Source organism: Gopherus flavomarginatus, chromosome 11 (assembly GCF_025201925.1).
Source record: "Gopherus flavomarginatus isolate rGopFla2 chromosome 11, rGopFla2.mat.asm, whole genome shotgun sequence".
NCBI lineage: Eukaryota > Metazoa > Chordata > Testudines > Testudinidae > Gopherus > Gopherus flavomarginatus.
In genome coordinates this window covers 50446116-50514978 of record NC_066627.1, presented here as the reverse complement: position 1 = coordinate 50514978, position 68863 = coordinate 50446116, and the positions used below count along the sequence as shown (strand labels likewise).

The 68863-nt window shown below is 55.3% G+C and overlaps 3 protein-coding genes across 5 annotated transcripts; 1 reads left to right on the top strand and 2 right to left on the bottom strand.

Annotated features, from left to right (window-relative positions):
- Positions 1 to 10075: 10075 nt before the first annotated feature.
- Positions 10076 to 21389, bottom strand: REM1 (RRAD and GEM like GTPase 1). 2 transcript variants are annotated; one of them, XM_050918384.1, is made up of 5 exons: positions 21320 to 21389; positions 19752 to 20094; positions 18773 to 18855; positions 11041 to 11251; positions 10076 to 10561 (listed from the first exon to the last, which is right to left on the bottom strand). In XM_050918384.1, the coding sequence occupies exons 2-5, from the start codon at positions 20089 to 20091 to the stop codon at positions 10284 to 10286; spliced, it is 912 nt and encodes a 303-aa protein (XP_050774341.1). In that variant the 5' UTR covers positions 20092 to 20094; positions 21320 to 21389; the 3' UTR covers positions 10076 to 10283. The 2 variants fall into 2 exon arrangements, with proteins under 2 accessions (XP_050774341.1, XP_050774342.1); XM_050918385.1 differs by lacking the exon at positions 21320 to 21389 and adding an exon at positions 20714 to 20743.
- Positions 21390 to 24104: 2715 nt separating this feature from the next.
- On the bottom strand, positions 24105 to 35842 carry C11H20orf96 (chromosome 11 C20orf96 homolog). Of its 2 annotated transcripts, none has more exons than XM_050918355.1 (11): positions 35438 to 35842; positions 34990 to 35063; positions 34464 to 34590; positions 33338 to 33468; positions 32707 to 32865; positions 31963 to 32062; positions 30537 to 30694; positions 30308 to 30409; positions 29068 to 29154; positions 28621 to 28739; positions 24105 to 25120 (listed from the first exon to the last, which is right to left on the bottom strand). In XM_050918355.1, the coding sequence occupies exons 2-11, from the start codon at positions 35047 to 35049 to the stop codon at positions 25060 to 25062; spliced, it is 1104 nt and encodes a 367-aa protein (XP_050774312.1). In that variant the 5' UTR covers positions 35050 to 35063; positions 35438 to 35842; the 3' UTR covers positions 24105 to 25059. The 2 variants fall into 2 exon arrangements, with proteins under 2 accessions (XP_050774312.1, XP_050774311.1); XM_050918354.1 differs by having other exon boundaries at positions 35760 to 35842.
- A 28688-nt stretch (positions 35843 to 64530) lies between these two features.
- On the top strand, positions 64531 to 66172 carry SOX12 (SRY-box transcription factor 12). Its single transcript, XM_050918378.1, has one exon. The coding sequence runs from the start codon at positions 64629 to 64631 to the stop codon at positions 65625 to 65627; it is 999 nt and encodes a 332-aa protein (XP_050774335.1). The 5' UTR covers positions 64531 to 64628; the 3' UTR covers positions 65628 to 66172.
- The last annotated feature ends 2691 nt before the right edge of the window (positions 66173 to 68863 follow it).

The window sequence follows — 68863 nt, the reverse complement described above, 5'->3', positions numbered from 1 at the left end:
AGCAGTCAAAAGGCATTTGTCTGCTCTGGGCCCCTTGTGTCAGTCAGGAGCAGGGATGGCTCAGGTGAAGATCCTTAGCTCCTACACTTGCTGCCCTCAAAGCATAAAAAAATATATGGAGCTATACCTATCTCATAGAACTGGAAGGGACCCCAAAAGATCCTTGAGTCCAGCCCCCTGCCTTCACTAGCAGGGCTAAGTACTGATTTTGCCCCAGATCCCTAAGTGGCCTCCTCAAAGATTGAGCTCACAACCCTGAGTTTAGCAAGCCAATTCTCAAACCACTGAGCTATCCCTCCCCCCCAATCTCAGTTATTTTGGTTGGCCTGTTTTAGGCTGGGGATGGGCCCCTTCCTTTGCGGGCGTATTTGCTACCCTTCCTCGTTACTCTTGTTATATGGGAATTGATCCTGGCACAAGCAGAGTGGTTTGCCTGATGGCTATTAGGCTTGTCTCAGTGTCAGATGTTTTTTTACACTGTCTGGCTGCATATTGTATTTGGCTGGTTGATTCTTTGGCATTTGGTTTTTACTGCACGTTTCTTAGATGCCTCAAAAAAGCTGCTTTATAAAAGGACTAAACAAATAAAGTAAAAATAGTTCTGTCCCCATGGCCCATTCAAACACTGGCCTCTCTACCAACCCCTGGGTCAATCAGTGCCAACTGAGGGAGTGTTTTGAGATGTGGACACTTGTCTGTTGGAAGCTGGATGAAAACCCAACAAACTTGTTCACTGAGGCCATCGAATGGCAACAACTTTTGGTCCCCATTGACCAAGTCCGGATACCAGTGAGTGACTTGGAAGTGAAAAGACTCAAGATCCTACTAGCAACTGTCTGAGTAAAGTTTAGGCCCACATCCTCATCTGGAATAAACAGGCCTAGATCCGCCGACTTCAAGGGAGCTGCACAAGTTTACAACAGTGGGGGCTCTGTCCCCTTCTTTTCAGTTAGAACATTGCTGGCTGTTCCTGGCCACTTTAAACGCTAGTTGCATTTTCTTTCCCATCCTCTAGATTTTCTCAGCCCTCCGTTTCCTGCGGTGCCTCCCAGGCAGCAGATGCTACTTCCCGAAAGTTGCACCATTGATTGTCTCAAACATTTTGAGCTCACTCCTGCTCTCATTTACAGCTGGGACACCTAGAACAGTTCACGGGATGCCCAGGTGTAACTGAGAGCAGAATTGGCCCCGCGTGGGATGCTTTTCTCTGAGAACCTGCTTCTGCTGAAACATTGGCAAAAACCCCAATGGCTTCCTTGGGAGCAGGATCAGCACCTGAAAGCTTCAGTGCATGTCACACTGAGTCAGCCAATGGCTGGAGACAAATACAGGGCAGCAGCCCTAGAGAGAGAATTCTAGCTGAAAGCTGGCAACTGGCTCCTACTGGTCCTAGTTCTAGCTAGTGGGTTTGGGGACAGAGCAATGGGTCAGTTGGGCCGCTGGATAGTGGAGGTGCTGGTTCTCGTGGAGGGACCAGAGACCACTAGCAATCCGTGGGCACCAAGTGAAGCAGGGTGCACTGTGTCAACACTTACACCTGGGCCAAAGATGTGCAATTCAGAACGGCAGCGTTTTGCACCCGCTTGGTGTGGTGTGTGTGGCCGCGTAGGGTGCTGGAGCCTGCGTGCACAGAAACAGGCAGGGGCTGCTGGGAGGAGCAAGCCCAGAAGTAGCAGGTACTACTAGTTCCTCAAAACAGGTGCATGGCATGCTCCCCACAGGTCCAGCCTCCAGCCACTCCTAGCCTCACCCGTGACCGGTTCAAGGCCATCTCCAAGGCACATGGTTGTGCTCCCTTTGCACTCAGGGCCCCTGTGTACAGTGCCGTGGCAGCACTAGAGGAACACTAGCTCCGGCAGTGCACTGGGGGCAGATTCAGAGATTTCTGGGCCAGAAGGTACCATTGTGATCTTCTAGCTGAGCTCCTGTGTAACAGGCCCGCGAATGTCCCCCAAGGAACACCTACAGCAGAGCTATTAACCCCCTTTCCCTCCTTGCTTTAAGAGCTGTCAGTGATGGGGGAGCCACCACATTCAGCCAAAGGGCTCCCCATTCCCCTCTCCCTGCCTGCCCTGCACTGCAGTGGCCCATGCTGTGACGGACAGGCGGTGCCACTCAGGAGGGGTGGGAAGCAAGCAGGCAGCTGAGGCCTGGCTTTCCGTACCTGCGTCAGGTGCCGCAGCCCAGCCGCTGCTGTGTGCAGAACCCCTGGCCAAAAGCCCCCCTCCCTTCCTTTCCCAGCATGTCAGTGTCTCGCCCCCTTGGCCTCTCCTCCCGGGCCCTCCAGCAGGGCTGCATTTTTCTAGGTTTGATCTCATTCTTTCCACTCTCCTCCCGGCCTGCAGCCTCTTGCCAACTTTCCATACTGACAGCCCGGCCCCCGCCTTTCTGCTGGATGTAAACCCGGAGCGACTGCAACCGTCTCTCAGCTGTTTGCACACAGGAGACATCTGGATGTTCCCCGGCCGGGGCCAGGGTGGGCGAAGGAGGGGAGGGCAGCAGGGCTAGAGTTGATCTTCAACAACAACAAAGAGCTTTACAGATCAAAGCTGACACTTCGCAGAGAACTGTTTCCACTGCACTTTGGAGTGGTGCCGCCCGGCCAGGCAGCCCCAGCTAACTCCAGGCCAGGGCAGCACAGCGAATGCTGGGCTTAAAGAACCCAGGGTGGAGATCAAAGGGCATTTCCTGGGTCCAGCTGCAGCTAGGCTTCAAGTGAGCTTCCTCCCAGCAGTGCGCTGCCAGTGGCCAACGGGACTCCAGTGCTGCGAGCTTCCTCCCAGCAGTGCGCTGCCAGCGGCCAATGGGACTCCAGTGCTGCGAGCTTCCTCCCAGCAGTGCGCTGCCAGAGGCCAATGAGACTCCAGTGCTGAGAGCTTCCTCCCAGCAGTGCGCTGCCAGCGGCCAACTGGACTCCAATGCTGCGAGCTTCCTCCCAGCAGTGCGCTGCCAGCGGCCAATGGGACTCCAGTGCTGCGAGCTTCCTCCCAGCAGTGCGCTGCCAGCAGCCAATGGGACTCCAGTGCTGCGAGCTTCCTCCCAGCAGTGTGCTGCCAGCGGCCAATGGGACTCCAGTGCTGCGAGCTTCCTCCCAGCAGTGCGCTGCCAGAGGCCAATGAGACTCCAGTGCTGCGAGCTTCCTCCCAGCAGTGTGCTGCCAGCGGCCAATGGGACTCCAGTGCTGCGAGCTTCCTCCCAGCAGTGCACTGCCAGTGGCCAATGGGACTCCAGTGCTGCGAGCTTCCTCCCAGCAGCCAACGGGACTCCAATGCTGCAAGCTTCCTCCCCGCAGTGCGCTGTCAGCGGCCAATGGGACTCCAGTGCTGTGAGCTTCCTCCCAGCAGCCAACGGGACTCCAGTGCTGTAAGCTTCCTTCCAGCAGCGCACTGCCAGCAGCCAATGGGACTCCAGTGCTGCGAGTTTCCTCCCAGCAGTGCGCTGCCAGCGGCCCATGGGACTCCAGTGCTGTAAGCTTCATCCCAGCAGCGCACTGCCAGCAGCCAATGGGACTCCAGTGCTGTAAGCTTCCTCCCAGCAGCGCACTGCCAGCAGCCAATGGGACTCCAGTGCTGTGAGTTTCCTCCCAGCAGTGCGCTGCCAGCGGCCCATGGGACTCCAGTGCTGTAAGCTTCCTCCCAGCAGCGCACTGCCAGCAGCCAATGGGACTCCAGTGCTGTGAGTTTCCTCCCAGCAGCGCACTGCCAGCAGCCCATGGGACTCCAGTGCTGTAAGCTTCCTCCCAGCAGCGCACTGCCAGCAGCTAATGGGATTCCTCCAGCGTGAGCTGCCCTGTAGTGGTGCCTTGAGGAAGCCGCTAGATCCCAGGCAGGAACAAGCATTTTGCTGAAGGGGCAGCTGGCTGGGTGGCGTATAAAGGAGCAGCCCAAGAGCGGCCGCTGTTTAGTAGAAGTTTTCTCAGCTCGGAAACAGAGTTTGCTGGTTAGCGAGAACCTTTAAGCAACACTCAGGGGGCTGCAGAGCAGGTTTCTCTGGGGTTCCTCTGGATAACGACTAGTGCAGCAGCCCCGGGCCAGATTCTGAGCTCACTGGCAGCTGGGTAAATCTGGAGTAAGCAGCTGTCAGTGGAATCACTCTGGATTTGCCCTGGTGTAAAGAGCAGCAGAATTCAGTCTCTGGATTCCTAGGGAGCAGGAAAGACGTTTTTACCCCCCCCCACACACACATTGCTTCCCTCCCCCCCTCCTTTCAGCCGCCTAAATTGATGACTGCAATTCACCAGAGCTTTGCATCTCCCCCGCTCTCCCCTTAAACAATTCTTCCCGCGCCTGATGCTAAAGATGCACGGGGAGTGGAAACTCCTGACCTGACCTAGGGTGGGGGCGGCTAGCAAAGTCAGCTCTGGCCTGGGGCCCAAAGCCTCAGCGCAAGCTACCACCACAAACCACTTGAAGGCTCTTCCAGCAGCCGCGGCTCGAGAGGGGGTTTTGCTCCTTATCCGAGTAGTGGATTCCTCGAGTCAGGTTCTGAGGGGGCTGGTGGGGGCTGCGCTCCCAGTGGAGAATCACTCACTGTTGTCCCTGGCATACCGGTCGCATCACACCTGGCTGTGCCAGCCTGGGGATCTTGGCAGTCCAGCTGGGGAAGTGTGCTGCTCCCAGCTGACTCGCGAGGACAGGGGAACGCTAGCCATTCAAAGGGCGGATTTCTGTGCTCCAAGCTACTTCAGCCCCACCCCATCAGTTCTAGCCTCTCTCACCCAGCTGGACCCATGCAGCCCAGCCCCGTTCTCCTGCGGCTCCCATCCAAGGCTCTTGCTGACGGGGGAATTCAGCCTCCCAGCAGCTCTGCAAGGTGGACACGTTAGAGGGCTAAGTCCCCTGTAGCACAGACGGGCCCTTAATGGATTCCCCAGGACCAGAAGCAAGTCAGGACTGGAAGCTGCAGGTGACAGCCCCGGGCTTTAACTGTCTCCTCCTCACTGGGCTCCTGCCAGGGGATACGAGGTCCCAGTCTGGTGAAGTCGGGGCCAGGCTGGCAGCAGCGTGGCCTGGGAGGGGAGATGCAGCAGGCACCTGATGCCAAGGGGGAGCCTCGGGAAGGCCGTAGACCAGTGTGGGCCTTTGACCAAGCTGCGCTGCGAGCCAGAGGCTGGTGCTGTGACGCAGCCAGGGGCAAGTGAGCTCAGGTGCTGGACAGACTTGGAGAAATCCCTTCCCCTTCCTCTCTGTGAAAAGGGCCCCGGTTAGCTGTCCTGCGGGGCTGCCAGGCCGAGGCAGACGCCTGGGAGGAGTTCGGAGGGCGTACAGAGCAGCCCAGCCAGGCGCGTTCCGGGACTGGCACAGATAGAAGTAGCTTGGAGCACAAGCCTCCTCTCTGGGCTGGGCCCTCCTGGCCGTGCAAGCCAGACACGGCAGGTCAAAGGCCCTGGGACTCACCTGTTAACCCACCTCCATTCGCTGGCCAGGACGGCCGCAAACAGGCCCTCCTCTCCATGGCAGCTGACCAGGGCAGTCTGTGGCCCAGCAAGGCCAGGCACCCTGGCCCTCTGGTGACAGTGGCCAGCTTGGAATTTCACACCCTGGGGAGCCGGGCAGGAAGCCCCCATTCGGTTTCTCACGCTGGGAATCACTTGCAGGCACAAGCCGCTCTTGTTCCCCGATCACAGGGCCAGCTCGGCTCCCGGCCAAGTGCTCCAGACCTAGCAGGGCCCCCCCACTCCGGGCAGGGCTCACCTTTCAAAGTGGGGTCAAGCGAGTCTGTACAAGATCAGATGGATTGTCACCCACAGGCTGGCCTCATTAGCCCAGCCGCAGGGCTGGGTCCCAGCCTCCCACAACTCACCGCCCTGCCTGGGCACCCCAGAAACCCCTCCTGTTCCCGCTCTTCTCCCCGCCCAAGCCACCAGCCGTGCTGTGTAGTCAGCAAAGTGCACTGAGCTGCCCCAAGCCCACCATCAGCCCCTCTCACGGGACCCCCGACAGTCAGACACCTTCCCCCCATACCGTTCTTACCCCCTCACCCAGCAGCTCACTTCTTCTTATGGGACCCCCCCGACAGTGAGACACATTCCCCCCATACACCATTCTTACCACTTTCTTGAACCTCACCTCTTCTCATGGGACCCCCCTGCAACAATGAGACACCTTCCCCCCCCCCCCGTTCTTACCCACTCCCTGAACCTCACCTCTCCTCACAGGACCCTCCGACAGACAGACACCTTCCCCCGCATACCGTTCTTACCCCCTCACCCTGCAGCTCACCTCTTCTTATGGGACCCCCCCGACAGTGAGACACCTTCCCCCCATACACCATTCTTACCACTTTCTTGAACCTCACCTCTTCTCATGGGACCCCCCTGCAACAATGAGACACCTTCCCCCCCCCCCCCCGTTCTTACCCACTCCCTGAACCTCACCTCTCCTCACAGGACCCTCCGACAGACAGACACCTTCCCCCGCATACCGTTCTTACCTCCTCACCCTGCAGCTCACCTCTTCTTATGGGACCCCCCCGACAGTGAGACACCTTCCCCCCCACACTGTTCTTACCCACTCCCCGAACCTCACCTCTTCTCATGGGACCCCCCGTCAGCTACCTTCCCCCCCCACCATTCTTACCCCCTCACCCTGCAGCTCACCTCTTCTTATGGGACCCCCCCAACAGTGAGACACATTCCCCCCATACACCATTCTTACCACTTTCTTGAACCTCACCTCTTCTCACGGGACCCCCCCGACAGTGAGACACCTTCCCCCCCCACACTGTTCTTACCCACTCCCCGAACCTCACCTCTTCTCATGGGACCCCCCGTCAGCTACCTTCCCCCCCCATTCTTACCCCCTCACCCTGCAGCTCACCTCTTCTCATGGGACCCGTCAGACATCTTCCCCCACACACCATTCTTACCCCCTCCCTGAACCTCACCTCTTCTCATTGGACCCCCTGACAATCATACACCTTCCCCCCAACACCATTCTTACCCCCTCACCCTGCAGTTCACCTCTTCTCAGAGGACCCCCGACAGTGAGACACCTTCCCCCCATACACTGTCCTTACCCCCCTGCTTTGCATCTCACCTCCTCTCACGAGTCTACTCCCCCTCCAGTTCTCGCTGTCTCCCATGCTGCCCCATAGACCAGGGACCTCCCCCAGACCCTGCTGGCCAAGCATCCTTCCCTCTCTCTCTCCAATCTCTCCTAGGAGCTAGAGCTGGGAGTGGGCTCCATCGTGGCTCCCTGAACCACCCCGGGAGGTCCATAGCTCAAAGCTTCATTGCTGATGTCCAGCGGTCTCGCCATGGCACTAAAATTCCCCAGGTCCCTCCCAGCATGCACGGCGCTCACCGTAACCTGGGATGGATCCTGATGCTGAGCTGGTCTCTTTGTTGGTTGTTCCAGAATCCTGCTTGAGGGGGTCACTGCTGACCTCCACTCAGGCCTGGCTTCTGATCACATGTCCACTTGGAGGCCGGATCCAACCCCCAGCACACCCTGTCTGTGTTGCAGACTCCATCTCCACCCCTTTCGCCTTGGACATCCAACTGATGTCAAAGGCTGACCCCATCTCCACTGGAAACCACGTTGTAAGGGCAGTAGGGCCGGCCTGGTTTCTGCCCGGCTTCCTGCCCCAGGTGAGCTTACACCCACTTGGCACAGTGCTGAGTGCACATGGCATGGGGTACAGAATCAACAGCTAGGGCGATTAACAGTCACTGAGCAATGAAATCACCCCCTCTATGCATAGGAGACAAGGGCCCTGCTCCTCCCACTATGGCCACGCTGCGCTCGGTGGCAGCTGCAGGGAGCGGACTGCGGCTTGCCGATTCCTGACCGCTTGGCTCCAGCCCCAGAAGACAGTCGGCTCCATGCTGCTGGTGAGAGCTGTGTAACTTAGGGGAGCTCTGCTCTCGCCCTCGACACCCCTCGCTTCCCACTCAGATCCTGGAAGAAGGGCAGCTATGTTGTTCACTGCCCAGATTCCTACTACTCCCAGGGGAATCTCCAGCCAGTTTCAGTTCACTCTGCACCTCGGAAGTAGCACAAATCGAAGTTGGCAGACTGGAGAATCCGGCCTAAATTCCTCAAAGATATTCCATGGGATTTCCTAGCCACCTGGAAACCTTGTGTGTGAACCAAGTCCCTCCTAGGGTGACCAGATGTCCCTATTTTATAGGGAAAGTCCTGATTTTTGAGTCTTTTTCTTATATAGGCTCCTATTACCTCCCACCCCATCCTAATTTTTCACACTTGCTGTCTAGTCACCCTAGCAGCTGCCCCATGTGCTTCTGTGCTGCCATTTCAGGGTATCTACAGAAATCAAAACATCCCAGGTTCTTGGGGAATCACAGGACGTTCCCACGGCAGCCCAATGGATCCAGTCCGTTTGCCCCCATTAAAGGTGCATTTCTGAAGCCCAGCTCCCCCAGGGTTCAGACTCAGGGGTCTGGGTTGGGCTTTGCCCATCTGTGACAAACTGGGAATGTTCTTAATGTTTTCTCTGAATACTGTGTTGGTGCCTCAGTGTCCCCATGGCAGTTCTTAAGTATCTGGCAGAGCAAAGGGCCAGTGCACCTAAATGCCTGACCCTCTGTCTCCTAGCAACTGATGGCCTGGGCCCCTCCTCTGCAAAGGTGCCAGCTGAAGGTGTTGGAGACAAAGAGATCAGGCGACCTCCTGGCCCGGGAAAGGGGCTGAGCAGAGAGGAGGGACTGGGGGGGGGGGGTTGTTAGTCTGGAGCTGGCTGGGGTCGAGGAGTGAAGTGCAGACGTGGGGGTCTGGCTCACTGACCCCCAGAATGGACCCGGCCGAGGGGTCCAGTTCTCTGTACCTACAAGCTCTGTTTTAGACCCTGTTCCTGTCATCGAATAAACCTCTGTGTTACTGGCTGGCTAAGAGTCATGTCTGACTGCAAAGTGGGGGTGCAGGACCTGGTGGCTTCCCCAGGACCCCACTGAGGCGGGCTCACTGTGGGAAGCGCCCGGAGGGGCAGAGGATGCTGAATGCTCCAAGGAGAGACCCAGGAGGTGAGGACGTGTGAGCTTCTTGCCCTGAACAAGTCTGCTCCAAGGGAGAGGAGGCTCCCCAAAGTCCTGCCTGGCTTGGTGGGGAGCAGTTCCAGAGCATCGCCCGGTGACTCCGTGACACCATCTCTGACTTGGAAGCTGGTACAACGAGCAGTGGGCCCAGCTCCCTTCCTCTCTAGGGGACCCAGGGAAATCCAAGAGAGGAGCACCTTGCAGGAGGAGTTAAAGGGCAAGAGGCACTGCGCAGACACTGGTGACAGGCACCTTTCCAGATTTGGTTTATTCTGCAAGTCTAGACGGGTCATCACCGCGGTCATACAGAGACAACAGAAAAACCTCGATCCTAAAAACACTGTACAAGAGAGAGATGTGGTACAAAACCCCGCCACGCCTGGCCCCTGGCACTAAGGAACCCTATCCGGTACAGTCCCCAACCCGAGCCAGGAGACAGGTGGAGTCTGGCCTCCCCAAACTCCTACCCAAGGAAGTTTTGTTTTGCTTCTCCATTGCCCTCTTCGCCCCTGCCCCACTGACGTTAATATGCCCAGACGTGGCAGCGAAACGCCGCCAGCCCCCACCCCAACATACCATTGCACCTCAGCTCAGGGCCTTCCTGTCTAAGGGATTTCTAGAGTGCCTGTCCGCACGGTATCATGGGCCAGCTGCACTTCTGGCTCCCAGCAGTGTTCAGAGGCAGCTTCTGACCTTGGTGATGGCTTTGTGGACTCCAGCAGAGCCGGTGGCAGTACTGTCCCTGCTGCATGATCCGAGTGTCCTGCTCAAACCCATCCCTGGCAAAGTCAGACTTGCATTATCTCTAGGCACCAGGGAACACCCCACCTTCTCTCCCAGAGTCCCCATCCCTCCCTCTGGGGGTGGGCAGCTTCCTCCCCCTCTCCCTTCCATGGGCAAACACTAGAACATTTCCTGGCACCTGCTAGCACCCTGGAGACCTGCCCTAGCTTCTCCCTGCCCACCTCCCTTCCTCTTGCAGGGCTCCAGGCAAGTGGCAGGCTGGCAGGAGGCACTATCGGGGATTAGGACATTCAGTCAATGCAAGGAGTCCTTCCCCATGGTGTTTTCTGGTTGCTGGTGTCACTTTGGTTCTGAGGGTCTGGTTAGGAAGTCGGCACCGTCTCCTTGGTTATTGCTCCAGATGAGTCTCGTCTCTGCCCTGAAAGGTCCTGTCCACATACCAAGAACAGAGAAGAAAGTTCACACACCCCTAGGTACATGGCAGAAAGCCGCTTGGGAGGTCCCTTTAGGCATGAGAAAGAAGTGTCCTGTTCTGTGACACGTCTCAGAGCACGGACAGGTCATGGCAAGACTTGGAGCGAACTTTCAGAGCCACCTTCTTGTTGTTCCTGGCGACCAGCCTGTCCAGGAAACGCCGGGCCTGCTTGGTGAGGCTCTCTTTGCGCTTGTAGATGGACTTGCGCCTCTCGTTGGCCTCCTTGCTGTCCTGGCGTAAGCGGATCTGGCGCACCACCCCCTCAAAGAGCTCCGCCACGTTGTGCTGGAGAGTGGCAGACGTCTCGATGAACTTGCAATCGAAGACCACGGCGCAGGCCCGGCCCTCTGGGAAGAGAATGGGGTCCAGCCCCACCTGAGCTGGCCGCCAGGACAAAGAGCTCTCTCCAGGCAGAGCCAGGCAGCACTTTCCGCACAGGGCATGGGACAGGGGAAGCGGCGAACAGTGGGTTATGCCAGAGGAGGTACATGCTCAGGGCAGTAGCTCATGGCTGCAGCGAGAGACGCTGGCGGAAAGGCTGGATTGATGGCAGACTACAGGGGAGGGCAGAGATGGAGGTGACAGGATGGGCTGCTAAAAGATAGCAGGATGGGTGGTTTGATGGCTGGAGAGATGACTGGCAGATGGACAGAGAGTGGCACTCCTGGATGGACACTCAGCAGAGGAGTGGGTCCCATAGCAATCTCTCGCTGGCCATCTCAGCTAGGTCTGAGGAGCAGCAGCAGGAGACACTAGGCAAGAAGCCTCCCCGTCCCCCACCCCTCAGGTCCCAGCAGGGTGGGGACAACAGGCCCTGCTCGCTCACCTTCCACCGAGACCTCTCGGCACCGCACCAGGTCCGTCTTGTTCCCCACCAGGATAATGGGGATGTTCTCTGCTTGCCGGGTCCGGCGCAGCTGGATTCTCAGCTCAGAGGCGCTCTCGAAACTCACCCTGTCGGTGACGGAGTAGACAATGACATAGGCATTCCCCACCTGCATACAGTAATTGTGGAACCGGTTCTCCTCATCCTGGGGCTGCACAGGGAAAGACGGTGTTACTGAGGCACACAGCCATCGTCCACACACACACTCTCCGACGGCGGCCAGACTCAGCGGTGCTGCGGCCAGCTCCCCACGTGCTTCCCAGCGCCACGGTAACCTACACGCTGAGGAACTGGGAGGAGCGTCAAGTGAAGTCGAGGACTTTAACTTACGCCTTCTGCCTGGCTGGCAGCCTTCCTTACTAAACCCTGCTCTTCCAGCCCTGGGCTGGGAATTACGCAGGTCAGTTTAGGGTACATTTAAACTGCACCAAGCTGGGTTCGCAGCCCGCGTGGCCAGATCTGTGCTGAAAAGAGCCATGTAGACACAGTGGCCCATACACGTGCATCGGGGATCCAAGCTCTGACCTCTTGAGATCCCTTCCCGTCCTACCCTTCTAGGATTGCTAGTCAGCATTTAAGCCTGTGCTGTTATTTTTAGTCACGCTAGCACAGGTGATGCTAGTGCAGGCACGTCTAGCTGAGCCGCAGTCACACTACGGATTGTGGTGTGGACACCCCCCCAGACTCCAGGAGCCAAATTCAGAGGCAGTAAGTAGAGTCTGGGTGTGAGGGCGCAAGCCTGTGTGCCTGACCGAGCCCAAGCTGGTGGGACATGTTGAGGGGGGAAGGGGTGGTATGTCCCGCAAGCTGCGACTCAGCTATAGGCCCAGGGAGTGGGGAATGAGAGTGCTGCTTGTGGAACGGAGCACCTGGCCTCCCAGCCACAGGCTCTTCCAGACACCCAGCGTGGCGGGGGCTCTGAGAGCGATTCTTCCCAAACGCCTGAGCCCGAGGCTTTCCCACCTGGCGCTGGGCATAGGCGGCTCCCCCAGTGCATGGGAAACGCTGCCGCTCACGTTTGCTAGCATTTTACACAGGTGTAGTGACTAGGGGCCTGCAGCCCGGGAGCAATGCGGGATGCACCCCTTTCACTTGCCCACAATGCACTGCTGACAAACGTTTACTCTGCCGCGCCCAGCGGTTTTACCAGCTGCTTCCTTCCTCGCTGTACTTGGAATCACTCCACTCGGATTCAGCCGTGACTGGGATGCCTGAGACACAACACCCCTTGCTCTTGTCACTCTAGGCCTGCGTGTCAGCCCAGGCTGTATTCTGTGGGACCATTCCCTTCCCCCCAGGCCTCTTGAAGTCTTTGGTTTTGTTTCCTCAAACCACAGCCCATTGGTTTTAGAGCTCCGCCCGTCCACAGCCTGCCAGCCCATTGCCTCCCGCATCTCTGGCAGGATGGCATCAGGGCTGGTTCTTCATTCACACTCTCATGCCCCTGGCACAGGAGACCAGCAAGGCTCTCCTGCTGTTCCCATGGGCCCGACACACCATCCTGCACGCTCCTGTTCACCTTGGTAAGCCCTCCACACCTGTGCCTGGGTAGCAGGCCGCCTGCTTCGCCGTCACTGCATCTTACCTCACTGACCCCCAAGCTCCCCTCCTGCTGGGGACCATGAGCTGTAAATCTATAACCTGCCCTTACGTTCAGGGGTTTTCTCAGCCTGTGAAAACCTTCCCGCCTTCATTGATTTGGGCACATATGGAAGGATGTCATGGGACCTCAGGGGCACTGGGGTGATTTACACTAGCTGAGGATCTGGCCCTAGAAAAACACACATCCCCATGTTACCCAGGGGGATCGTTACAGGGATTCGATCATTACCCTTTTCTGCAGGTGTCTGACATTCAGGCGGAGGCCAAGGCTGGTGCTCACTTCCATGATTCCTCTACAAGCGTTAATTCAGGTGGTGAGAGTAAGTTAGTACCAGCCAGCACCGCTGGACCCCAGTCCCTCCCCATCTCAGCCTGACAGCGATTCCAGCCTCCCCCCAGCCAGGATTTCTGCTCACCGCTCACTATGGGCAAATCTCGCTGGCGGAAGCGCAGGACCCTGCTTTCTGTGATGGTTCCTTAGCCTCACTGAGATCCACCCTCTCCCCTCAGCCTTCACGTGACCCACACCTGTGCATTTCCCCATCCACCCCGCAGCTGCTCCCAGCTCCCATGCGCTGGGCCAGCTAGCGCTTAGGGGCTCCTGGCAAAGCCATGAGGAAGGGGACTCCATGGAGTCAGTGGGCTAGTGACTTGGCATGGGAAGAGCCATATCTTTGCTGCAGTTGGCAGCACTGGGTGCAAACAAGCATTTCCCTTTTGCCCTTAATGGGAAAGGAGGCGGGAATGTGTACAATAAGTGCCCTCCCCAGCTTCCAGGTGGCCTGGATGGCTACCAAGGATGCCAGCCACCGGGGTCGTTGAGTACAAGACAAGGCACCCCCGTATCTGCATCATAACAGTCTGTACTCAGCAGCAATGCTGTCTACCAGGACGAACAGAAGAGTCTTCTCTGCTCCCTGGGGCTGAGCCTGTGGGCTGGGGCCAAGGGTGGAGGAGAGAAGACAAACCAGCAGGCAGGGTAACGGCTCAGCTGAACAGCCCCATCAATCAGTGGGGAACAGGGAGCGAGCTCGAGGTTTACTGAAGGATGAGGCCTGCCCTAAGGCTGTTCCCTGCCAGCTGGGGCTAGTCTGAGCACATGGAAGGAACGAGTCCCCATAGATGGTGCAAGTCTCCAGACTGTGGCCAAGGCAGGGAGGAGGAAGCAATTCAGCATCCCAGCCCCAGTGCAGGTGGGGCGCAGCCCCCGCTGCCGTCAGCCTGTCCCCATCAGACAGCAGCCCAGGCTCCCGCAGCCTCTGGCCACCCAGCAGACATGTGGCTCAGTCAATAACGTGCAGATTAAAAGCCTCTGGTTTTGGGAGGCATTTGACACAGTCTCCTCCTCAGTCTGTGTCAGCTGCAAATTACAGCCCCAGGGCTCCGCTCCCAAACACGCAGGCTGCCCAGCCATGCATCTGTGGCAGCCCGGGGCCTGCAAACACCAACGGGCTCTTGGGGCTCAGGGGGACTCGCCCTCCCACGCCGGAGAAGGAAGAGGGCTTTGAAGGGTTCACAACTGAACCACGGGCTGCAGCACCCTCTGGGGAACACAGCCAGCCAGTGACACCCTTGTAAGCCAATAACTCATCAGCAGGGTATTTGTACAGCCCCAGATGCCGGACAGAGCGCTCAGGGATCTGGGCTCAGGCTGGAATACGAGCCCCTTTCCAATTGTGAACAGCCAGCAAGAGCAGGGGAGCCCATTTACAAGGGAATGGAGGCCTGGAAGGGAAGGGGCTGAAGGATGGTCCAGTGGTTAGGCCTGGCTAATTCCCTGCTATGCCACAGACTTCCTGTGTGACCATGGGCAAGTCACTTACCACCTCTGTATCCATCTGTACACTGGGGTAAAGAGTGCCTCATCGGGGGCGGAGAGGGGAAGATAAATACGTTAACAAGCGTGATGTGGTTTGAGATCTACTGATGAAAAACACCACATAAGAGCGAGATAATATCATCAGGCCAGAGCCCCTGGAAGGAAACACCAGCTTTTAATGCGGGTTTTTTAAATGGGAAGGATAGAGGATGGGGGGATTTAAGGGGCATTGGGTTCCAGATTGTTCACTGTGTTCCTAAACAAATTAATTTGACACTCGGTATCGTCTCACGCGGGGAAATAGCCCTCGGTAGGAAAATGCCTTCAGGGATAGTGGAAAGAAATTCAAGTCTTTAAAGCTTTAGGACCAGATTTTCAGACTGTTTAGATGTACAACTGCGTGTGCAAAGGGTGCATCTAATTTGCACGCTGTTACCGTGATTAGATGCACACATTGGGCGTGCTAATCCACCCCCACTCTGCAGGCAGTTGTGGTCCTACATTCTGTGACAAACCAGCCTGCTGTTCTAGTGCTGGGAAGAGAAGCCAGCTCCACCCACAAGGGAGCAAACCTCAAGCTGCAGAGATACTGGTCAGCAAAGGTTTCCAGGACTTGGGGCCTTAGAACCAGTAATGCCAATTTACAGTCAATATGCTGCTTTAGAGGCAGTGCAGAAGACACAGGTGTTTCTGACAGGACACTATGGCTTTTCCAGCGAGTGGTCATGCCATTGCTTCTGGACAAGCTGCACGTGCCAGAGCCCTGCCAAGACAGATCCCCAAAGCAACCCCCCAAATTGGGCAACTCTTCTCGGGGTTGCTTGCAAAGCAGGACCCATGAGCCTGCAGCAAAATCTCAGCTCCAACCAGCGCAGAGTTCTGGCGACAGCCAGATCCTGACCCAAGCCTGCCAGGATGGAGCTCATCTCTACAAACCAGAGACCCCAGCCAAAGCGAGGCAGCTGTAGGGGTTTGGTGGGAGCCCTGGAAAGCTTTGGCAAGGTTTGGACCCAAAGACTTAGTACCTTGGGGAGAGTTTGCCTTTGGGTTTAGGAAGCTTCATGCAGCAGGAGGCCAAGCCCATATGAAGCAGAAGCAAAAAGGGCTGGCCCAACCCTCCCGCGACTCACCGCCCATGCCTGGCACAGCTCTGATGCAGAGAGAGCTAATGGAGGCGGCAGCTGGCCAGAGGTGCAAAGCAGGCTTCACAGGAATGACATGGAATTAACCCTTTGTTTGTCCACTCAAAACAAAGTGATAAAGAATTGCATTTCTTATTGTACTCCAAGTAACATACTGACCCACTAGGAAAAGCCTGGCCATAATCACAGCAAGCAGGCCCTGGGTCAGGCTCTCTCATCCTCCCTCTCCCTACGGATCATTCGAGGCTCGGTGGGTACCACTGACTCACACTCCATGCCAATGCTCTCATCCCCACTCAGTTACGTGCTTTGTTTCCTGTAGGAGCCATTCCCTGAGCCCCCTCCTGGATTTTGAGGGCAGGACGCTAAGGGGTATCTGCGCCCAGTGCTCCGGACAGAGTGGACAGGAAAAGAGAAGCAGCGTTCCCTGCTCATACCACGTCAGGTGGGGAGCGTGGCCATTAGCCCAGTGAGTCCATCCCTTCCCAGATCCCATCAGAGTCCTTGGCCAGAGGGAGCAGGGGCTCCAAGAGATGCTGTGGACTGGATGACCCACACTGACTTTCCTGAAGATGCAACTGGTGAAGGGGAAGAGTGCAGGTGGGTCCCAGACCAGCAACAGAGAGGCCATTTCAGTGATGCTCAGGACCCTCTTGCTGTTACCAGCGAGCATCGCCCCCAGTTGTGCATTGAAAGCAAAGGCCCGTGTGGGGCTGGAAGAGGGGGAATCTTGCTCCTGTCAATCTCCAGTCCCCCACAAGCAGGGGCGGAGGGGCAGAGATGCTGCTGGGCACCACGACTGCTGCCTACTAACGCATTCCCTTTAAAGGCTGCACTTCCTCACCCGTCGTTCGCCCAGTCAGCTCCTGCACAGCTAGGAGACAGCACCACCAGCACCTCCCAGCACACTCAGCACTGGGGATCTGGCACGTTTCCCTCCTTCTCTCCACCTTCCTCGGTGACATCTCGGGCCCAGCTCCCGCTGCCTGGCACCTCGTGTCTGTGCTGACGCCAGCACAGCCGTTCTGACCTGGCAGCAGCCTGCACCCCCTCCGCAGGTGCATCAGGAGCTATGACGGAGGGAAGGTGGGAGAATCAGCCCCAAGTGCCTAGCTTGGAGCATCCGCTCTGTGGAGGAGCTGTGGGGACAGGGAGGTGGGTCTGTCCGGAGTCACCCCCACAGAGTTTAAAATTGTCCTTGCTTCTTCCCACAGCAATTAACTCCCAGCCTAGGTGGGGGCGATTCCTTCCAGCTCCCGGGGGTGTTAGCTCCTCCCTTGGACATCCGATGAGCCAGTCAGCTATTCACTGGGGAAGTCACCCTCCTCCCCTTACTAGCGGCTGACCCTGACCCAGCTGCAGCCTCCCATCTCCAGCTGCAGACCATGGGAGCAGCAAGCACAGTCTGCTGTGGATGTCACACAACGGCAAGAGAAGCTCTTCAGAAAGCTAAAGTGGGGCCTGGTGGACGTAGGGTCCAGCAGGAAGGTCTGTCCCTGCAGCCTTGTGTCATGAGCAGGTGGGCATGGAAACACAGCCGGCCGCAGATAACAGGACAGAAAATATCACGTTGCCTCTATACAAATCCATGGTACAATCACATCTTGAATACTGTGTGCAGATGTGGTTGCCCCATCTCGAAAAAGACATATTGGAATGGGAAAAGTTTCAGAAAAGGGCAACAAAAATGATTAGAGGCATAGAACGGCTGCTGTACGAGGAGAGATTAATAAGCCTGGGACTTTTCAGCTTGAAAAAGAGACGATTAAGGGGCAACAGGGCCACCCGGCGGGGGGGGGGGTAAGAGGGGCAATTTGCCCCAGGCCCTGGGCTCCGCAGGGGCCCCCACGAGAGTTTTTCGGGGGCCCTGGAGCAGGGTCCTTCCCTTGGTCCATGGGGCCCGGAAAACTCTTGCGGGGCCAGGCCCCAGAGGTTCTTCCGCTCCCGGTCTTTGCCGGCGGGGGGGTCCTTCAGCTCCAGGGGGAAGGACCCCCCGCCAGCGAATTACCGCCAAAGCGGGATCTGCCGCCAAAGTGCAACCCGGTCTTCGGCGGTAGTTCAGCGGTGGGGGGCCCTTCCGTTCCAGGACCCGCCACCGAAGTGCCCCAAAGACCCGCGGCAGGGGTCCCCCGCCACCGAATTACCGCCGAAGAGTGGGCTGCACTTCGGCGGCGGGTCCCGCTTCGGCGGTAATTCACCGGCGGAAGGTCCCCACCACGGGTCTTCGAGGCACTTCGGCGGTGGGTCCTGGAATGGAAGGGCCCCCCGCCACCGAACAGGGCCGGCTCTAGAAATTTCACCGCATGAGGGGCGCCCTGCTGCTTGCTGGTCCTGCGTCTCCGGTGGACTTCCCGCAGGCATGCCTGCGGATGCTCCACCGGAGCCGCAGGACCAGCGGACCCTCCGCAGGCACGCCTGCGGGAGGTCCACCGGAGCCACCTGCCGCCGATGGCCCCAGGCCCCCGGAATCCTCTGGGCGGCCCTGAGGGGTGATATGATAGAGGTCTATAAAATCATGACTGGAGTGGAGAAAGTAAATAAGGAAGTGTTATTTACTCCTTCTCATAACACATGAACTAGGGGTCACCAAATGAAATTAATAGGCACTAGGTTTAAAACAAATAAAAGGAAGTATTTCTTCACACAACACGCAGTCAACCTGTGGAACTCCTTGCCAGAGGATGTTGTGAAGGCCAAGACCATAACAGGGTTCAAAAAAGAACTAGAATAATTCATGGAGCATAGGTCCATCAATGGGTATTAGCCAGGCTTGGCAGGATGGTGTCCATAGCCTCTGGCAAACAGAGGCTAGGAATGGGCAACAGGGAATGGGTCACTCGATGATTCCCTGTTCTGTTCATTTCCTCTGGGGCACCTGGCATTGGCCACTGTTGGCGGACAGGACACTGGGCTAGATGGACCTTTGGTCTGACCCAGTCTGGCCGCTCTTATGTTCATACAAGTTCACTGTGGCATTTTTAATAGCAACAGACCCTATAATAAATAGCTCCAGTCTAGCAACAGAACCCACTTCATTGAAAAGGTGACCCCCCCCACACGCCCCGCAGACAACCCTTGGGATTGCCACGCCCCATGCATGCTCCCCTACCCGCCTCTCTGTTTCCCAGGCGTCCATCACCAGCAGCGTGGTCTCCTCCCCATCCACCGACAGGGTGCGTTCGTAGGCGTCCTCTGAAACAAGCCAGATGCATCCAGGTCAGCTGGACTCCACGTGCCCAGCAGTGCCTCCAGCCCAGGCTCAGTGCTGCTGAGCTCCAGAGGGAGATTCTGCTGGCTGCTCAGGCTGGGAGGAGGCAGCACCCCAAGGTGGTGGGTTGAACGCAGGGCATGGAAAAAGCAACTGATCCTCTAGGCAAGGAACTAAAGTTACAAAGCAGCCAGCACCATGAAAAGATGTGGGAGAGTGGTGAGGTCCAGGGTGATGCCCTGGCAGAAGCCAGACTACTCTCCTGCCTTAGTGCTTGGAAGGACGGGGAGGGTGCTGGGGTATCTCATGGCTCTTCCCAGATTCAGGACTCAATCACCCTCCTTGCCAGGTTATTTTTTGGCTGGTGGGGAGGCTGAAAGGCACCGAGGCTCCAGCAGGCAGCTGGACAACTGGCATTACCTGGACCCAGGCGGCTGATCCCTGATGCGTGTCAGAACAATATCCCTCCCACTGAATTCCACAGCTAAGGACCCCCCAGTTTTCAAGGGGGTGCACAGTATTACCTACAGTAGGTACATCAGAACTGAGCCTCAGCTGGCTTTTGGGAACGGCTGTGCATTGCTAACCTCCCCCTGCCCAGCCACAGAGATGGTTAACGGCACTGGGGGCACGTTGCTCGTGGTCGGCAGCAGGCTCCTCACTGCTAAGAAGTGGCCCTGCCCTGCTCCCAAGCAGTCAGCGCAGCCTCTCCACTGTGCCCTTGGCTTGGGTTTCACAGGGCTTCTGCATGCTGTGACCCACTGCCCACACCCCGACCGCTGCACCGCATGGACTTTGAGAGCATTTCATTCTGCAGAGCCCCAGGAAGAGCTGGGGCGCCCCACGCTGCATTTCCCCCAGGGCAGGGCAGGGCCCCTACCTCCCGGCTGCTCCGGCAGGTCCCGCTCTTGGATCCCGGCAAAGAGGTTCACCAAGCTGGTCTTGCCCACACCAGGGTCTCCCAGCAGCACCACACGATACAAGGATTCCCCGGAGCTGTCGGAGTCGGCCGAGTCCGATGACCAGCTGCTGCACGGCGCGACGGGAGCTTTGTCTCCAGGCTCGAAGGACAAAGAGCAGCCAAGCGGAGGGTGATGCGGCTCAGTGGGGTTAGGCCTCGGCTCACGGATCCCTGGCCTGGACCGGTGGAAGAGGGGGACCGGGGTGCTGGCCCGTCTGTGCACAGGGCCCTTGCCCCCTTGCTGCGTGTTCAGAGTCATCTTCTGCAAAACAGAAAAGGCCGAGCGACCGGCTTGTGGGAGGAAGTCTGGAGGCGAGTGCTGTGCTGGGGAGCTGGGGGTCCCTGGCTGCTTTTCCCCACTCTGCTCTGGCTGGGATTCTCCAGAGCCTGCCCCACCCCGGATGCCCTCGGAGTTCGATTTCCTTCACCTTAGGTACAGAGGGGATCATTTTCAGTTCCACTTCTGTTATCTCCAGACTGGAGGCAGGCCCGGAAGAAACAAACATAAATCATCCCGGTCTCCCAACGCCGCCCCAGCAGCCCTGCACTGTCTCAGCCAAACAACTTTTAAACTGGAAAAAAAAATCTGGAGCCAAAGACTCTTCAAAGCCCGGTGGATCCTGGGTGTTAGCCCTTCTCTGCTTCAGCTCCAGAGCAAGGAAGGCAAAAGTGTGTGTGGTGGGGAGGGTCTGATTGCTGCCCTCACCCAGCGCCCTTTCACCCAGCTGGGATTGGGACACTGTCTGCTGCACAGGTAGGGTCCCAGCAGCTCGGGAAGGGTTTTATTCGGGCCAGATGGAAGGAATAAGGGAGAGGCAAAAGGCCAAGAGGGCTGATCCATGTAGGAGAGGGATTGGAAATGTTCCCCTCTCCGATCTCACCTGCTGCAAAGGGGCTGGGTCTAAGGTGGTACCCAGAGCTGCCAGCTTGGCACCGGCCCATTGAAGGCCCTGGCCCCTCTGTGTCGGGTAACGTGCTGCCCCCTGCGCTTTCCCGGCCTGGTTCCCCCCGCTGAATTTCAGCCTGGCACCAAAACCCCACGAGTCCCGAGGCCATGGGGACAGCGGTGCCAACCTCCACGACATGGTACAGGCCCCAATGTGCCAGCCCGGGGCAGGCTCGGGTTGCAGGGGAGCAGCGCAGGGGCGATCCCGACACACACAGCGTCCTCCCACTCCCGCCAGGGCGCTGGGGCCGGGCAGGGCCAAGCGCCCCTGGCCCAGGGTTCGAGGCTCCCCCGAGGGGTCTGGCCCCAGCCGAATTCCAGGGCTCGGAGGCTCCTTGCACGCGTCCCGCTCCGGCGCTGGGATCGGAGCCCGGTCCTGCCGGGGAAAGGGCGGAGCGCAGAGGGCGCTGGGGCAGGGGAGCCGGGCCAGGCAGCCGAGCAGGGACCAGCGCGCCCGGGGTGGAGACGGGTTCGCTGCGCCCCCGTGAGCCCCAGCTCGCAGCCCCCGCAGCGGAAAGTTTCTTCGCAGAACTCAGCTCACCTCGGTGCCGGCCCCGCTCCTGCTCCGCGCTCCCCGGCTCACCGGAGCCGCTGTCCGGGGGCCCCCGACCGCCCGCAGCCCGTGGAATCCAACGCCCGGCAGCTGGCGCGCCCCTATCTCATCGCGTAGCGCCGCGGCTGCCGAGCGCAAGGCTTTAAACCCTGGGAGGTGGAGCCCCCCTCGCCCGGTCCCGGGACCCACCCCCTGGCGGGGACCCTCCCCAGCCCCTCCGGCCGGTGGGTGCCGCTCAGAGCGGGCGGAGCTGGAATCCACTCCCCAAACCCAGCGCCTCCAGGGTCCGCCCCGAACTCCGCCAAGGGAGTCACTGGCCCAGCCCAAGTCTATTGCCCACAGGCTCCAGCACCCGGTGCCAGGGGTCTGAGCACGGGCCGGGATCAGCTGTCTTAGCCCAGCGTCCAGGAGCACACACCCCTCAGCCCAAGGCCAGCATTGGGGATCAAGTTCTCCAGCACCTGAACACTCTGCCCCAGGCTCCAGAGGGGGAGCCCTGTTAGTCTCTATCCACAAAAACAACAGGAGGCCGGTGGCACCATAAAGACTAACATTTATTTGGGCCATAAACTTTCCTGGGTAAATATCCCACTTTAGCAGCTGCAATTTGCATCTTGCACCTGAAGAAGTGGGTTTTTACCCACAAAAGCTTATACCCAAATACATCTGTTAGTCTTAAGTGTCATCGGACTCCTCCTGGTTTCTGCCCCAGGCTGAATCCAATGCCCATACCCTCCCCCAACACCCACTGGTATATGCCCTCCCACCCCAGCCTGAGCCCCCTGTCACGGAGTCTGGGGCAGTCAGGGCCCTGCACCCCTCGTCCTGCGATTCACCAGGACTCAGCCAGCCAGTAAAACAGGTTTATTAGAGGACAGGAACACAGCCCCAAGCAAGGCTTGTAGGTACAGCCAGCACCCCTCAGCCAGGTCCCTCTGGGGGGCAAAGATCGTAGACCCCAGACTTGGGGTTCCCTGCCTCTTCCCAGCCCACCCAAAACTGAAACCAAAAACCCTTCCAGCAGGCTCCCCCATCCTTCTCTCCCCCTCTCCCTTTGTCCAGTTTCCTGCAAAGGTGTCGACTCGCCCCACCTCCCTTCCTGGCTCACGTCCTGTCCCTCACCTAAAGTCACCCCCTGCTCTCCCATCCCCCATGCAGACAGCCCCAGTAAAACTAAACGACATTCCCAGGTCAATCCACCCCGCTCCCTGCTGCGTCACACCCCCTGACTTCCACACCAGGGCATCCACCCTCACTGCAGCGTCCACAGCCCCTGCCTCAGGGACCTGCCCCTTCACGCCTGATAATCTCAGGGCATCGTTCTAGACACCCCGCCACGACATGATCTAAGGCTATACCTCCAGCACACAGCAGAGCCCTGATTATCCCTCCTCTAGAACCTGCTGCCCCAGGCAATTCATACCATCCCCAGGACTGGGGTAACCTCCGCAGCCCAGCAGTGGGCAAAGAGAGAGCCAGGAAATGAAGTGGCCAGACAGAAGGATGATCCTTGGAAGCCTGCCTGAGCTGCTTCCCCAGCCCAGTGTGTGCCAGTCCCCTCGGTGCTCCTTGCACTGTGATCCCCAGGGCTGGGTGGTCGTGTCCATGATCCTGCTGTGTAACATGGGTCTGTAGATTTGACAGGATACTGCACAACTCACGCTTTAACACCCCAGAAGCCCTCCTGCCACCTTGGCTGCTACCACTTGAAGCACCTTCAGTCTTTCATTTCCAGTTGCTACTCAATTCACATTCTCAGCCCAACACTGCACTGTGAACACACACCGTGATTCCTGTCTGGTCCCCGCTATGGCGGGGCCCCAGCCAAGGGCTCTCACTTCAGCAGAGCTGGATCAGGCCCCCAGGGAAGAATCCGTGTGTAAAGGCCACACTTTGGGTGCACTGGGGGCTGGTTTTGGGTAGCCAACTCCTGCTGTGTGTCTGGTTCAGGCTGCAGCCCCATTCCAAGCCGCAGGGCTTTCAGATTCCTTACAGTGGAGCTTTCTCCAGCCGTGAAAAAATGGAGCAGCAACGACTCAGCAGGATTCTTCTTTAGCCTAAGCCACCCTTGGAGGAGATTCTCCTCCCATGTTTGAAAATCCATCCCCTATCAAATGGCACTTTCCACCTTCCACGGGTGAGACAGCCCACGTAGCAGGAGCCCTTGCTTCGCAGAGCAGGCCTGCTCTCCAGGGCTCCTCATTTGCTGCTAGGCGGCAGGGAAACCCTTTCCCCCAGCACTTCGGCTCTCTGAGTTTTCTATTAATCACTTGACCAGCCCTCCCCCAAAATCTTACAAGATATTCGTATCTGATGTATCTATCTGCTGAGCGGCTGCCACGCTCCATCTAGTGGCAGACTGAATAACGACAGACGCTACGGCTATTTCACCAAGTAAGGAGTGGAACTCAGCGTAATATCACTTTGCACTTTTATAGCACTTTTCCTCCACCAATCCCAGAGCACTTGAGAGGAACCGGGAAGTTTCACTGCCCTAACCTCACCCCACACCTCCAGCAGTAAGCCTTTTAGAGGTGCCTGTGAAATATCATCAGGGGAAGCGAGGCAGGCTCACAGCTTACAGAGATGGGGCGTGAGGAGTATGGAGTACCCAGTACCTATAGCTCTGTGTCGTCAAGGCTGTGAGTGGCTGTAGCCTGTAAAGCACTTTGAGATCCCTGCTTGATACATATTACTGAAGTGAAAAGTGCTTGTATTTTTGACAAATAATAAAAGGTGTCTGGAGATTTATTCTGACAGGATGAAACTTCAGTTACAAATTAAAGACCCACTTAATTTTTATTTCAAAATGTAGATTGAAAGTTGCAGGTTAAACATGCTACACAGTTCTCCATCAACTGGTAGACTTCCTCAACTGAATACTGTCAGAACCATTCAACCATAAGCAAGACGCAGCTGAGATGGGATGGTCTACTGTCACGCCTGCCGCTAATATCTGCAAGCATTTGTACGGAACACTGGAAGTGGAAGATCCTGATCCTGTGTCACCATTCTGTCCCCCTGAACTGACATCTGGTAAAGCAGATACAATTGTTCTGACAGGCAGCTGCTGGAGGGCACTTAGTGACAGTTCCTCACTGTTCCATTATTAAAGACCTCATCCTGGGTCTGGGCTTCAGCTCATCAGAAATCAAAATATCGATACAACATCTTGTACAAAGTAGTTTCACTGAGAAGGATAAAAAGGCCAAACTGGTTCTGCTGGAACTCCCCCGGGCTTCAGGAGAATTACACCCAGAATTATCTGACCAAGTGGAACTGTGATGTTTTACCGGTAGTTGGCTGACACCAATGACATATGGTAGCTCTGTAAGAATGTGAGACTGGGGAAGGGCTGTTGACAATAGTGACACCTCATCAACGAGTCCCTGTTTTGGATCACACCTGGCTGCTTTAATAGAATTTTGCACCTTCTAGCGAGATGGCAGTTTTCTGGCTTTTACCCAGCTTGGATCTGGCATGATGATGACACAATAAGTCCTCATATTATTCTGTGATGGAACTTGTCCTGACAAAACAAAAGCGGCGCAGAGCAGAACTTCCTGAGAACTGGGATGGTTGGGAGAACTTGTCTATGAAGAGAGGGCGATTTGTTGTACAGCTCCCCATCCTGTTCTTGGCCTAGCTGGTTCTATGATGACATAGCTCTGTGGGCAAGGCCTGGCCCATCCACCCACCTTTCCACTTCAGGTCCAAAGTTTCTGGAACTAAATGAAAACCTTCTCCTCTAAGGGGATATTGAGAACAATCTCTGTATCTGGCAGGCATCTGAGCAGAGAGAGGAGAGAGCAATAAGGAGAAAGTCAAACCATAGCCAAAGAAACAAGAATTTTGCCTCAATTCAGATCAAGTGAGTCTTTGGGAGTGAGGTGGTGGGGAAGAGAAATCCTGGTGCAATCAGGGCCAGAAACACACGACACTTCTCAGACATGCTGTACAGCAAAACGGTAACTCAAGGGCCTGGACATCCCTTGTCCACTACTCAGACACCCTTTGCTATTAGAGGGTGAGAGGAGGGGTAGGACCAGAACCCCAGACTTGCTCAGAGGACAGCAGCCCTTTAAAGCTATATTGGGTTCTCGTGCGTGAGCCAGAGCCCAAAGCAGCGACCCAGCCCACAGCAGCAGTGCTAGACGTTAGCTCTGACTCACCCTGCAGAGCCCATTGTGGCATTAACCAGACTGGCCATCTCCTCTCTTCCGATGGGAGGATCACACCTTGTAAATCGAAGCCTGAGCCCTGTTGCATAGCTATTTCCTGGATAGCATGCACAGGATAACCAAGCCCTAGTCAGATGGTGGCAGTGGGTTTATGAAAACAGAACAATGTATTTAGCTGCGACTCTCCTTCAAGCCCAACAGACAAACGCAGAGGGAAAAGCTTCACAGCAGCAGGGCCTTGTCAGTTACATCCACTTTCCAGCACACAGTGGAGAAACGCAGTAAGATGAAACGTGATCACTAGTTTGTGTATGAACATCCTTATTAATTCTGGTTCTGTTTCGTGACACCTTCAATCCAGGCTTCTGTGACAGCTAGGAAAAGCTCAATGAATGACACCCCATGGCACTCACAGGAGGTACTGAAGCCCAGAAGGGTAAATAGCCTGATTTCCAGAAGGTCTGAACACCCACAATGCCCGTGCACTTCCTACACTGAGAAATCAGGCCCCACATGACTTGCCAAATGTCATACAATGAGTCCGTGGCAGAGCCAGGAATAGCTTCCCAAGTCTTCTGACTCCCAGCCATCTCTCATCTTCCTTGCTGACTAGGCTGCAATACTGATTGTGCACAAAAGGTGGACTTGTTCAGCTGTATTTCGGCAAAGCAGAGGCAGGGAACGGAGGGCGAGGGGAAAGAAGTAACGTGGTTTTCCATAACAAAAATGAGTGTGAAAAGGGAGGGACCCACTCCAGTCTCCTCCCAGATCTCGTGTCCTGTGATACTATAGGCATGTTACTAAAAATCCAACACTGCCTATGATCAGTTTCTGCTCTCCTGCTGCTAGCAGGGGGAGAGACAGTCTCTGCACCGCACTTTCCCCAACTCTCCCAGCTTTTTGTGGGCTAAACATAACTTTGCTCCTTCAGCATCTCAGGGAAACCAATGGGCTAATCTAAGAAAACCAGCCCATTGCAAAGTCATGTGAAAAGTGTAAGGGAGGTCAGTGGGAAATGTCTGTGGAGGAAATCGTGGTGAGAGCTCTGGCAAGGCACCCAGGCTGGCAGGGCTGTGTAATCACCAAATGCCTGACTTCTGATGCTGCAGAAACTTTCCCACTTGGCCTTTCTTCTATTTTTAAACCTTTCCCAGTCACACAGTCACCCCAGCTCTGCAATCTGTCAGAACTAATTAATTCTCCATTTTATCCTGCTTTTATCTGGAAGAAATTAAGTTACACTAATATACTACAAGGCCGTTCAACTCTCCCCAACTTCCTGACATGTTGCAGGCTTTCCTTCTGCTTTACACCAGGCCTCCAAACTTCTGCAGTTAGACCAGGCTGAAGGACAGTCTTCTGCTTAAAACATGGGACTTGGAGTCAGGGAATCTGGCCCTATTATTGGCTCGGTCACAGACTTATGACCGGGTTTCTGGAAATCACGGAGGACCTGGCTTTCATATAGTTGATGTGAATAATCTGTGTATGCGAAATGGGGGAAACTGCAGGACTAATCTGCCTGTAAAATTACTTTATGTGCAAAAATGGGGAAGCTAGAGGTGAAAAATTAGTATGATTCACAGTTTGTACACACACTCATTTTGCACACACAACTGCAATAAACACACCAGCAAACAGCAAACAATTTCACATGCATTTTGCACATCTACAAGTTTAGACTGGCTGACATTCAAGACCTTAACCTCTTTGGGCCAAACGTTACCCTGGCTTACACCCTAACTGAAGTCAATAATCAATCAAAACCAATGGCCATTTGTAATGTCACTTGGCACTCATTAATCAAGTTTCTATTTTAAACGGCATTACGTTTCCTTTAGATATTGTGGATCTGTGTGTATTTGGTGTGCAGTCGATCACAATCTGAGGTGTTATCACAATTGCTCTTTGTATCAACTGCACCCCAGTAGGTATTTGTGGGAGTAGTTTCAGGGCGGGTTAGTGCATCTCTCTCTGTTTTATGTTTTGAGCCCACAATCTTAGCCAACCTTTTCCATTGTTCCTGGAAGTTAGAAGCCAGGATATCTGTGAATGAGCTGGCAGGGCATCCTGCACATTGATGCACAGAAACTCAATGCTGAAAGCAATCAGCCACCAGTGAACTGGGAACGGGGAGGGAGCAAAGAGGAGAAATGAGACTTGGCTTTTTGCAGCTCTCAACTGCCTTTGAAACTTCTTTAACATAGCAGGAAAATGGCCGACTTCTCTTTTTTCACCCAGTGTTTTGGGGGGGAATTTACTGTGGCTGTTCGAAAAGTGTCTTTAGATAACCAGTGCATTCTCTGACAACTAGTCTTTTGGGACTGACATGGCTATGAATACACTACATACAATGAGTCTTTTGGGAAGGCCTGTGGGTGCCTCGGAGCCTTAGTTTTCCCAACTGTAAAATGAGAACAGATTACTTCCTTATTGTGCATCACAGGAGGCTTGTAAAGCTTTATTAATCCTCACAATCCCCTAGTGGGGAAACTGAGGCACAGAAACAGGAAGTGACTTACCCAAGGTTGACAACAAATCAGTATCAGTGCTAGGGCGAGCCCTTCCTAGTTCCTACTCCCATGCTCAGGCCATTGGGCCATGCACTTCCCTTCCCCAATTGGATCTCAAGCTGCAATGGGGGAGGTTTAGGTTGGATATTAGAAAAAAATTTTTCCCTAGGAGGGTGGTGAAGCACTGGAATGGGTTCCCTAGGGAGGTGGTAGAGTCTCCATCCTTAGAGGTTTTTAAGGCCCGGCTTGACAAAGCCCTGGCTGGGATGATTTAGTTGGGGATTGGTTCTGCTTTGAGCAGGGGTTGGACTAGATGACCTCCTGAGATCCCTTCCAACCCTGAGATTCTATGATCCAATATTATAATTAGGTTTACATTTTATGGTGAGGTGCATCGTTTACCTTTGAAGACTGTACAAATAGTTGCCTTGCGTTTCTTAACACAGGCTGCAAAGGCATTCTGAGTAGAGATTTACTCCCAGTGCACCAAGCAGAGGGCGACCTATGAATACTCACGTTGAAGCTGGTGTCAGAAGGGCCTGTGGCGTGTTGTTCAATAAACTCTACTGCTTAGGAAATAAACGCAGGGACCTACTTGGGCCTGCGGAGCAGGACGTCGGCGAAGATCACCTCTCTAGGGTCTCTCACGCTCCAGCGAAGTGTCACAACGCTCTTTCGGAGCTCTGCGATTTCTTCCAACAGCATGTGAATGACCTGAAAGAATTAAACCTGTGAGACTGCTCTTTAAAAACACCTAGATGAGGAGAGCACAAAGGTGCCAGAGAAGCTAGAGTAGACTTGCCAGGGCATCAGTCCATTCTCATAAAGCCAGGGCCAGAGCATTCCCCACCATACACTCTGCAGTGTGCCAGGGAAATCCCTGCTGTGCGCCTCAACATCCTAGGTGGGCCCTAACAGTCCACTGGTTCCACTGGAAACTGAATGGCACAGCCACTGTACTGAGGCCCAGCAACAAAGGGGTTAATATTCACTAGGCCAACCCCCCTGCTGCTCCAGGCTATTTCCTCCCAAACCTGCTCACCTTCTTTTGCATTTGGACTTCATTCCTGAGTATCCGATTGTTGACAGCCATCTGCTTCAGCCCCTCCTGATAGAGAAAGGCCTTGTCCTGCACAGATAGAACAAATACACCAGCTGAACCAAAAGACCAGACAGTAAATCCCAATACGCATCTGGGCCAGAAGAGAAGCAGGAAATAGCTGGGGAGGACTGCAGCAATCACAAACATGACTCCTGTCCATGGCTCTCTTGAGCTAACAGGCTCAGAAGAACGGCTTTCACAGCTTCAGTGGGAGGAAAAAGGGATGCGGTCTGTCAGGGTTTTGGTTGTTCAAAAACGTGTACTTTAGAGCTGACTGGGTATAATTTATTTCTACAATGCAACCCACAATGACAGGTATGAAGCCCTGCCACTTGCAGACCCTAGGGATGATCCAGTCATATTTGCCATGTCTATAATAACTGGTGAACTCCTCCTTTAAGAAATGCATGCTGGGACAAATTCTCGGGCCATCATCTCCTCAATACCCAATGAGATCACACTGTGCTGAATATAGGACTAGGAGTCAGTAACATTGGTGTTCTAATTCCAGGTGCACGCACAGACTAGCTATATGGCCTTGGGCAAGTCACACCACCCTTGCTTACAGATTCATCTGTGAAATGAGAATGCTGATATTTTTCCACCTCACCAGGCTGTGGTGAGGGTTCCTTTCTGTTTGCACAGAAGTCTTAAGTACTACTACATAAACAGCAATTGTGCAATAGAAGTTTCCTATATCTTCTGAAGGGACAATAAAGTCTCATATTTTCAGTACTGCGTGTATTTGTGTGCTTAATGTGCTCATGCAATTACTGCAAATGTGTGCGCAATCTCGGTAACTGTGCACACAAGTGACTAGTTAAACATCTAAATAACATCAGCTCAATGTAATTCATTCCCTCTAATTGTGTGCGCAAATACCCATGCATGATTCTGAAAATACTGCAATATGCAAGCCTGCAATTGCAATTGCGAAATCCAGCTCTGTAACTACAGCTCTCTGCTACTCTAAAGAAAAGCTCCAGGTATCAACTAAGCTGGAGGAAGAAGTTCACTGTTACACCCTTGCATGTCCTCTGTACCACAGTGTCACTGGTGGGCCAAATCTGGAACCCCCTAGCCCTACATGGCAGCTCCCAGCAGCAGTCTATTTGGCAAGGTAGTCCATTATCTTTCTCACTGACTTTCAAGCATGCAAAGACACATGCAATCCACTAACCTTTGCAACAGCCTGTAATATCCGTTCCTTCTCATCTTGCACCTTCTTTTCCAGTTGCTGTATTACTGTTTTGGCCAGATCTTCTATATCTTCCATTTCGTCCTGAGAATTACAGGGATGGGTGGCAGGGAAACAACAGGATTATTAAACAAGTGAACATCTGATTGCCTTGGTCCCATCCCTTCTCTTTACACACAGCGATAACATAGGTTAGGAGAGGTCTCTTTACCTGCTGTTCATCCTTCAGGTTTCGGATGTTGCGATGCATAAAGGCTATCTGGACAGCTTTCACCGGGTACTCCTTGTCCATGTATGTTCGTAAAACATTGAGCTCTTCCTGGAGCATTTGCACCTTAGTGTTCATGTGATCCACCTGATGTTTTAGTTCTGATTAAAAGGCCAAGATAAAAAGTTAAGCCACAGAGACTCCTAAACCCCCTCTCTACCAAGTCTCCTGTTCAGTGGAGCCAAGGAAACTTTTGTTCTTCTGAAATAGAACCTTCTCTTTATGATGGTTAAATATTATGTTAGCCTAGTAGCCGTGACTAGAAATACAGGAACTGCCAGAGTGAACCAAACCAGTGGCCCATCTAATCCACTATCCTGTCTCTAACGGTGGCTAGTACCAGATGTTTTCAAAGAAGGTGCAAGAATATGGAATAACTTGCCTATAGTAGAAGTCTCTTTCTAACTCCAATAGTTAGTGGTTAGTTCTGCTGTTGTAAGGTTTATATCCCTTCCAAACATTTTTTACAGGAGTTGACTAAGAGGGAATGTCCTGTGACAGGTATTGCAACTGCATGCACTACCCCATGTTGTATTAAGTGTATGATTAGTTTGTGCATCACTGTGGCCAGGAATTGAATGCAACTCCAGCAGGGAAAGGTTACTTTTAGCTCTGCCAGAAATTAAGGGGGAGGGGGGAGAATGATTAAGGTGAATCACTCAGGTTGTTAACACCTCCAGAGAAGTACCAAATGGGGAAGCTTGTGCATACTGGTTCAAACTGGATTTTCCAGAGACCAACAGACAAAGAAAGGGCTTTTGTCATGAAAAGACAGCTTAAACTGACTCAGGAAAAGACTTTGGCCTACAAGGGCACCATAAGACTAATGGGGGACTCCTGGAATGTTTTAGGTGAGTTCAACTCTAGTGATTGATTGAATGTTTACCCTATACATGCTTTTACTTTAAGAACAAATGTGCTTGCTTATGAGGAGCTGTGTAGTAACCTGTAACTGCTGGCAGTACACTGTTCACAGCCCACGGAGAGAAAGCAACACACAGGTGCTGACCATCAGGCACACTAGCCTGCTGGGGATATCACCGAGTAAGGCAAGGAGCTGCGCAACTTTAAAACTCCAGTTAGAAGGGAGTGAGACAAAGGTCCCTACCCAGAGACAGGTAACAGCTGGAGTCCTGAGACCTGGCTGGGAACTCCTCGAGTGGACCACAGAGGGGGAATACAGATGCAGTTGCCCTGAAACTGTGACAGTCCCCATATACCAAAACTAATTGATTATCTTTAGGAAACCTAGCCATTTGATGTTCACAACACCAATCTGGCATTTATAATCAATGAAATGACGAGTACTGGACAATAGGGTTGCATGTACTATATTGATATTAGCTTAATGTAAACTATCCATTCTTACTCCTCAGGTTCTTTTCCACCATTTTTTCTGTTTCTTGGAGTTCTGCTCTTGCTATGCCAACTTGGTTCTGACTGGAGTCCCGAAGGGTCGAGATGACTGTCTATAGAGAGAGAAATCTAGTCACTGATTGCTGTATGCTACTGACAGACTATGAAGTGTCTAGCTGCAGGCTTCCTAATGCACCTCTCACTATGGTATTTATTGATCCCACTACTAGCATGATGGAGTGAACTGCATGGTGCCCAGGCAGCACAGCTGCAAGCACAGGAGATCTGCTCTTGGGAGTGACTTTGTGCTTCCACCTCCTGAGCCAGTCAAGGTCAAGCACATCACGGAGGGGACCTGTTCAAGGTACTAGGAGGGGGTGGAAGTTGTCACTTACTACACTGTTGCTTCCTCATCAGAAAATCTTGCAGCAGCATTGCCTTTGGGATTGGCAAAGCAGCTGCTGCACACACTCCAGGGCTGTCTCTGCATTAGAAGGGATGCTTAAGAGGAGGCAGCATGATGCAGGTAGCTGGAGCATCTTTGGCTGCTGGGGGGCAGAGCCCAGTAGTATATAAACTGTGTAAAGCAGAATGCGGCAGAGGAGCTTCAGGGCCCAGGACTGTCCCCCCTTACCACCAGCGACAGGCTGTGTAATCACCACATGAGAGCTTGAATCTGCTCAGGTGGGATTAGGAGGAACTGGGATTATGTTGGGATTCTGCTCATCTGACTTCACTGGCCACACCTCAGCCTCACCCCAAACATCTCATACTGCTGCAGCAGGTCTCTGGCATGCTTGGCAGTACTGGCATCTGTCTGCTGAATGTCCTGGGCCAGTCTCCTGTTGGTCTCTACAAGGGTGGTGCTGTGATGCTTCAGCTCATTTAGGGACTTTCTCTTCGACTTAGTCAGTTTCTGAAAGAATTTATGAATGAAAGATTTACAGATGTGTTCCACCTGCCATCCCAGTGACATTCCTGTTAATTAATAATGATATCGCCCTTGATTTACTTTGGCACCACAAAACCACCCAATAAAACTCAATCTTTTTGCTAAATCACATCACACCAATTCCCCCAACACCCACCTTCTTCATTGGCCAGCTGCTCTATCACTACATTCTTCCTCTAGCTCCTCCCAGCACCTAGGGTCTGATTCTCCATTGCTCAGCACCTTGTGGAGTCATCTGCATGAGCACAACGGGAGTGTCAAATTGGTGCATGTGTCCAAATCAGAATAGCAGTCTTTGACATCCACTTTGCATGAGTGTAAATGAGATAACCAGGCCACTAGTTTTTTCCTTCTCTTGGGGCAACCCCGAATAACTTGAATGGTCTGCACAGCTCCCTATAAATAAATCACAGCACTGGACATTCGCTTCACACACCTTAATAATTTTGATGTTCTCCAAGCTTTTAGTTACATCAGTCTCCTTTGCTGAGGTTTTCTGCTGAGCAAATCTGGGATTCAGAGAGGATGCTGTCTTTGAAGGCAAGGATGAACTGGGACTGAATAGAACTGGTAAAACAGAAAATGCTCTGCACTTATTAAACTGTCCAGTTTTAACACATGACACGAATTGAATACACTTGCCATGTGTAGCTGAGGGATATGCTGTATAAGTAGGGGCATTGCCAGCAGATCGAGGGACATAATCATTCCCCTCTATTCAGCACCACTGGTGAGGCCTCATCTGGAGTTCTGTGTCCAGTTTTGGGCCCCACACTAAAAGGAGGATGTGGAAAAATTGGAAAGAGTCCAGCAGAGGGCAACAAAAATGATTAAGGGGCTGGAGCACATGACTTATGAGGAGAGGCTCAGGGAACTGGGATTGTTTAGTCTGCAGAAGAGAAGAATGAGGGGGGATTTGACAGCTGCTTTCAACTACCTGAAGGGGGGTTCCAAAGAGGATGGATCTAGACTGTTTTCAGTGGTAGCAGATGACAGAACAAGGAGTAATGGGTTCAAGTTACAGTGGGGGGAGGTTTAGGTTGGATATTAGGAAGCACTATTTCCCTAGGAGGGTGGTGAAGCACTGGAATGGGTTACCTAGGGAGGTGGTGGAATCTCCATCCTTAGAGGTTTTTAAGGTCCAGCTTGACAAAGCCCTGGCTGGGATGATTAACTGGGGATTGGTCCTGCTTTGAGCAGGGAGTTGGACTAGATACCTCCTGAGGTCCCTTCCAAACCCGATATTCTATGATTCTATAACATTTAGGCTTGCCAGCCACAGGGAGTTTCTAATTCCTGCAGACCCAGGGGAAGTAACTTCAAGCAATGGTATAGGAGCACTGAATGTAAGCGGCTCACAGGTCTCCAGTCCCAACATTTTTATTCTCAGCCTTTCCCAGCAGGAGACACTGCAGAGAATGGTGAAGCTATACTGGCTTTGGTGAAACTCTCAGCTCCTCTGGGCTGAAGCCCTCGCAGCAGGAAGCACTGTTGGGACTGCAAGAGGGGACACTGGTGGGCAGTGACATGCCATATGGTACAGAAATAGAATCTCTGCCAACCTGACCGCTTGTCTTTCTGGTAGCCAGTGGAGCGCCCTTCACTTTTCTTGTCCTCACTTGGTGATGCGACAGGTGGCAAAGCTGGTTTCTTCTTTTTTGCTTCTACCCTCTGCCACTTGCTGTAATCCTAAACTCAGCAGAAGGCACAAACAAGATGCTTACAGTGTCATGGGAGGTTTATGGGTGGTCTTTACTACAATTTGAACTTCCCCATCCTATTCCTGAAGGGAGTCTGGAAGGAACCTCTCCACTGTGGCAGAGGGCTGTGCACCATTTGGGCAACACTCCGTTCAAGCCTTCTATCAGTGATAGTTTGCTAGCATATCCGACAGGACCAGTTGAGCATGTGCTTACATTCAAATGGCAGCTATCCACCTCCCAGCCCCCAACCCTTCCCTCACCACAAGAGGCATGGGGAGAGGCACTGTACAGGGTCTATTCATGCACTTTTAAAGCCCCCATCACCATGGTGTCCTGGCTCCAGCCCCCAGAGGAGTCCAGTTAAAGTGCCATCAGGGTAACTTACTATGGTCCCGTATTTATTAGTTACGTTTTGTGCCAGGGTGTTCAGGACCTTTGCAGCCATCTCTGGGGGCGGCTCTGGAAGAAAAGCAGGAGACGCTAACCAGGTGACTAACCCAAAGGTGACTTTATAATTACTCGTATCAGAGGGTAGCCGTGTTAGTCTGGATCTGTAAAAGCAGCAAAGAATCCTGTGGCACCTTATAGACTAACAGACGTTTTGGAGCATGAGCTTTCGTGGGTGAATACCCACTTCCTCAGATGCATGTAATGCATGTATTTCCATTACATGCATCTGAGGAAGTGGGTATTCACCCACGAAAGCTCATGCTCCAAAACGTCTGTTAGTCTATAAGGTGCCACAGGATTCTTTGCTGCTTTTATAATTACTGCAGACCCTGGGCAAGTAACTTCAAGAAACTGTATAAGAGCACAGACTGTAAGCAGCTCACAGGTCTCCAGTCCCAGCGTATTTATTCTCAGGCTTTCCCAGCAGGAGTCACTGCAGAGAATGGTGAAGCTATGCTGGCTTTGGGGAAACTCTCAGCTCCTCCGGGCTCAAGCCCCCCACCAGGAAGCACTGTTGGGATGGCAAGAGGGGACACTGGTGGGTGGGCAGTGACGTGGATATAGCCATGCAGACAAGTGAACTAGACAGCACCCTGGGGTCCCCCCAGCACCCGCCCAGGAGCCAGAGCCCATCTGGGGGACCAACGTGGGGACCCCAACGCCCCCCCGGGGGCACCAGAGCCCATCCTGGGGTCCCCCCAGCACCCGCCCAGGAGCCAGAGCCCATCTGGGGGACCAACCTGGGGTCCCCCAACGCCCCCCCGGGGGAGCCAGAGCCCATCCTGGGGTCCCCCAACGCCCCCCCGGGGGCACCAGAGCCCATCCTGGGGTCCCCCAACGCCCCCCCGGGGGCACCAGAGCCCACCCTGGGGTCCCCCCAGCACCCGCCCAGGAGCCAGAGCCCACCCTGCCCGGCCCCGCCCCGCCCCGCGCCTGTTCTCGCCTCCGGCGCCCGCTCCCGGCTGGCTCCTCTCCTGGGCTTCCGCGCCGCGGAGCGCCGGGTCTCCATGGGGACGGGACGGAGCCTGCTTACGGAACCCGGCTGGGGAGGGGGCGTGGCTCCCTAGTCCCGCCCCCCGGCGCTGTGCTCGGCGCGCCGCCTGGCCGGGCGGACGTGGGGCCGGGCCATGGCTCTGCAGCGCCCCCTGGCGATCCCCAGTCGGCAGAGCGCCCCCGTCTCGCCCACCCGGTCACTGCTGCAGCGTGTGCCCTGCAGGGGGCGCTATGACTGAGCCCGCACGTGTTACGCCCGTCGAGCTCGCTGGGGTCTCTGTCCTGATGTGGACATGGCCTAGGACTGGTTACAGGAACCTAGGGTGACCAGATGTCCCGATTTTATAGGGACAGCCCCAATGTTTGGGTCTTTTTCTTATATAGGCGCTTATTAACCACCCCTCCCCGGTCCTGATTTGTCACATTTGCTGCCGGGTCACCCTACAGAAACCTCGAGCTGGCAAAGTCAAGCGCCAAAGTTAGGAAAAGACCCAATCAAGCAGCAATCTTGGGAACCTTCTGCCCAGCCCCCTGCAGTCCTGGGCTGAGTGCAGTGTCTTCAGAGGCTGTGCCCCCTCCCAGGAAAGAGTAACAGAAATGTGCTTTAGAAAACCACGGGCCATGTGTGATTTGTGGGCATCGGACACAAGACTGTGTCCAAATCCATAGTGTGTCTGTGTTACCACAAAAACAACAAGGAGTCCAGTGGCGCCTTAAAGACTAGCAGATTTATTTGGGCATAAGCTTTTGTGGGTAAAAATACTCACTTCTTCAGATGCATCGTTTTTTACCCATGAAAGCTTATGCCCAAATAAATCTGTTAGTCTTTAAAATGCCACCAGACTCCTTGTTGTTTTTGTTGATACAGACTAACACGGCTCCTTCCTGATACTTGACACCACGTGTTACCATATTTATTGGATCATGTGAATAACTTTAGTTACAAAGCCATTCATTTCTACACAGTTGGATTTATGAGTAATTAAATGTTAGAGCATCATTAGAATCCCAAACCTTTCCTGAGTATCTGGTTTGTGTACGACTGGAGGATTCATAGATTTTGAAGGCCAGAAAGGATTATGATTATCCAGTCTGCCCTCTTATATAAGACAGGCCAGGGAACTTCACCCAATACTTCATTACCTGGGAGCTTTCTACACACAAACTTGCCTCCGTTTAGTTAAACCAGTACATATCCCAGTGCGGACACCTTTACATCAGATTAAAACAGGTTATAATGGATTAGCCTGTAAAGGTTTGTCTATGTGATAAATGGCACTGAAATAACATGAGTTGTAATTCATACCTGAGTTATTTCAGTTCAAATCTACATTTTACCATATTGAAATAGGACTGGTGCTCTTACTCCGAAATGAGTGTGTCCACACACAGCCTTCCACTGAAATTATTAACAGTGTGACTTGTAACCCATTTACTTCATTTGGTGCCAGGTCAGGTTGCATGTAGGCAAGCCCCACATTTACAAGTTTTAAAGATTTAAAACGATTGAAGAACATCTGCACACAAATGGCACCAGTTTAACTAAATCGGTTTAAAGTGACACCTGTCATTAAGTTGGTGCTACTTTGTTCACAGGCCTAACAAAACCTTTCTCAGATATAAATATGGGCTCTGTACTGCAGGCCAAAGACTTGAAGTCCCCAATACTTTGCAAGGAGCATCATGGGAGCAGTGCTCATTCCTGATTACCAAGGCAATCTGTGTTTCTGTGTTGTGATAGGAACTGAGTTTTATGGGGCTCTCCTGGAGCATCTAGTTCTTTCACTAGCAGTCAGTCTGTCCAGCAGGCGAATGCAGTCAGTCTGTCCAGCAGGCGAATGCAGCCAGCACACCAAGCACTCTGCCTGAGGGATAGCACAGTGGTTTAAACATTGGCTTGCTAAACCCAGGGTGGTGAGTTCAGTCCTTTGGGGGTGGGGCCATTTAGGGAACTAGGGTAAAAATCTGTCTGGGGATTGACCCTGCTTTGAGCAGGGGGGTTGGAACAGATGATTCCTCAAAGTTCCTTCCAGCCCCTGACATTCTATGAATTGGGGGCAAAGGGAACTGTGTCTGAGGACCTCTGGGCAGACCCTGGCTCCTACAAACAGTGTGGTGGGGTGTTTAATAATGTCCATCAAGAGCAGGCAGGTCCTGGGTTTAGGGGGTCACAACTCCACCAGGTGAGCCCTGCTGGGATTTTTAACCTGGCTGAACCATCCCCTGAAGCCCAGGCTGTGGCCGATGGTCGGATTTGTTTGCTCCGGCCATTCTCTCTGTGCACACAGAGCACTGCCAAGAGAGCTGCAGGGAATCTGGTCTGTCCTTGGGCCGGATGCAGCTGGATTTTAGTGGGAGCTGCTGCCACTGCTCAAAGGACCAGGCTGAGCGCAGAGATGTCACAGCAGTGCAAGGGCCCCACTGCGCACTCCTTCATCTTGCACCATTGACAAGCAGACACTACTTATCACTGCCCGATAGGAAAGTAGCAGGGGCTGGCAGCTCAGCATTACAGAGTGAACCAGAATTTGGCTCACTTCAGGCTCCACGGGGGTTCCTTACCAACAGCATCTGCCTCCAGCATGTGCCGCACCCTGGCCTCGGCAACAGATTCGAAGTTGGGGCCCCCCACCAGGCAGTACACACCTTCCTTGACAAATGACGAGTAGCCGAGGCTCTCCGAGATCCCCTGAGCCAGGGCTCGGGACTCCTTGCCACAGGGACTAGAGAGGGCTGGGAAATGGGGCCCAAACCTGAGGAAGGCAGGGAGGCGAAACGAGAACAGTTTGCTTTTGCTTGCCTGATGGATGCAGTGGGATTTGCAGCTGAGCCAAGGAACAGAAACTAATGAGAGTCAGAAAGCCCTGTACCTGTTGGACTATACTATGGACACTACGCTCTTCTATAGCATCGCATCCATAGATCCCTGGCGCTTTACAAAGGAGGTCAGTATCATCACCCCATTTTACAGATGGGGAAACCGAGGTACAGAGAGGGGAAGTGACTTGCCCAAGGTCACCCAGCAGGCCTGTAGTGGAGCCAGGAATAAAACCCAGGTCTCCTGAGTCCCAATCCAGTGCTCTATCCATCAGGAACAGTCACCAGGACAGACCTATGGAGAAGAACCTGGCCTGGATTTTGCTGACCGACTGGGATGGACTCTGGGTGGTGTCCTTGGACAGGAAGGATCTGAATTCCACACATCCCACCTCAGCTCCTTGAATGGCTTGGTCTCCGAATTGCTTGTGCATGCCAATTTGCAGGTAGGGCAGACCGCTGGATGGGAGCAGTGAGTGTTCTACAGGTAACCACCATGCCATGCCAAGTAACATGCTTTTGATGAGGCGTGAGCTGGGGCATGATCGCCAGCCAGGGAGAGGAAGCTGGGACTGGCAGAGCCACTGGCATTACCTCTCATCACTGGGCCCCAGCAGCGGGTTCTGTCCAGAGAAGTCCAGTAGGTTGATGTGGTCTAGGATAATCATGAGATCTCCAGTGCTGAAACTCTCTGCCAAGGCCCCGGCTGCATTGGTGACAATAAGAATCTCCATGCCCAGGAGCTTCAATACTCAGATTGGGAAAGTGACCTGAGGGAAGGAAAGAAAGCTGGGGATTAGCCCCCTTGTGCCATCAGGGCTTCTCGCAGGGATATTCCCACCTCAGGCTACAACCCATGGCCTCTTCTGTTTGACTGCAGAGCCTCAACTTGGCCTGCTAGGTCACAACCTCCTAACCGAGCTCCGTGCCGACCGCCCCACAGAGTCACCACACGATGCCAGGCAGCCCGTATGTTTGCGAAGGCCATGCCCTGCAGGCCAAAGTCAGCCCAGAGGAGCCAAGTGCAAGTCTCAGCAATTTCACCTGCTTCCACCAGGGCTGCGTTTGCCGTTAGGAGTCTTTTTCCTGCCCAGCACCACGGCACTGTCTGTGTCTGATACCCCGCGTGAGGCTGGCGCTGGCTCTTGTCCACAGGCAGGACATGTGAGGGGCTGGAGGCCGCAAAGCCCTTTCAAGCAGACACTGTGGCTGAGAGGAGAGAAGTCAGGTGGTGCTGAGAAGTCTGCCTGTGGCCAGGGTCCCGGAGGAAAACCTGCCTAACAGCTGGCAAAGGGAGATGAGCATCCTAGGCTGATCCGCTTCCCCTCTCCAACTTGTCCATCAACCCAACGCCCCAGACCCCCCTCCTCTCCCACTCTGAGCTGTTCTCTGTACTCATCCCCTCTGATCAAATACTTACCCAAGAGACACAGCGACCTGCCCAGTTCCATCCAGCTCCATTGCCTGGACCCAGCTGGGCATCTCCTACCACTCCCTACTATTCTCGGGGTCTCAAGCAGCAAGGCTTGACCCGTGCCCACCCCCTCCCATGCAGGCATGGCACAGAGACTGCCCCCACCCCCCCACCACGTGCAGAGATTCTCCCCTCACAGGAGCAGCAGGCTGCTTTGGGCAGGGGGTGGGACTAGATGACCTCCTGAGGTCCCTTCCAACCCTGATATTCTATGATTCTATGATTCAAGGCAGATTTGCCCAGGGCAGGCTCTGCAAAGCCCAGTCCCCCCAGGCCAATGCCCAGGGACCCCAGGGACACTGTTAGTGTCCGTTTACAGCAGGGCAGGGATCTTCAGGTGCCTTGCCACTCACCCCCCCCAGCCCAGCCCCAGGGCAGGAGAGATCATTAACCCTCTCTTGGCCTTTGTCTAGCAGGTGGGAGGAGCTTTCACACTCTCAGGCCCAGATGCCCTGGGCCAAGCTGGTGATGAGTTGAGCTCCAAGTTCTGCTTTATCAAAGCAGGGCAGTTGGCCCCACCTCAGCCCCCAGCAGCCCCACATGCCTCTTAGCAAGAGCTTGTTTCTTCTCAGAAGTTGATGAATGACTTTTTGGGGCATGACACAGCCTGGGATCCAGGAAGCCTCCAGTCTGAGACAGCCCTGGGTGCTGCAGGGCAGAGGGGGGGGGAGGCGGTCCTCCCCCATCCGTTCAGCGCTGTCTTTGTTTCTTGGCTTTTTTTACACATTAAAAAAAATCCTTTGTAGGATGGGGTGGGGGAGGGGATTGCAGAGCTGAGCTGAATGGCTTCTTTGTTCCCCGGCCTGTCACTTACTGTCAGGTTAGTCGGGAAGAAGAGAGGGCGCGAGCCCATAAGCAGCTGTTTGGGTGCGCTGGCGTTTCCTACTTCGCGTTAATCGGGACTTTATTATATTGCAGTGGGAGGGGGAGTGCCGGGGGCTGGGGCTGGGAAAGGGATTTTCACCCCACCCCTTTGCCTGCCAGGATTGGATTTGGTTCTTTTTCTCTCTCCTCTCATTTGCAATGTGGCTGCCAATTCTTTGGCCTCTTTGTGGTGAGTGTCTCTCCCAGGGTAGGAAATGGCAGAATGCTAGAGTCTTCCTATGCAGGTGTTTATGCCACACTCAGCAGTCTGGTCCTTCCCCTGACTTCCAAGTGAAGATGATGATGATCAGGATCAGTCATCAGGTGAAGGGGACAAGGGGCACTTCCCCCTTCCTGAGCTCATCAGCGTGGGGCATCTGTTGCTGCAAATTGAAACAAAGACTGGACTGGATGCAACCAGAATCCTTGCTAACAGTGACATGTTTTCAAGGTCAGACTCTGATTTACTGTAGCAATTACTAACCAGGCACCAATCCCCAACAAGCAGGGCTGCAACAAACACTGGGATATGGAAAGGACACGAGGGTGGGCCCAGACCGCATGCTGTGATCAGCAATCAGTGAGACTGCAGGCCCGCAGACTTCCGCAAAGATCTCATCTTGCTATGGAGAAGGCTGTGACTCTGCAGCTCTGAACTGTGCTGCAGTGTGATAAAGGACACGCCAACTGGGCCTTCCTCACTCCTGGAGCTAGAATGAGCCGGATTCTGATATCTGGGCATTGCAGAGATGCCCCAGGTTAGTCAGTGTCACTCGGAGCAGAATCCAGCCCAGGGTTTTTCATGTAATCAGAGAAAACAGAAAGGAGCAGCCCAGGTTCTCATTGTGGAGAAGGATGGGCCCAAGGAGTATCTGGGCAGACGGGCGCCCTGCTCTCAACTCTTGAGCCACACAGGTTAGAAGAAGATGATTTGAACCTGCCCTTGTTCACAATGGTGCAGAGTGAACGGTGCAGTTCTGCCCTCACTGACACCCAGGCCAAAATGCCGTCTGTCCAAGTGACATCGGACTAGCTACTGTGCCGGGGCACCTCACTTCTCGCCTCGCTGCCACCTGCGTCTGCCAGCCCCTGCACCCTTCACTAAAGCAGCAGAGTGCAGGTAACCCGTGCCAAGGGGCTGCTAGCAGCTCCTCGCATAGAATAGCCTGAAATGCTCCTCCACAAGCCGTCTCCATACAAACCCAGGCAGCTCTCCAAAGCAGCGAGCACCCCGACACAGCCTCTTCCCCAGCACGATACGAGGAGACTCTCATTCCTCTGCACTTGCTCACTCAGTGGCACCAACTTTATCCTTGTCCGGTTTTCGTGCCAGGCAGCAGGCACTTTCCCATTGTCCTGCACCCTTGGCTTGGCAGGGTCTCCTTGGGTCTGGGGAGTGTTGCGGGAAAGAGACACAGAGAGGGCTAAAAGCAGGAGGATTTTGTTCTCTTTGTAAGAAAGCCACTCTCTTCTCCTCTGTCTCTGGCTGCTCCAGGCCTGCTCCCAGGCGGCTGGTTGGTGCTGGCCTGATTTTCATCCATCTTCTCATTGCTCTCACCTGGCCTTCCAGCCAGCTGTTTCGCTGGGTCAGAAGTCAGCAGAGGCCAAAGATCCGAATGAGACGTGGAGGCCCAAGTGCCATCCTGGCCCTTCAGAAGGTCTCTCCAGCTCAGGGCTGAAGCACGTTAATGAGGTGGCCTGGTGAGGGAAAGGCCAGGCTCAGCTGTTGCCGATGATGTTCCTGGTCTGTAGAGAAACAGCTCTCCAGTCGTTCCCAAGCACTGCCACCATCAGCCATGCTCTCTAGCTGCCTGCTGCATCCTCAGGTGCCATCTGTCTTATGCCACCTTGTTCGGCTGCTGACCTGGCTGTTCCGGGGCTAGAGGTTGATCTTATCATGACAGCAGTTTGACACTCGTCCTGGAGCCGGTGCCTTGGGATAGAGGGTTTCTTGGGCTCGGCTGATACACGGTTTCCCTCGACTGCCCCTTGTTCATGAGTTCTAGCTGGGCTGAACCTGAGACCCCACTGATCTTCTCAGGAACAGTCCCTAGTGTGACTGCGTCTCGCTATCTCCTCTGTAACCAAGGGAGTTCTAGGGGAGACCCTCACCCCTGCTCCAGGCCCTTTACGCTGAGTAAGAAGGTGGTGAGAAGGGCCTAAAAGCCTCATATCTTGCTGGGAGAAGATGCCCCTGGAGCAGGCTGGGGGTGCACTGGGGTATGTCAGGAGCAGGGCTGCAGGCAGCATGTAGGCGGTGGTCCAGGGCAGCCAAGTGTAACTTAGAGAGGCCCCAGGGCTAACTTCCACTAGGGCAGCCCAGCATCAGGAGGGTGCAAAGGTGGCTTAAATCCCCGTTCCACCCTGCTCCCTCTCCTGCCCTCCCTCCGCCCCGGCCTGTGATTTCTGTGCTGCAACTCTTCCAGGCTCAGCATGAAATCTCACTCCTGGAGCTTTCACTCCTCTGCCCAGCTCTACTCCTGCTGTGTCCTCCTTGGGAGAGGGGCCCCGGAGCGGAACACGTGGTCCTAGGGGAGGGCGTGCCCAGGAGACGGGAAACTGCTTCTTTCAACCGTGTCCTGATGAGACTTCATAGGACCAATCTGGGTGGGCAGTCTTGGTCTCAGTGGTGCGGCAGAGATGTTCTCTGGGCTCCACTCTGTCCAGAGACTGCAGGGAAAAGTTTCGGTGACCATCCTCACTCCTAACGATGGTGGCACGCCCTATGTGAGGATCCTCGTTTCTCGCCCTGGATGTGTCGGACTCTCCCCGCAGTGCTAGCCGAAGCGCGGAGCTACTTTTCGGGTCTCTGGTGTCACTGCGGAGGGCCATGCACTCCAAAGTCAGATGGCAAACGATGCACCAATTGCACTTTTCTGCCGCCTATCCGGCTCTGGTCAAATTTACCACCATCAGTTCCCTTCCTGCGGACGCCTGCAAAGGGCTGGCCTGGCCCTGAAGGATAAATTTATCCAGCCAGGTAATAGGCACCCTGCATAACTGGGAGGAGAGAGCCTTGCTGCGTGTCAGGTCTGAGTTGGTCAGAAAAATCTTGAAAAGAAGGTTTGTGTTTTCCACAGGTGGAGGATGTCAGTGTCCCTGACACAGCCCTGGGACCAGTTAATAATTCATTAGCAGAGAATCTGGGTCTCTCCCATCCTGGGATCTAGGTGTGTGTTCTCACTCACTCTCCCTCCAGATTGGGAGAATTTCTCTGTCAGAGAGATGAAGAATCTGCACCCAAGGTCTGTCTGGCCAACTGCTGAGCACCCACAATGGTCAGTGTAGGAAAGAGGAGCAGCAGGAGCTTGGCCCCCCGGCAAAACAGCTCATGGGGGCTGCAGATGGGCCTCCAAGATCCAGGGCTGCCAGACCTGGGGGCCGCTTTGGGAAAGGCAGCCCTGGGCGCCTGGCCCCAGACTAGCACCACAGGCCAGGGAAGAAAGCAAGACTTTGCGGTTTCTAGGCCTGTGACTGCTCATCCCTCTCTCTGGGCCAACCCCCCAAGTCCTTGCTCCAGCCCCAGGCAGGTAAAACGCCATGAGCTAGGAGTGAGGGTGAAGTGGGAGGGCCAGGTCTGATGCTGGGAGTGTAGCAAGGCTTCATCTCAGAGCTGCTGGCACAAGCTTCAGGGCAGTGACCTCTCTGCAGCCCCCTCACCCCGCTCACAGCCCTGGTCCCGCCTTTCTCTCGAGGTGTAAAACGAGGACAAGTCAGCAGAGGGCACCATGCAACCAGCTCGGTTCCTGGTGACGGGTGTCAAATGGGAGAAGTCAGCAGAGGGCTCCAGTTCCCCACCTCTGGGCCTGCCAAGATGCATAAGGGCTGCAAAGCCCGTGTGTCAAACCAGCCCCTCCTGACTCAATGTGGGCACCTGCCTTTCCTCCTTCCCCTTGGCCCTGGGGAGTTCACACAGCGCTGGGAGACAGAGACCGGGGCTCCTTTACCCGGCTGTATTCCAGCGGCAGCGCAGCTCCTCTGCCGGCTCCCTCCTGCTGCTGGCAAGGGCTTACCCTGGAGATGGCACGAGCCAAGCCCCACAGCCCCCAAGCGACCCAGGGCTGAACCCTGCAGTGGGCCGCAGCCTCAAAGCCAACCCCCAGGTCCAGACAGCTGGTTACATTCAGATCCGGCCCTGAGCTTTGGGGCTCGGCGCACATCTCCTGCTTCTGATGCTGCAATGGCACTCCCTGAAATGAACCACCATTCTCCCAACACTGCTCTTCCCCACTGCCCCAGTCTGCCCTGCTTTCTCCCAACTCACTGCCCCTCTCCCCTGTCCCCAGCCTGCCCCCTCTCACTCCAGTCACTCCCCTTCCCCAGCAGTGGTGGAAGCATGGAGTAGGACCAACCCCAGGGGGGAGGCAGGAGAATCCAGCAGAAGTGGATGCAGGGAGCAGTGAAGGGGAACTTGGGGTTGGGTCCTGGAGGTGGGGATAGCAGTTGAAGATGTGAGGGCTGAACGACAGGGTGATGGGGCGCAGGAGGGGGTGCAGTGGCTGGAGGAGCCTGTTTCCAGGGCGGAATGGGGGCGGGGGAGATCCAGCTGGGATGGGATGAAGAGAGAGGTCAGGACAGAGTGTCTCAGTCAAGGGGAGCAAATGCGGGATGGGGGACTCCCAAGAGCCACCCAAGGACACAGTGTCTGGAGATGCAAGTGCACCAGGCCATGCTTCCCCTCCTTGGTGGAGCTGGGGGCATGTTGGGGAGCAGGGTAAGGCAGCCAGGATCCCAGGAGACCGCAGAATGACCTCTCCAGGGCTGGGAGGAGCTGGCACTCTCGGCTGAGCCATGCCAGCACTTCCCTGCCTCGGAATCAAGGCCCTGATGGTAGCAATGCAAATAGTGTGAGCAGGACCTGGTGTGGTGCTGGGCGCCCAAGTCTGCAGGCAGGTGGAATCACACGGCTGGCCTTACGCTGGGGACAGGCTCAGACTGTTAGGGGCAGGAGAGTGAGCTGCTCCCAGGATGGTAACTGGGAAGCTTAATAACAGCACTGGCTGTTTCCTGGCTGACCATATTAGCAGAAGGAGCCAACTGGTTCCAGGGCTGTGGGTGAAATTTCAGGAAGGCACCATGTGCACGCACACACTGCTGCTGGCTGGGTTCACAGCCAGGGACCCCAGGGGCGAGGAACCGGGCCAGCTGATGGCCCTCGCCTGCTGGGAGGGAGGGGGGGCAGCATTTGGATGCTCAGCACTGGCGTTTGGTCTCCCTCTTCTGAGTGGCATTGAACAAACTAGGGAGGAAACCCTACCAGTTCTCCCTGCGGTCCCCTGGCCAAGTGGCTTGTCTGGGGGTGGGCCTGGGGCCAGGCCCCCGCTCTCTTTGGAAGGCCAGTCAATCCGTGGCAGTGGGCGCATAAGGCACAGTGACAGATTGAGGTTCTCAGCCGCTGCCTCGAAAAGTTTTGTCGCGGGGCCTTCGCAGCGAAGTGCAAGGAACGAGCTCGCTGCTGCCAGGCTGCATTAGGATACGGCTGCTTGAGGTCCCCACGCTTGCAATGCAGGAGGGACCCCTGCCGCGCAGCCGGCCTGCAATTGGGGTCAGGCTGCTAGACTCTCCCGGCAGGGAGGAGCTTCCTGTTGTCAGCCTCCCAACACAGCAAGATGGTTGCGCTTGGCCCTAGTGAGGGGAGGCTGCAGCTGGCTGGCTAGGGGGCGGCTTCGCTACCCATCAGCTTCCAATCACGTTTAACCTCTTGGTGGCCAGCCTGCAAGCTTCCCCTCTGCTGGGCCTTGGAAGATGGGTCTCTCTGTGCCCTCAGGGCCTGGTTTAGGGTCACCCCCGCCGCCCACACCAGTTTCCGCCTGGTAGCAACTCGGCTCTGCCCTGCCCTAGAGTGGCTCAAGAACTGTTGGTTCTCAGGGATGGAAAGGCCCCCTCCTGGCATCGCTCAGGAAGGCGCAGGGGGGCAGAGGGTGGGCCCACGGAATACCTGTGAGGCAGACATGGCTTGTGCTGAGCCCCTCGCCCCATGAGCTGAAAGGCTGGTTGTGATCCTCCCGCTGGCCCTTGGTGGGAGAGACGCTTTGGGTGGCTGGAGTCCCTTACCCTGTCACGGAGTCACGGTGCAGCTGCGGCTTCCTTGGAGCAGAGGTTTTCTGGAGCTGCATAGGGAGGTTGGATACTCTGTTCCCACTCGTTCACTGGAATTGGGCACCTGAACCCCCGAGCCTGTGCCTCCAGCTTCCCTTTCTGTACAATGCATGCAATGCTCTCTCTGGACTGCCGGGGGTGCATTAATGGGCACACCCCAAGCCGCAGGAGACAGGCAGACCAAGGGAACCCCAGTTAGTGTCAAGGCTTAGAAAAACTGCTCTTCAGAGAGCCAGGTACCGTGCATCCCTGGCCCAGAGGGCCCTCCCCAGGCTGTCTGATGCCCCTACAGGTACAGTCCCAGGTGGGGATGTGTGCCAGACCCCCAGCTGCTAGTGATCTGTTGTCAGATGGGTGAGGGGTGTGCCCTGCAGAAGGTGGCCCTGAAACTGGGCTGTGACGAACTGGGAATGTTCTTAATGTTTGCTCTGAATACTGTGTTGATGCCTCAGTGTCCCCATGGCAGTTTTTAAGTATCTGGCAGAGCAAAGGGCCAGTGCACCTAAATGCCTGGCACTCTGTCTCCTAGCAACTGATGGCCTGGGCCCCTCCTCTGCAAAGGTGCCAGCTGAAGGTGTTGGAGACAAAGGGATCAGGTGACCTCCTGGCCCGGGAAAGGGGCTAAGCAGAAAGGAGGGGCTGGGAGGGGTTGTTAGTCTGGAGCTGGCTGGGGTCAAGGGTGGAGGGCAGACCTGGGGGTCTGGCACACTGCCCCCCAAAATGGACCCAGCCGAGGGGTCCGGTTCGCTGTATCTACAAGCTCTGTTTTAGACCCTGTTCCTGTCATCGAATAAACCTCTGTTTTACTGGCTGGCTAAGAGTCATGTCTGACTGCAAAGTGGGGGTGCAAAACCCGGTGGCTTCCCCAGGACCCCGCTGGGGTGGACTCGCTGTGAAAAGTGCACGGAGGGGCAGAGGATGCTGAATGCTCCAAGGAGAGACCCAGAAGGTAAAGACGTGTGAGCTTCTTGCCCTAAACAAGTCTGCTCCAAGGGAGAGGAGGCTCCCCAAAGTCCTGACTGGCTTGGTGGGGAGCAGTTCCAGAGCATCGCCTGGGGACTCCGGGACATGGGCTCCGTCTGGAGGGAGGTGGAGCAGCCAGGGGATGCTATGGGTGCACGGTTGGGCAGCTTCAGAGGCGGAGCAGGAGGGAATGGGCCCTGCCCCCCATGAATGAGCGATTTCTTTGGGTCCAAAGCATGTGGCCACGTGGTGTGACTGGGCCACGCATGGCTCTATGGAACAAGGCTAATAGGCAAGTGACTTTACAGGGTGTGGAAGCAGGACTCCTGGGTTCCATTCCCCGGCCTGCCCTGCGTTCACCGCATGATCCTTGAAGAGAGTCGCTCTGTCTGTTGGTGTCTCCATCTAGAGCATGGACCCAGCTCCCAGAGGGTCAATTACTGGTTGTGAGATGCTGGGAGAGAAGGCTCTCAGAGGCCCCGAGGATTACAGGGCTTTGTAAACAAGCCAGCGGGCTGCCGGAGGGTCACTCGCTAGCAGGGCGGTCAGGGCGAAGCAAGATCTCTCCCCACTAGCAGCACCACTAGCAGCTCTTTGTACAGACGCACCAGCCACCCCACTACAGGCCAGCAGAGCAGGTCTCGGCTGGTCATTTTGTTTATGAGGCACAAGGTAAAAGAGAACCAGGCCTGCTCCTTTCTGCCTGGATCAGCCCAGTGGTGACGCCAGGGGTTAAACTGCAGCTGTGCCAGTAGGTTAAGCCATCAGGACTCAGGGCAAAGGGAGGGAGCAGCTACCTGGGGGGGAGGGGGAGGATCCGTTCCATTGGGCTGATTTACATAATGCCCAGAATAAGAGGCAGTTGTTTTTGCAGTCATTTTTCTGAGTGTAATTGTCTCTTTAAGGCGCCTCCCTGAGGAGCGGGTGGTGGAGGGGAGGCGAAGGCAGGGCCTGGATACCCATCGGCTGCTGGGTGACACCACGACAGCCAATCAGATCATTGCAATTGTGTCCTGGGTTCGAAAGCCTGGTGAGCAGGTGTCTCCCAGGGTTAACCCCCACTGCACAGGTTTATCTTGGGACAAGGCACCACCCAGCATCCCTGGCAGCCTGTTCCCAGACACTCAGCGGGGCTGCATCACATCCAGTCCCCATCCACCTGTGCCAGCAGCAGCAGGGTCTGGTGCATTCACACAGATATGGTGGCAGCTCCACTGGTCTGAATAAACCCTGTGGGTTCTAGACTCCTCGGCTGCAGGTTGCTCTTGAGCTCTCCAAGGAGCACTGTGACCTGTCTCCCCCTCCCAGGTGCCAGCCTCCTCCAGGGAAAGCACTGCCCCCCTCTCCTGATGATGCCAATCCCCTCCCTCTCTCCTGGACTAGGGTTCTGACCCAACCCACTTCTGAGCCGCCAGGACCTTCCCAGGAACCAAGGGAATCCTTCCCATCTGGTTTATGGTTTCTAGAAATCCTTCCTCACACCCCAAGCAGGTGCAGTCTCCCAGCTAACCTAACTAGGCCCAGGGACGTGGCTGAGTGTTCAGTCCAACTAGGTGTGGTGTCTGCACCAGCTTTGCGTGGCATGACTGGCACCCACTCTTGACATGGGGGTCCCCTCTATGCCAGTAGGGTCTGGGCTCAGCATCAGGGAGAAGCTGGTTCAAGGTGCCCACGGCCCAGCTGATGGAAAGCAGATCCCAAAAGCACAGGAAATCAGAGGAGAGATTTTCAGAGCTGCCCTTGGGCATCTCAAGGTAGGCTCACGCCAGCCCACTGCCACTTTATCTCTAGTTTAGAGGCTGCTCCCTTCCTCACCTTGGAGAGGATGTGCCTTCTCGGAGAACCTGCTTGCTTGCAGGGGCTGGCTCTGAACAGCAACGGAGCTAGTCCCGTGTCAGAGCAGCTCTCTGCAGGCTGGCTTCCGGGAGAGGTTAAAAACGGGGTTGTAAACGAGGGGAAGGGCACAGGGACTGTTAATGAGCGGTGGTATTTTCAACACCAGGCCACCTGATCAACTCCACTGTCGGTCCGTTACCTGAAGGCTCTTTGAGTTGTAGGTCCCTGGTCTGGTTCTTAGCAGGCAGGCATCTACATCACCAAATCGCAGGACTGAGCCCCTTCACCTTTGCTGAAAAGCTCCTGCATGCTGCAGGTTTGGAGAGCGAGAATCCCAGAGCATGACAGCATCATCCCTGCCATGCAGCTCCAGGCACCTGAGCGAAGGATCCCCCGAAGGCTCTGGTCTAACAGCTCCTGCTCCTGCTCCTGCAGTCCAAGGAACGAGGTTCATTTCCCTAGTGTGCACCGGAATGCTGGCCCCAGCTCCGGTTCCCCCCAGTCCAGAGAGCTGGACTCCTGCACAATCCAGAACAATGGCTCCAGCTCTGCCGTCCCAGGAGCAGGACTTGCCAGTTGGCTCTGTATGACAGCTCCATCTCTGTAGCTCCCTTGTTGCCTGCAGTCTGGGGGAGGAACGAGGTAGCAGTGACCTGCTGCCGCCTCCATCAGAAGCCCTCTTATTTTTAAAACTGGACTTTGCCCTGGTGGGCATCAAGGAGGTGCCAGGGGAGAGCTTGCGTTTACACAGCTTACTCCAGAATGCCAGCTGGGGGCAGTCTGCAAGGCACCTGCTCAGAGCCATCACCCAGTAAAGCCCAGCTGTCCATGTGCTGGGTTATTTACTCTTATAAGGGACGACTTTGCACCCAGCTCTATGTGCAAGGTTTAGAAATGCTAATTAGCAAGTTAATTAAAATAATGCCAAATCTATCAATTAGCCCTATCACATGACCTTGGAATTGGTTGTGCTAGCAGGGCAGAGGTGGCTCCTGCTCTGGCCTAATCTGCCTGTGCGGGATGAGCTCCAGAGAGCTGGAGTACAGCAGCAGATGCCCCAGATTTCCAGGACCCAGCCTGTGCCCCACTCTGGCTCTGCTCCCTGCCCCCAGTTCCAGGTGGTGTCTCTGCAATGCCCCCCTCTCGTGCCACCTGGCTTATCTAACCAGTATCACCTGCATCTGGGTCTTTCTGCCTCTGAGTCTGGGGGACATGACCACGCCACACGCTGCTTGAGAGCCTGTGGCACCAGCTGCTCCAGGCTGCTGTACACCCGCCGCCCTGCGAGAGCAGGTGTCTGGGCAAGGCCACCAAGGAACTCCCAGCCCACCCCACTCCCCAGAACTCCCAGCATTCCCAGGGGCTAAGGCAGGACACAGCACCACATGGCTCTGGCCTGTCCCCTCCATAGATGGAGACAGCTGGGTGGCCCGGCCTAACCCGACTGGCGCTGCGACCCTATGCACCATGCCATCCAGTTTGGGGGCCCTCTCAAATGGGGTGACTGGGGCAAACTGCTCCGCCCCATCTGGGCAGCCCTGCCTGGGGGAAATGGTCAGTTTAACCAGGACAGGGAGCTCGTGGAGACAATCCCACGAAAGCCGGGACTGTTGGCAGGTCTGCTGCTGCCTGTGCAGGGAGGGCACCAGGCCCTTTGTTTTCCTTTACAGCTGTTGTTGCTACGGCAACTAGCTGCCTGGGCTTCCACGCTCTGCTAACCCGTCAGTCACCGAGGCAGCCAATGGGCATCGGCTGTGCTCCCCGATCCTCTCAGGCGCTCGGGCAACCAATGGGCACTTCACCTGCCCAGGGAAGCCCTCGGTCACTGAGGCAACTCGCGGGCATGTCCTGCACCCAGTGCACCAAAGCCCAAGGTGGGGGTGCTCAGTGCGGACATCTGGCTGCCCTGTCTGTGCGCCACCGTAAGCTCCTGCTGGCGTCTCCCTGCCAAGCGCGCGCCAGGAAAGGAATTGGGTTCAAAAATCTGCTGTTTCTATGCCTCCTCGCACCTCACCTGGGGCTCTCTTAACCCTTCCCATGCCCTGCCTGCTGAACTGTCCCGGGCAGGGACTGGCTGTGGGCTGAGAGCATGGGCCCCAGTGTGGAAGACTCCTGTTAGAGGGATGTGGGGCCTATGTGTGACGAACTGGGAATGTTCTTGATGTTTTCTCTGAATACTGTGTTGGTGCCTCAGTGTCCCCATGGCAGTTCTTAAGTATCTAGGTGGTGGGATAAGGGCATGTGATTGCTGAAGAGCAAAGGGACAGTGCACCTAAATGCCTGGCACTCTGTCTCCTAGCAACTGATGGCCTGGGCCCCTTCTCTGCAAAGGTGCCAGCTGAAGGTGTTGGAGACAAAGGGATCAGGTGACCTCCTGGCCCAGGAAAGGAACTGAGCAGAGAGGAGGGGCTGGAGGGGGTTGTTAGTCTGGAGCTGGCTGAGGTCGAGGAGTGAAGTGCAGACATGGGGGGTCTGGTTCACTGCCCCCCAGAATGGACCCGGCCGAGGGGTCCAGTTCGCTGTACCTACAAGCTCTGTTTTAGACCCTGTTCCTGTCATCGAATAAACCTCTGTTTTACTGGCTGGCTGAGAGTCACGTCTGACTGCGAAGTGGAGGTGCAGGACCTGGTGGCTTCCCCAGGACCCCGCTGGGGCGGGCTCGCTGTGGGAAGCGCACGGAGGGGCAGAGGATGCTGAATGCTCCAAGGAGAGACCCAGGAGGTGAAGACGTGTGAGCATCTTGCCCTGAACAAGTCTGCTCCAAGGGACAGGAGGCTCCCCAAAGTCCTGACTGGCTTTGTGAGGAGCAGTTCCAGAGCATCGCCCGGTGACTCCGTGACACTATGACCCACAGAGAAATACACCTAGGCAGAACGGCTGTGCCTGTGCCCCCAGCACTGCATGCCCCAGGGAGCCAGGCAAACAGCGAAGCATATTGCAGGGAAATTCCCCCATCCCAGACTGTACAGAAATGGGGGCATTGGGGAGGGGGGAGGGCTGTGCCCTTCTTTTGGAGCATGCCGTCTCTTGGCAAAGTCCACCTCATTCTTTATACAGAACTTCTTCTCTCCCTGAAAAATGCCTGAATGTTTCTACCCCACCCACAGGCCCCGGGGCCCTATGGGGGCAGCGCAGGGCAGCCCTGAGGAGGCAAAGGGTCTCCGTTCCGGAGGGATCATCAAGAAAAGAGTCGGGCCACATATTTGTAATGCATCTCTCCTTGTGATAGACCTTTGGAGACACATCCAGCCTCCTGCTCCCTGTGCCCCAGCAGTGGTGGTAACTCCCTTCCCCTCCTCGCCCGGGCTGCCATAACCCTCCCTAGCACCATGGGCTCTCTCTCTCTTTCTGGGACTCAGGTGCTCCCTTCTTGGGACTCAGCCCTCTGGCCAGGTCACTATTCAGTCCTCCCCTTCTGGGGTGCCCAGACGGGGTGCCCATACAGGCTGCCCATATGTATGCCATGTCAGGCAGTCATCAAGTCCAGGTTGTGTCACTTTCCCAGTGTTTGGTAGGCCGCCCAGGCCTGCCCGCTACCCCGGGTTCCAGCCCAGGGGGTAGCGGGCGACCATGCTCAGCTCAGTCTCAGACCCTATTGCTGTTTCCCCAGGCTCCCTCCTACCTCACTTCCCCATCTGCAGGCCCATCTCTGGGTACACCAGCCCAAGTTTCCTCCTCTCTAATGGCTACTCCCCCTGGACTCTACAACCCAGGGCAGGATCCCAGGGGTTACTTGCCACCTAGAACTCCTCCTTGTCCCTAGCCACCTCCCTTTCTCTCTAGAGAATGACTGCAGAGCTCCTCCTGCAGCCCTCTCCGGCTCTCAACTTCCTGGCTTTGTACAAGCCCAGCCTGCACCTGTGCCTGTCTCTGCCCAGCTGGGCTTTATCTTCAGTTAGACTTTAGCAGGCCCTGGCTCTCCTCCAGGTGAAGCCTATAGGGTTAATTGGCCCTTTCTAACCTGCTCAGCCCTTGTCCGGGGTGGACACCCAGCATACCTTGGTTCTGTGACCATTCACACCATGTCCCTTAACCACACTGCCATCTTCCACACAATGGGCCAATGTCCTTTCCTGGGTGCACACCATCATCTCTCCACCCCCAGCAAGGTTGCCAGCTCTCCTCCTGAGGGTGCTGTGCCCTCTCCCGCAGTGCCCACTGCACATGTAGGTTAGGTCAGTCAGACAGGTGAGCAATTCCCCAGCTTGAGCATTGTCTGAAGCGACCCCTTGGCCTTCTGCTCAGTGCTGACTGAGTGCTTGAGAACAGGTGCACTCATTACATGGGGGTCATGTGGACCAAGTGGTTACAGCAGAGGACTGGGAGTCAGGACTCCTGGCTTCTACCCCTGGCTCTGCGTACCCATGAGCCTGTTTCTGCATTTGTGAAAGGAGACAGCAATAAATGCAGCATTGACTGCCCTTCGAAGACCCCAGAATACCGCGCTCTCAAACTCTCCACCAATGGGCGAAGGGGTGCACATCCTGACAGTGCCTGAGGGGTTGCACCAGAGATTTGTGGATTTGCAAGATTGAGCCAGACCTGGGAACGTCACTACACGATGCCTGGTGCAATGCGACCAACCGTGGTCACTCTGGCTGGCATAACAGTCTCCAGTAGTCTGTGGGTATGTCTACATCTACAATTTTGCAGCGCTGGTTGTTACAGCTGTATTAGTACAGCTGTATAGGGCCAGCGCTGCAGAGTGGCCACACTTACAGCAACCAGCGCTGCAAGTGGTGTTAGATGTGGCCACACTGCAGCGCTGTTGGGCGGCTTCAAGGGGGGTTCGGGGAACGCGAGAGCAACCCGGGGAAGGAGACCAGCTTCGCTGCAGTTTGCTCTCGCGTTCCCCGAACCACCCTGCAAACCGTAGGGAAGGAGACCTGCTTGCTCAGGAGTTCGGGGAACGCGAGAGCAAACCGGGGAAGGAGACCAGCTTCGCCGTGGTTTGCTCTCGCGTTCCCCGAACCACCCTGCAAACCGCAGGGAAGACCTGCTTGCTCGGGGGTTTGGGGAACGCGAGAGCAAACCGGGGAAGGAGACCAGCTTCGCCGCGGTTTGCTCTCGCGTTCCCCGAACCCCCCTGCAAACCGCAGGGAAGACTTGCTTGCTCGGGGGTTCGGGGAACGCGAGAGCAAACCGGGGAAGGAGACCAGCTTCGCCGCGGTTTGCTCTCGCGTTCCCCGAACCACCCTGCAAACCGCAGGGAAGGAGACCTGCTTGCTCGGGGATTCGGGGAACGCGAGAGCAAACCGGGGAAGGAGACCAGCTTCGCCGCGGTTTGCTCTCGCGTTCCCCGAACCACCCTGCAAACCGCAGGGAAGGAGACCTGCTTGCTCGGGGTTCGGGGAACGCGAGAGCAAACCGGGGAAGGAGACCAGCTTGATTACCAGAGGCTTCCTCAGGTATGCTGGGATACCTGCTTATTCCACGGAGGTCAAGAAAAGCGCTGGTAAGTGTCTACACTTGATTACCAGCGCTGGATCACCAGCGCTGGATCCTCTACACCCGAGACAAAACGGGAGTACGGCCAGCGCTGCAAACAGGGAGTTGCAGCGCTGGTGATGCCCTGCAGATGTGTACACCTCCTAAGTTGCAGCGCTGTAACCCCCTCACCAGCGCTGCAACTTTGTGATGTAGACAAGCCCTGTGTCTGATGTGGTTTGTGAGCAGTAATGCTTAGCACTTCTGTGGCACTTCCAGTTCAAGAATTTCAAGAGGCTTTACAGATGTGGCTGATTTAAGCCTCACAACACACCCGTGAGGCAGCTGGTGTAATTAGCCCTGTTTTTCAGATAGGGAAACTGAGGTACATATTTGCTCAAGGTCATATGTTATGTGTCAGAGCCAGGGAATACAGCCCAGGAGTCTTGAGTGCAGCCACTAGACCATCCTTCCTCCAAAGTGCTTGAGTTTGATGTCCCTTGATGAAAGGCACTATATGTTCTAAGTTTAATAAAATACACAATAAAAAATGGTTAAAGTGATATTTTACCATCACTTGCCCTGGGATCCTGGAAAATCAATTTTACAGGTAAAGAAACAATTGTCAATAGATGGTATCTTTTCATGAATTTTAAATTAGTTAGAGGAATCTTATTACCATATTCCTGGCATCCTCCAAGGTGTTTGCACATTTCAAAGATATTTGGGGTTTACATGTTCCAATGTTAGTGTCACACGTCACACTATAAAATTCTGTTTGATTCTGATATAACACCAGTGCTCTGGTACTCAGGGTGGTTACAAAGCACAAGGGAAAGGATTCCAGGATACCAAGAGCATAGAGAAAAACTGGTCCTCAAGGGCTGGGATTACAGTTTTATTTTGGGTCTGCATTTCCTGAACCACATCCTGCTCCTGTCTGCTTAACATCAGATCGCTCTGTTTTCCAACCTCAGGGCCTGATCCCAGGGCCAACTGAAGTCAATAGGAAGGTTTCCATCGATTTCAGTGAGCTCTGGAGATGGCCCATACGCTAGAAGCTCTCCGTTTCCCACACAGAAGCTCTATTGTTAGCTTATGAAATATTAAAGGGACACGGTCAATTCATAAATCACATTTTCTTCTAAAAATTGTTTACCTATTATTGCTGTAAGAGACTCTTGAGATTGCTATAACTGAAAGAGATTAGTGACAAATATCTTTCTGCTCTGTTCTCCCCCTCTCACTGTGTTTACTTTGTGCATTTGACAGCACTTGGGGCACACTTTCACTGCTTCCAGGAGGCAGGTTCTCCTGGCGTTTGTGTGGTGTGGGGTTTTTAACTCACACAGCACCAGAGCACAGGGTAAAAGCGAGCAAGGTGATCGTAACGTTCTAAACGCTAGCAAGGAGAGTCAGGGCATTTTTCAAAGCTGATTACGCTTCCAGTATCCCTTTGAGCATCACAGGCTAAGCTTCCAAACATAGCCTGAAAAACTAGGCCTGTGATCTTGCATGTGCAAATGGGTGTGTGTGTGTGTAAATGTCTGCTTCTGCCCATGCCTAGTGAACGTGCAAAGTGGTGGAAACACATTGGCTTGAGAACGTACCATGTAAATGTGTCTGTACCAGACATGCGGGGCCAGATTCCACTCCAGTTTCCTGGGCGTAAATCTGGAGTCGCTCTGGAAATCCGTGGAGCGATGCCAGACTATCCCAAATACAGCAGAGATTGGTGTCTGGCCAGGGTATCATAGTCTGGATTAGATTACTACCATTCATGCATCCTCCATCCACCCCACTTCCTTCCCTTCATGCAGTGAATTCCCACAGCTGGACAGAGAGTGCTGAGGACCCTCCCAGGCAGGCGCTGACCAGGCTGGGACAAGGTCAAGGTCAAGGTCTCAGCCTCCCTCCTGCCTGCTGTCTAGTCACCCCCTGCAGTAACCACCATAAGCAGGCTCCTGTGCCTTTAAGAGCCACACTCCCCTCTCTGCCCCCCTACCCATCCCCCACCCTCATGCATGGCTTGCCTCCTCATTGAAATGGCTCAGCAGCTCCCGGAAGCTCTGGATGCTGGTTGGCGTCTGTTGCTGCGTCTGCCCTGCCGCCATCGGCACTGGCAGACATTGTGCTCAGAAAGCCCGACCCCAGCCCTGCCCTCTCAACGTTTGCCTTTCACCCTTCTCCCCCGCCACCATGGAGCCGGGCACTGGTGAGCCTTCAGGGCCTGGCAGATACCATGGCACATTTCACTGCCCTGGCCTGGCAGGAGGCCCCTGCTGCACTGTCCTCCCACATCCCGGGCACACTCACAGCTGGCCCCATGCCCATCACCTGACCAATGGAGCTTTCACTACCTTCCCTCCTTGCCCCAGAGATCCGTCTGCCATACCCCCCTGCCCCCAATCACGAGCACATCCGTGCAAAAACTCATCCCTGACCACAGCAGCCCCCGGCTCTCTTTGTCTGTGGGACTGAGCAGAGCTAACCCCACCAGGCCCTCACGCCTGTGTTTGGGAGAAGTGCTCTCTCGTGCTTTCTGCTGGAGTGGGGCGAGGCAGGGCAGAGGGGTGGCTGGCTTGCCCTGATTGTGCAGCAGGATCGACAGCCGGGACTGTTCCCAAAGGGACCTGCTTCTTCCCCAAGATACGCCTTCTCTAGAGCCCCGCTCTGACTGTGTGAAATTCCCCATGGCTAGGCCAACGTGCTCAGGGGGCTTGTGTGATAGATCACGTGCTAGACCATAGTGCAGGCCTTCCTCGTGGCTGGGGCAGGCTTGCCCTGGCACGGACTTTGCGCACCATAGCTAGTGGCAGTGAGACGCTCGTGTGAGCGCCTGTGTGTCGGGCTGTGGCAGAAGGGGCTGGCTGGCTCTGCAGGCACGCTGGCTAGTTGTGGAGGTGGCAGGCTCACATGGTGCATTTGCCTGGCAGGTGTGTGCCAGCTCACAACGATATTCCGTGGAAGATGACACAGACGTGACAGCCTAGCTGTCCTGCACACCCGTCCCAGCTGGGGGACACTCATCCCGGCTGGGGGTGGGCAGGGAGGGTGGCTCATGCTGTAGTGGAGTGAGGAGTTCAGACACCCCGAGAAGCAGACAGTAGCTGTAGCTGTAGCCAATGCCAGGGCTTTGGGGGCAAGGTCCAGTGATTTCCACAAGGCAGGAAAGTCTCCTGCAATAGGCAGGTGCCTTGGGAACATCCCCGTTTTCCTTTCAGCCCCAGCACATTCCCGGGGTGGGCGCTTTGTCATGATTAAGGCTGTGTGTCTGTCACAGAAGTCACGGATTCCATGACTTTCCGTGACCTCTGAAACTTCTGCAGAGGCCGGTGTGACTGGCTCTGGGGCTGCCTGAGTAGCTCAGGCAGCCCCTGGGCCAGCTGCATCGGCCGCTGCTGGGGCTGTTCAGTTGTGGGAGGGGGCTCAGGGCTGGGGCAGGGGTTGGGGTGAAGGATGGCGGTTACCTCAGGGGTGGCATCCCCCAAACCGGCTGGCATGTCCCTGCAGCTCCTAGGCAGAGGGACTAGGGGTCTTTGCGCGCTGCCCCTGCCCACAGGCGCCGCCCCCACAGTTTTCATTGGCTGTGCTTCCTGGCCAATGGGAGCTGCGAAGCTGGACTCGTGGTGGGAGCAGCACATGGAGCCCCTGCGGCCAGATGCTGCAGAGGCACATGGAGACAGGTAAGAAGCCTGCCAGCCCTGCCAACCCTCCCCACCCAGCACCAGCAGGGGTCCCGGGCCGCACACTGCCACCCATCCCCCCCTTAGCACCCGCAGCACCCCGACTGCCCCCTCAGAGCACCGAAAGCCTCCCAGCCCAAGTTTTAGTTAGGGGTAGATAGTACAAGTCATGGACAGGTCACAGGCCATGAATTTTTTACTGCCCATGACGTGTCCATGACTTTTACTAAAAAGACCAATGACTAAAACGTAGCCTTAGTCATGATAAATATTACAAACATTGTGCACATACTTAACAGCCTCATCCAAGGCTCTCAAAGCCCTTTGCTTGACTGAGGCATTTGTATTATCCCCATTTTTCAGATGGAGAAACTGAGGCAGAAGCAGGCTAAGAGGCTCACTCATGGTCACACTTGAGTCAGTGGCAGAGCTGGGAAAGAAGCAGGTGTCTGATCCCCACTCCACTCTTTAAGCTGTAGAGCAGCACCTTATTTGTGCACACACGGCCTCCTCCCCGGCAGCACAGTCACAAGTCCCCAAGCCCCAGATCGGAGACCCACAATAAGCTAATGCTCCTCCATTCCCGTGAATTAGCCCCCACGTGCCTACAGCTCCTGGGGAACCGTGCAGCAGAACAGGCACTGGCAGAACCTTTTTTTCAGAGAACTGGGCCGCTTTCCTCTGGTCTCCACGTGGCACAGAGCAGGGAATTCTGGAATCACTGACTAGCCTCTCTCAGGTGGGGGAGGGGGAGCCAACGTCTCATTATACCCCAGTCACGCTCCCAGATCCATAAAAAGCTGCAATTACAGCCGGGAGCCTGTGCTGAAGGCTCTCCGCTGGAGGATGGGGGCTCTGCAGCTGATGGGTTAAGAGCTTGCTGGCAGCCAGTCCTCCCCACAGCCCAGCGTGCACCTGGACTTGTGCACACAGCGTTTGCACCTCGGCTACATACACTCTGGGGGTGGGGGGAGACGGTGCCAAAAGAGGCTGTAATGGGGCAGCCATGCTGCCTGCACAAAGCCTGCCTTTGCAAGCCGACCAGCATTGCCATATGCAAATGGAAATGGTAATAAATATGTATCAGACACCCTCCCACCTGAGCGCTTAGGCTGAGGTGCAATCACAGAATGCAAGCAGCGACTGAAAAACTCCTTAACGCAACCCCCCATCGATCCCTCCAGCACCTACACCCACATAACATTAGCCAATACAGGCCAGATTTGCAAATGATTATCAGTGCACAATTGCCCTGTGGAATGTGTGTGTAATTGTGAGCATATTATGCACGTGCAAATCTGGTCACTTCCTATGGAAATGAAGGAAACTGTCCAAGTGCAGGAGCACGTTTCCAATCTGCAAGTGTAACAGCCCTCATTGAGCATGCAATCAGGGTGCACAATTGCACACACATTTGCATGCTAAACTGTATGTTCAACTTGCTTGAAAATGTGGTGCTAAGACTTCTTCAAAGATCAGGAGGGAGCAGTGCTCAGTCCTATTCTTGGAGCTCACAGAGTGGATGGGTCACCAAACAGTGCTTTAAGGAAGGGTTCAAAGCCCAAGGAGGGCAATCAATGAGCCACGGGGCCTTCAGACAGTTGGGCCCTGTCCCTGCTCCCCGTGAAGCTTTGCCCATGAACAAAGCACATTGCTGATACATTGTTGCATAAAGTGCAAGGCAGGCGGGATATGTTCCTAAATGCTCAATTGCAAACACCGGGGCTACCATCCTAACATCCAGGGAGCTACATGGGTCAAGCTGCAATAAAATAGTTCTGTTGCACCCAAAGTTACCCAATTTGCAAGTGTAACCGGGAGGCAGTGGATACAAAGGCAACATTTTTTACTAAAAGCAATGGGCCAAATTAATCGGTGGCATAACTGCACTGAAGCTGTGGTGTTATGCTGTGCATGGATTTAGCCAAATGGTTGCACGTGTGATTTTCAGGCACACTTGTTAAACCCACATTTGAAGACATGGCTGTTGGTCCACTGTGTTCCCACGTCTCAACCCTTGCGACTCTCACTCTGTGGGCTGGGTTGCCAGATGGTTCCACAGTGGGGCCAACATTAGTGATTTTTTGCATGTCTCATGACAGCGGGTGTTTTCCTGAAAGACACAGCTCCTGGAGTCAGGTGATTACATGAGACCCTCAGCTGTCATTATTTTTAAAAAGTCAGTTTCTACTCTTTTGTGGTTGCAGAGGAAAGCTTGACCACACAAACCCCAAAGGCCCAGAACCTCAGAGGCAAAGCCAAAGAACCTAACGCTAAGTCAGTTTGAATGCTCGTGGTTGTTAAGCCAGTCTCGTGACCTTGAGGCCTGACTCATGATTTTGGAATAGCTGGGGCTGGCAATGCTGGTTACATCCATTTTATGCCCCTAAAACTCCAGATGCCTAAAGCCTTAATATGGACTGAGCTTGTTTCTCAACACGATGCCTAAAAACAAGACGTTCTTAGGGCTCCTAGAGGTAAAGGCCAAACCTTGGGGCTGGGCTGGGCATGGGCTGGGCAGCGCCTGCAGATGACACCCAACATCTGCACACTGTGCCTGGGTCCATCCCTGGGCGAAGGAGGGCGGCCAGGGCTGCAAGCAGCTTTCGGCAGCCAGGTCTGGTCACCACTACTACCGATGCAAGCCTGGTCACATCAGGGCTAGGCCAGGGATGGCCAAACCCTGGTTCCAAGCTTCCTGCAGCACTCAGAGAGTTCAGATCCGGATCTTGACTCTGCAGCGTCGGCCTCTTTGTAAATAACAAGCCTGCAGTGGAGGCTTAAGAACAGGAGACAACTGGATTCTTTCCATGCAGTTACAGCCTCAGCCTCTAGCTGGCTGGGGGAGTGCAACAGTGAAACCGAGCCATGTCCGGGGCAGCTGACTCCTCCAGAGGGGATCAAACAGACACCAAGGAGATGAATCCTTACAGCAGGGAACAAAAATGAATGGTGGGAAGGGGCGGCTCCAGACACCAGCGCTCCAAGCCCGTGCCTGGGGCGGCAAGCCGCTGGGGGAGGCCTGCAGGTTCTCAGCGGACCTCCCGCAGGCGCGCCGCCGAATCCGCGTTCCCAGCAGACCTCCCGCAGGTGTCCCGCTGACTCTGCGTTACCAGCAGGCCTCCTGCAGGCGTGCCACTGAAAGCTGCCTGCCTGCAGTGTTTGGGGTGGCAAAATACATAGAGCCGCCTCTGCTGGTGGGCTAGAAGCAAGAGCATCGTATGTGGTGGTTACAACACTAGGTTGGGAGTCAGGTGTTCTAGATTCCAGTCCTCACCAATGTTCCCTCAAATTCTTCCCATCCATGTGCGGAACAAATTTTGTTATGTGCACCAATATGGACGTGATGTGTGGCAGAGGTGGAGCTGAGGGGTTTGGAGTGCAGGAGGGGGCTCAGGGCTGGGGCAGAGGGTTGGGGTGCGGGAGGGGGTGAGGGCTCTGTCTAGGGGTGCAGGCTCTGGGGTGCAGCCAGGAATGAGGGGTTCAGGGTGTGGGAGGGAGCTCAGGGCTGGGGCAGAGGGTTGAGGTGCAGGGGGGTGAAGGCTCCAGGTGGGGGTGTGGGCTCAGGGGTGGGGCCAGGGATGATGGGTTTGGGGTGTAGGCTGCCCTGGGGCCATGGTGGGGAGAGAGGACCCCCCCCAGCCCTCTCTCCTTGCAGCAGCACCTGGGCTGAGGGGGAGAGGTGCCTCTCCCTGGCTGCAGCAGGTCCAGGGCTGGGGGAGAGCATCTCTTCCTGCTGTGGCCCTCGATAGGCTGCTGAACGGCCTTAGGTCCTCACTCTGCCAGAGACTCACAGTGTGACCTTGGGCAAGTCACTGTCTTGTTCCGCGCCTCAGTTTTCCCATCTGTAAAATGATGGCAGGCCAAGTTCAGCCGTGGTGTAACTCATTGGCTGCAGTGACATTACCCCAGCGTGTGTGTGTCCCAGTAAGACCTCCCCCAGAGGGGTGGGGTGGGCCTGCCTGTGGCATGGTTTGTGAAGTGCTCTGAGATCTTCAGCACACGGGAAGCAGCGAGCGCTATGAGTGCCTGTCGGGGCTGAGTGCCCGCTGCTTTGATTGTGCCGAGCGCTGCTCCACTCACACCATGAGACTTACAAGAGACCAGGATGACGTCGGTATCCCAGGCCCTCTGAAACCCCGCTCTTTTCACCTTGCTCCCTGCCAGCGCCCTCCTCTTCCGGGTCGTCCACCTCTGCCCCAGGCCCCAGGCCCCGGGAAGGGTCAGTGCTTTGCCAGCAGAACCCAACTTGCGGTGGTGGGCAGGGACCGGGCAGGTTTCTGATCTCAGGAAAGAGCCACGCTACGTTAGGAGGAGGAGGCGGCAAGTCGCAAGGAGGGGATGCCAGCGATGACAAGGGCAATTTACCTGCTTTCCTCTCTCACCTGTTCCCTTCCCCCAGAGCAGGGTCCCGGGGCACAGCGCTGTATAAACAGAGGCTTGGGCATTGCCCGCCAGGCTGCACCATGGATTTGGGGCTCTGAGTCCCCCAGGCCTGTGGCCACGTCAGCCCAGGTCTGGTTCAGATCCCAGGTAAGTGACGTGGGGAGCGGGGAGGGGGGGAATCAGGAGAAAGTTTGACATTCTCTCTAGCAACCCCTTCCTCGGGGAAAGCCTATTGGGGGATGCAAATCCTTTATTCCTGCCCTGCAACCAATGACGCGCCGGCCTGGGCGGAGCCTCCCATTGACAGAATAAGCACCTGGGTGTTTACACCAGAGGCGTCTGCGGGTGCAGCCCCCAGACTGCACACGAGGGGCGGAGAGCGTCTGGGGGAGCCAGCGCTGGCTGACAGCTCGGCAGAGCTGTACGAGAAGGCACCAGAGAGAGGCGGGGAGGGCGTGCAGACAGCATGCAGTGCAAGGCATTGGCTCCAGCTGGCGAGCAAGGCAGGCGCTAGGGTGCAGCGAGACAAGGAGCAGGCACAGGAAGGCAACTGGCTGGGAAAGAGTAGGAGGAAAGAGCCAGGATTCTTCTTAGCAATTCATTTCGTATTGATCCCCTTCCCCCTGCCCTGGGGGGCTCGTGTGCTGCAGGCTGCTGGGACCCCTGCATCGCTCCGGTGCAGTGCCAAGCCGGTGTGTAGCACAAGGAGAGTTAATCTCACAGTCCATTGATTCAGGAGCCAGCGTGCCTTTTGCAAAGGCCGCTTCCCGGCCGGCCGGCCGGCGGAGTGAAACATCTCAGGGAGGCAGGGCAGTTTTTTGTAAAGGTGCCAAGCCGCTTCCATCAATTTCCTCGCCTGCTGCTTTGACGGACTGAGTTAAAAGGGGGCGGACGGGCTGAAGAACCTTCCCCAGCCCTAAGCAAGCAGAAGATTCTTCCTCCTCCTCTTCTTCCGGACAATGAAAATAACCCGGACTGGCGTTTAGCATCTGGGAGCAATTCTTCAGCAGCAGCAGCAGCAGCAGCAGCATGGTCCAGCAGAGGAACATGAGGAGCCGTGCGATGGAGTCCAAGAGGGAGGTGTGTCCCCAGCTAACCACCAAAGACTCCCTGCTCCTGAAGGAAGCTGGCACCAAGGGCGAGCCTGCCTGGTGCAAGACGCCGAGTGGCCACATCAAACGGCCCATGAATGCCTTCATGGTGTGGTCACAGAACGAGAGGCGGAAGATCATGGACCAGTGGCCGGACATGCATAATGCCGAGATCTCCAAGCGCTTGGGCAGGAGGTGGCAGCTCCTCCAGGACTCGGAGAAAATCCCCTTCGTCAAGGAGGCAGAGCGCCTGCGACTTAAGCACATGGCTGACTACCCAGACTATAAGTACCGGCCTAGGAAAAAGGGCAAAATTGGGGCCAGCAAGTCCCGGCCAAGGCTCCCTGTGAAGATAAAACCATCTGTCCTCAGCCGGGTCACCTCCAGCAGAAGGCAGCCGTCCAAGCACGACTCCAGCTGCCAGATGGGAGAGTCCACACTCAAGATGGAAGAGGACCTCCTAGAGGTGCGGCTGTCAGAGACGCCCTCTGAGGACTGCCCGAAGGCACCCGGCAAGGAGTTCTGGCACATGGTCCCTGCCGCGCGGGCGGTTGGGGAGAAAAGGAACAAGAGGGATGACCTCATTGAGTCCCACCAGCCGAAGGACCCAGAACCCACTGCGCAGCCTTTCCTGGAGCAGGTGAGCTCCCCAGAGAGCGGATCCCCCTCCCCGATGTCAACCGCATCCCCGCCCTCCTCCTTCTCCTCTGACGAAGAGCTGGAGGAAGAGCTCTTGGGTGTCCTGCCTGGGAAAGCCCAGCCGAGCGCAGCCTGCGGAGCCCTGGACTGGTCAGTCTTTGACAAAGACCTCGACCTTTTCCCCTTGGGAGTCACCTCTCACTTTGAGTTCCCGGACTATTGCACTCCGGAGGTGACGGAGATGATTGCTGGGGACTGGCTGATGTCCAGCATCTCGGACTTGGTCTTTACGTACTGAGTCCTGCATTCGGCAGGTAACTCTTTTCCACAATCAGGTTGTATCAAAAAACAGGAAGAAAAACCAGCTGTTTACATGCAGGAATCAGGTATTTTGCCTTGAACACATTCAAAGGCAGACACTCCCGATCACCCCATCCCCCGCTGCACACACCCACTTCTCCCAGCACTAGCACAGTCGCCCTGCTCCGGTCCAGAGCCACGGGGGCTGCAGCTCGGTGGCTGGGCTGGGCCATCACCTTTCATTCCTGAAGCCTTGGGGAGGACAGGGCTTGACACGGCCTTTATTTTGCCATGAAATGTGACTTTCTAATCAGGTTTTCATTGTGAACCTCTCTTCTCCCGTCTCCCCTTCCCCCACCCCTGCTTCCAGCTGCTGCTCAGCTCTGCCGCCATCCATCCCTCCACTGCTGAGAGACACTCCTCCCACTCCATCTCGCTTCTACCCCAGATTTTTCCCTCCTGCCCTCTCTTGCTAGCAGAGGCCACCTGCCCCCTCCCAATGAATTTTCATGCCCCTTTCCTCCTTCCCTGCTCCTTTGCATGTCTGGGAATCACCGGTTTCCTTTGCTTTTATTTCAGTGCATTGTCAAACCTGCCTTCGTTTTTCTCCTTTTCCTTCGAACAGCCCTTGGGAAGAGAGCCCAGCCGAGTCCGCCCATCCCCGGGTTTATAGGGATGCCAGGGAGCACGTATGGCTCATGCTCTCTTACCCTTCTGATACCCAGTTTTATTGGGGCTCCAGCGGGACAAGCCTCCGTCCCTGCCTAGTTGCAACGGCGCACCCACGCTCCCCGGAACTCACTTTGGGAAAGAGCGAAGTTGCACGCACGTGATTTGCACGTGGATCCGAGAGGCTGTTCCTCTCTCCAGACGCTCGTGCAGGCAACTACGCCGTGCGGGGAGCCCGTTCCGAGGAAGGACCCTGCTCCCTGTTAATACAAGAGGTGAGCCAAAGGCAGGGAAAGTGGGCACATGTTGCTTCCTTCTGCACCGCACACAGATTTTAGCACCGACAGGCTGAGCCCTGAGCCCTGGCATTGCTGGCGATTCGCTCACACCAGCCCAGCGCTGCTCAAGACTCAGGCTCCAGCTCCTGTCTGGTCTTGGCCAGCGGTGCTGGTCTCGCCCATGCCCCGTTCTGATGACTTGCCCAGGGTGAGGCAGCTTTGCGGGCAGTGTGCTGATCCAGGGCTTGCTGGGGAGGGGAAGCCACAGGGAAATCTGCCTTAAGCGACCACCCAAAAGGGACTAACAACAACAGCAGAGCCCGATGCTTGGCTGAGCCGGGTCTGTAACTGAAGGTCGAATAAAACAGTCCTGTATGCTGCATGGGGACGCTTCACAATTCATCGTGCCTGCATCCTTTTGTGGAGCTGGGCCTTAGGGCAGGTTTCCCTGCAGACTAGTGACCTGGGGCTTCCTGGCAGGGAATGCCCCGGCCGAAGGGCTCTTTGGTTCGGTTTCTCCTTGCCTTTGCTAATGTCTCCTTCCTGCAGTAAAACCGCCTCCTCCTGCTGCTGCCTGGAAACATATGGCTGCAATGGCAGGCTTGGATTTAAAGGCACGGTACAATGCTGCAGAAGGAAGGGACCTTTCTGCCCAGGTATGAATGTGCTTTGTTCGGTGGCCCTAGAAAGGACACGAGGTGCTCCCTGGCCACAACCTGAGATTGGGGGGTGCTGCTGCAGGAAGCGGGTCCCCAAGCAAGATGAAATCCCAGTTGGCTGGAAAGGGTGAGGGGGCGGGGCAGGTCTCAGATCGCACTGTCCTGTTGATGGCTTGGGACGTGACTTAGCCCTGAAGACACCCCACAGCTATCCGCCTTCGGCTCACCAGGGAACTCTTGCTTTATGCAGATTCTGAGGTCTCCTCTGCCCTGGATCCCACCCCCTAGTGAGGCAGCCCCTCGGACATCTCTCAGGAAGGGAAGCACCCTGAACGCAGCCATGCTGGGGTGCCGTGTTGCTGCAGAAATCGGGGCAGGGCTTGTCCCCTTGTTTTTCAGCGGCTCTGCCTCACCTGTCCTGGGCTCCTAGGGCTGTTTCTCAGGTGGCCGCTTGACTCTTAAGTGAGAATTCCCCAGTTCCCACAGCTGGAAAGATTTCCATTCAGACTCGGCCAAAGCTCAGAGTCTGGAGTTGCTCGGGTATGAATGGGATCGCCTTCACTAGGAAACTGTCTAGCCGTATGAAACAACGTGATTCAAAAAGTCCAGGCTCTTAACGCCGGCATGTTCTTCAGAGATGCCAAGCACCTACCACCTCCGCTGAGAGCTATGGGTGAGTGGTGCCTCTGAAAATCAGGTCCTGTGCAGGGCCTCATGTAGATCACTGTTGGCTTTTGAGTCAAACCGCGATCCCAAACCGCGATCTAAGTGGCTTTAGTTTAAATGACCCAGATGTTAGACTTTGAATGGGGACAAGTGGGCGTGTTCAGGAAGTCCTTTCCCAAGGACATTCCAACCCCCTATTCCCCAGCTGATCAGCTGAGCTCTCGGGATACGTTTGAGAAATATTATAGATATGTGTGTGTGTAGATATGGATTCAAATTTATAAACTAGGTTTAAAGAGCACTGAGACCATACTGCAAATATGCAAAAAGCAAGGGATCCTTACTGGGCAGAACAAATGTTTCCCATATCAGCCTCACCTTTCCTTCTCCCGCACCAAGGCTGCAAGCCATTAAAATACAATGCCATGAACAGACCTCAGCAAACCAAATAAACCCATGGAAAGCCACATGAATTACAGATGGTCCCCGAGATCCTCTGCTCAAGGCAGCCCATTCACCTGGAGTGGCATGCGGCAGGGACACTACAGCCCATCTGCGTCAGTCAGCCTCTAATGCAGAGCTCTTCCCCTGCAGCTTCCTTCCCCGGCGCTCCCCCCCCCCCCCCCCCCCCCCCCCCCCCCGCAGAGGCCAGACAGGCCCATTGTAATGAAAACCCCACCCCCTTCCCTTCCCAGCAGGGCACCTGGCAGGTCAATGATCCCAAAGGGTTTTATACCCACGCAGAGGAGGGCCTGCCTTTAAAGGACCTGGGGGGACTGGCTGTCCCATCACTTCTGATCCTCAGGAATCCAGCTGCCGAAGTGCCCTCCGCACATGCTGGCTGCAGGAGGGTCTGTCCCCTCCAGCGCTTTCCAGGACACCCAGAGCCCTTTAGGATCTAGGTGCCTTTTTGGAATTTGTCTCTTTTCTTGCACTGCATCCATCCAAGCAAGGCACGAGAC

What these genes read in the sequence shown, in the direction of transcription:
- REM1 (XM_050918384.1), bottom strand. Translation starts at nt 20,091, where the DNA reads ATGACTCTGAACACGCAGCAAGGGGGCAAGGGCCCTGTGCACAGACGG. An exon ending in CCTGCCGGAGCAGCCGGGAG is followed by an intron (nt 18,856 to 19,751) that starts GTAGGGGCCCTG and finishes GGCTTGTTTCAG; the next exon opens with AGGACGCCTACGAACGCACC. An exon ending in CCGAGAGGTCTCGGTGGAAG is followed by an intron (nt 10,562 to 11,040) that starts GTGAGCGAGCAG and finishes TTCTCTTCCCAG; the next exon opens with AGGGCCGGGCCTGCGCCGTG.
- SOX12 (XM_050918378.1), top strand. Translation starts at nt 64,629, where the DNA reads ATGGTCCAGCAGAGGAACATGAGGAGCCGTGCGATGGAGTCCAAGAGG.
- C11H20orf96 (XM_050918354.1), bottom strand. Translation starts at nt 35,835, where the DNA reads ATGGGCTCTGGCTCCCCCGGGGGGGCGTTGGGGGACCCCAGGTTGGTC. An exon ending in CTAATAAATACGGGACCATA is followed by an intron (nt 34,591 to 34,989) that starts GTAAGTTACCCT and finishes TGCTGAGTTTAG; the next exon opens with GATTACAGCAAGTGGCAGAG. An exon ending in GGTGGAAAAGAACCTGAGGA is followed by an intron (nt 30,695 to 31,962) that starts GTAAGAATGGAT and finishes CCTTTTAATCAG; the next exon opens with AACTAAAACATCAGGTGGAT.